Here is a 72,089-nt window from a genome sequence, read left to right as displayed (position 1 = left end):
AGACCATGTAGGGATACTACAATTGCTTACACTTTGATAAATTCAACTTCTGGCAATTGTTTTTCTATTCAGGTAATTCTTGTGCATAAGTGTTACATAAGTGCTCAAAATTTTAGTACTCTGTGTGGTATAGTGGGAATGTAAAGTTCAATTTCTTTCAGTTAAAAGTTGTTATATGTGGTTTTGTATGACTGTTTATAAAAGTCCTTATGTTTCATGATTATTAGTGGGCACTGTACTACTAAGCTAAGGTCAGTATTTTTGCTCACATTAGTATGCCATTTTTTTCTTTTTAGTGGATGACTGTCATTTCACTTGAGCACAAATATGATTCGAACCAAAGTCTTAGGCTAAAGTTAACACAGGCTTTTGCACAGCTGTGTTTAAATACTGGTATTGAGCAGTTCATTTGAATGTAGAGCTTCCTGGAAGGCATTTCTCAATTTCTTATTTGTGATACTAAAGTTATTTGATATTTTGAAACCTGTCCTTGCATGCTGGTGATCTCATCAGCTTCTGGCTGCAAAATACAGATCCTTATTTCTGACTCAGCTATCTACGTTGCATAGCATCAGCTACAGATTTATCTGTGCCTCAGATGAAAGCAAGGCCATTTCTGAGTCACTGTTCCCTCGGGACAAAAATGTCAAGATCCTGTTATTTTGCCCACCTGAGTATATTCGTTTTAGTATGAAATTGATTTAGAATATAAAAGATAAGTGCTGACTCACTGGTCCAATTTTTTGCAGCATGTTTTTGATCTCAGCTGGGATTCAGGTTCTTTTTTCAGTATTATCATCACTAGATTTGAAAGAGGAATGGATCATTCATCTGATAACTGGACAGATCTGTGTGTACTGTTCAGGAGAACACTTGGAGGAGAGAGGAAAATTACTTATTTGATGGACATTTAATTAATCTGGCAGTATCACATTGATTTGGAGTTTCATTATTCTCATAAACTCACCTACATGTACGGTGGCAACACGTTCAATCATGAGACATTACCCAACAGTAGGTGCTTAAGTACTGTGGGCACATGAAGTAAATACACAGTCCTTGCCCTCAGAGGACTTACAACCTAGTGCCAGGTTCTGTCTGATTTTTTAGTAGCAGACATTCTGGTAAAATTTTAAGTGCTCAGGACTTTGCCTTAGAGAGTAAAACAACACCCCCCCTTTTGTAGGGCAGGGACACTGGGGCAGATTTTCAGGACCGTGCAACAGGTACTCTGGGAATTATGTCTTCACATCAACTGGTGGGTCAGTGCCACACAGTAACACAATCTTCAGGATGGCTTTGCAATTCCACCTCTGTGTGTGGCATTGGTGGCAACAGAGGTGCAGGCACCCGTGGATACAGAGATGTGTGGCCACAAGTAAAAGGCATAAACTGCACTGCACTGAAAATCAGGCTTGGGAAAAATACTGCAAGGATCCTAAGAGACAGATGCAAAATTCTACCTGTGGCTTTCATCACACCAGCTAGAGAATTTTAAGCTTTCTCATAACAATGAGATAAAGTGGTATCTCTGTTTATAGCTACTCAAAAGGTGGATAAAACATGGTAATCATGGATATATGTACTGCTTTGTAGTATAATAAATTTTCTGTCTTTGCTCACCACTGAAGTGAAGGACTTGCTAGGTAATGGCCTTATCTCTTCTTTTCTTGGTTTTGCATGGGGAAAGCATATAGCTAAGGCAGTTCTGCCAATTCTATCTTTGTTTTCAGAGATGTGAGCCCTAACTTGAGTCATTAAGACATGTGTATCCCAAGGATGTTCTCTGACAGATTCATATTCTCTAGGATGTCAGCAAGGCTGATCTCACATTGTATTTTTTATTCCGATTTCTGGGACCAATAGTTGTTCTATCGCAAATCGTGAATTTTCAGGCAGAGGTGACTAGATCTCTGGGCCATATTTAATCACAAAATTTCATATTTTTGAAAATTACATTAGTCTTGATCAGGGATTAATAAAGGGCCAGAAAGAACTTGAAGATTATTGCTCCTGGTTTTTGATTACAGTAATTTCACGAATACAAGCCGCACCATTTTGACTAAGATTTTGCTCCAAAACCGGAAATACGGCTTATACTCAGGAGCGGCTAATATGTGAATAATTTTCTGGCATTTACAACCCCAGAAGTGCCAGCCAGGGTGCAGAGCCAAGCACCTGCCAGTAAAACTGAGGATTTCGCGATTGTTAGAAATTGGTTACTGTGTTGCATGGCGGGTGGGGCTAGCTCAGCACCGGCAGCGCGGGGGGAGGGAGGGAGGCAGGGGAGTTCCCTACTTCAGGCAGGGGAGAGGCAGGGGGCTCTGTGCTGACATCCCCACGGCTCGGGGAGGAGGCGGGACCAGGGGGTGCTCCGTGCCCGCCCGCCACCTGCCGCAGCAGGAACAGGGCGCGTGCTCCGCAGCAGGAGCGGGGCGTGTGCTCCGCGCCCGCCCGCTGCTGCTGCTGCAGCAGGAGCAGGGGGTGCTCCGTGCCCGCCTGCCGCCACCACGGCGGGAGCAGGGGGTGCTCCGTGCCCACCCGCCGCTGCCACAGCAGGAACGGGGTGTGTGCTCCGTGCCCGCCTGCCGCAGCGGGAGCGGGGCCAGGGCGAGCGAGCCCAGAGGCGGTGGCCGGCCCCGCCGAGCGGCCCTACTGAGCTGGGCCACCTGGCCCCGTCAGCAGCCCCGAGCGGGCCGAGCCTGCACAGCCTTAGCTGAGCCAGTAAACCCCCCGCCATGCCGTGGTTCTGTTAGTATTTGGCAACTTTGTTGCACGCGGGTCCTCGCTGCGAACGACAGAGCGGCTTATATTCAGGTGCAGCTTATTTATGGACAAAGAACGAAATATTTGCCAACACCCAGAGATGCGGCTTATACTCAGTGCGGCTTGTATTCATGAAATTACTGTATATGTCGTTAGTGTAACTTAGGTAGACAATGCAAAGTAGTCTTGTAAATTGGCATCTGTTGTGCAACAAATTGTGCAACATGGAAGATCTTGTAACACACTGTCCTACATGTATTTTTAGGTATTTTCAGATGAATGTCTGTTACAATTAAATGTTAAAGTCCTCTGCCCAAATTAAGGTACAAGTGAGAATAAATGGTAGTTTAACAACTCCAGCTTTATTTTGTAAAATTGTTTGTATAGGGAAACAAGAGAGAAAGACAGAAAGAGTGAGAGAAAGAGAGTAGGAGAAAGGCAGTGGTAAGCAGAAAATAATCACCACCATGGATCCAGTAGCATCCCACTGGTCCTTCAGTGTCCTGGGCTTCTTGCTGGTGGGGTCTTACCCAGTTCATTCCCTGAGTTTCTTTGTACAGTCCCTCATTAGCATGAAAGGTGTGAGAATGTGTGTGTTCTACCACTCTGCTTGCTCGGGTCTCAGTTCAGTGGTTGTGGGGGGGTCTACGCTGAGGGTTGCAATGGAAGGTTGTGATAGAAAGTACCAGTTTTGGTCCTGCCTTGGCGAGGCAGATCTGAGACTTTGTTCCATTTGCAGCTTGTGCATAGGCACCCATGATGTTTTCTGCAACCATGATGTTTTCTGCAACAGATCTCACCACCCAGTGCATGTTTAAGCACACACTGTAAATGTCATTAACCCTTTACTTAACATGGCACCCATTATACATACAACATAAGAGGGTTGTTCCTTCACAGGTGCAGCACTTCATATTTCTCATTGTTGAACTTCATGACATTTCTGTTGGCCCACTTTTCCAGCTTGTCAAGGTCCCTCTGGATGGCAGCACAACCCTCGGGTGTTTTAGTCACTCCTCCCAATTTTGAGTCATCAGCACAACTGCTGTTGGTACGCTGCCCCATCATCCGGGTCATTAATGGAGATGTTTAACAGGACTGAATGCAGTATTGACTCCCAGCATACACCAGTAGTTACTGACTTCCAACTAAGTGCCACGCTTCTCAAGACCACTCTCTGGATCTGCCCATTCAGCCAGTTTTTGGTCCACCTCAATGTCTGCTCATCCAACCTGTATAGCAACAGCTTTTCTATGAGGATCTTATGGGAGACATTGCCAAAGGCCTCACTGAAGTCCAGATAGACAATATCTACTGCACTTTCCTTATCAAAGCATTGTAGAACTTTATCAAGTTGGTCGAGCAAGACTTCCCTTTGGTGAAGCCATGCTGACTACGCCTGATTATTTTCTTGTCCCTATTGTGCCTAGAAATGGCTTTCAGAATTTGTTGCTTCAGAAGTAGTCAGAACCTGATGACAATCACACCAGTAATGCAAGGACAGTCCAGGTTGTTTTCTGAGCATCTGGAGGAAGCTCTTGAGATAGCAGAAAATAATGTTCCCAAAAGAAGTATTAATTAAGGTGAAACTCCTTAGTGGCTTTTTATATTGAATGTTCAGCAGTGGTAGAAGGATGTCTGGCATAGACTTGAAAACCAGTGTCTGTCCTTATGAGAAAGCATTAAAACTTACAGCAGACACCGGTTCTGCAGACTGGAGTGATAACTCACAGTTTGAAATAAACATCACAATTATTCAATATGTTAAATGTTGGTTTTGTGTTGCTTCATATGAAAAAGAAGCCATGGAGTTAAAAAATTTATTTGGTACAATTAAATTGTAGAAATTAATAAGCTTTTGTTTCACCATAATCCTGTTGCAATAATGAATACAGATGGGGTACTTTGTCTCACAAAGTAACTATAAAAATTTGAAAGTAAACATAAAGTAACTTGAAAAGTCAGAGGAGCTACCAAATGCAATTCTACATGTTTCTTCTGGTCTGGCCGTAGCTGCATTGAGATCATAAGTAACCAAAGCAGGAACAAATGATCATAATACACTTTTTCATTGAAATGAACACATGACCTTGTGTCCTGTGATAATGGGGTAATTTTTTGCCACTGATCACATGCAAGCAAGACTAGCTAGATATAAATTTTACTAGTGCAAATAATGGTACAGATTATTTATGTGGTTAATCATCTTGTATGTATGTCTACTCACTCCTCATGGGCACCTATTTACAGTAATTTCAGGACTATAAGGTGCACTCTTTTGACTAAAATTTTCGCCTGAACCCAGAAGTGTGCCTTATAGTCCGGTGCATCTTATATGTGGGCAAAAGTTTGGAAATTTGCCAACCCGAAAGTGTGAGCTGCGAGCCGCGGGGGAAGCCGGCAGGCTGTGGGAGCTGGGTGGAGGCGGGGCTGCGGCTGCTGGGTGGAGGCGAGTACAGGGGCCCGTGGCGCCGCGGCTGCTGGGTACAGGCGAGCCCGGGGGTCGGTGGAGCCATGGCTCCTGGGTACAGACAAGCCCAGGGGCCGGCAGAGCCGTGGCTGCTGGGTACAGGCAAGCTTGAGTGGGGGTAGAGCCATGGCTGCTGGGTGCAGGCGAGCCCAGGGGCCGGTGGAGCCATGGCTCCTGGGTACAGACAAGCCCAGGGGCCGACAGAGCCGTGACTGCTGGGGACAGGCGAGCCTGAGTGGGGGTGGAGCCATGGCTGCTGGGTGCAGGCGAGCCCTGGGGCCGGTGGAGCCATGGCTCCTGGGTACAGACGAGCCCAGGGGCCGACAGAGCCGTGACTGCTGGGGACAGGCGAGCCTGAGTGGGGGTGGAGCCATGGCTGCTGGGTGCAGGCGAGCCCGGGGGTCAGCAGAGCCACGGGTGCTGGGTACCAACGAGCCCGGGGGCTGGTGGAGCCGTGGCTGCTGGGTGCAGGGGGCTGGCGGAGCCACGGGTCCTGGGTACAGGCAAGCCTGAATGGAGGCGGATCCGTGGCTGCTGGGTGAAGGGGGCCGGCAGAGCCATGGCTCCTGGGTACAGACGAGCCCGCGACACCCCTCCTGCTGGGTACAGGCGGGCCCGGGGGCCCATGGCTGCCGGGTTGAGGCGGGGCCTCAGCCAGCAACCGCGTGGGGGAGCTGGGGGCGGATCCTCGCTGCAAAAAAAAAAGTGCGCCTTATAGTCCGGTGCGCCTTATATGATCTACAAAGTTGCAAAATTTGCCAACTCCCGGGGGGTGCGCCTTATAGTTCAGTGCGCCTTATGGTCGTGAAATTGTGAAATTGCTGTACTTTGTTTTCAGACAAAAGCAATATAGATTTACTGAGCACTTTGTCACCTATTTTTGAGAATAATGCTTTTCTTAGCTGTAAACAACAAAAATTCCTTATTACAAACTTTACTTTGATGTAATGTTGTATAATTTTATTGCTTTATAGTGATTGTTTCACAGGTTATTACACTGCATACAGATATGAAATAGTTCAAACTGATGTGCTGAAGAGAGAGCACTGGAAATTGTTTGTGTCTCACTAAAACACTGGTGATACATCAAATCTGTCATCATATCCCCAGATGTGCCCAATTTCTGAGGGGGAAAAAAAGAAAAAAATATATCTATTGAACAAGATCCAAATAGTCAGGTTGTATCCATCTATTCTGGAGGATTTTTGTTTTGTTTTGTTTTTTTGTTTATTGTTTCTTTTCTAAAGAAAAAGGCGTGATTGCTCACATCAAACTGGAAGGTACTGCTCCTGCCTCAGCACAGAGAGATGAGGTTGAAAAGTTACATCCTTCTCCAGTGATTTCAGCTCTAGCCCATGAGGAAGATACTGCAGCCATCAATGATGAAAACACTTTGTTAATTAAACCCAGAATCAAAAGGAAAAAAACCCCAAACACCCAAGTAAATTATTCTAGTTCCCAAACGTACAACATTGATTTTCTGCACTAAAATTCTTTATATTAGTTATGTCTTTAGTATAAAGCTCAAAAGAAACCGGAAAATCAAGAAAAGACATTAAAAGCTTCCTCATTTTTCACCAAGTCTAAGCCTAAATGGAGTGTCTCAAAAATACACAATCATGCACAAGTCAAAGGCATCTACAAACATACAAATGCTGCTGATGGATTTTTTTCAAGCAGATGGAATTATAGAAATTATTTTTAATAGATGTTGATAAAGTTAGCCATGCTTAAGCCCAGGAAAAACAGAATCATTTGGGTTGGATGTGATCTCTTCAGCTCATCTAGTCCAGCAGTACACGGCAGTGCAGGACCACGTCCACTCAGGTTCTAATGGCTTCAAGGATGGAGACCCCACAGACCTCCTGGGCCAGGGTTCATAGCACCCCTCGGAGTTCGCAGCCGTGCACGCTGGGCTCTGCTGCAAGGCTTCCCGATGTTTCTATAGCTTTGTCCCGGCGCAGAGCCCAGGGAGCGCGGCTGGGGTTCCCAGGGGTGCGGGAGAGGCAGGCACGGGAGCCCGGCCGGCACTAGAGGGCGGGACAGGCTGCGGGAAGCAGTGACGGGAGGAGGTGCTGAATGGCCCGAACTTGTGCCTTCGGAACAGAAAGAAAGCAGAAGAGTATGGACTGGGTAGTCATGTTGATAAAAAGAGGGCGGCCAGAAGCAGTCAGTCCTTTGCAGAGACGGTGTTTTTTGCACTTGTGTTAAGGACTGACTTCATTCTTGCTGAGCCAACAAAGCCATCTGTCTGCAGCTCTGCAGAGGGACACAGTGAGGCTTGTGGAGGTTTGCTTCTGCACTTTGTTCCACTGTCCTATTAGAGCTGTCCTGTTCAGAAACATGGAGCTGAAATCCTACTTCATCAGAGCTTCAGGAAGCCCATTCTGGGACAGGGGACAGTGTAAAATGACAATAATGCAAACCAGTCCCAGTGATCTGCTTGGTAGGAATTTAGCAAGCAGAATCACACTTCTTCAGAGAGGTCTTTGCCACCAGCTAATTTCTGTATTTTCCTTTTAAGTCCCTGTAGCTTTGCCTTGGGTCATTGCAGAAAGCATGGCAGACTCCCTCACGTCTTGAACTGAATTACTTACCAGCAGAAAGAGGGTAAAATGAAGCAGCTTTGACTAAAATAAAAGTAATTGAGATTTACCATGGCTTTATATATCTAACAAAGCTGTTGAAAGGCCTGCAGACTTTTCAGGAAGGTGGAAACACAGAAACAGAAAGATAAAACAGACACGTGAAAAGGGGAGTTAATAGAAACCTGGGAAACAAAGAGGGGAAAAAAAGAGAAAGTATCTTTCAGGGATCAGCAATCAAAATTGAAAGGGCAAAAGGATCATGCTTATTCCTGCCTTTATGTTTCCATTGGTGATTTGTGACTTATCACTGTAGGGGCCAATTTAATTTTTTCGGCTGGATTTCCTGCTGGCCTGTGACTCCTGGGCTACCAGAGACATGATGGGGACCAGGCATCTCTTTTGACAGAGGTAAGGAAAGCTGATGTGTCTATGACCTGCTGCTCTTGCCAGCAGATTTCACTCACACAAGACTGAGATGGAATGATTAAGGGCACCCCTGGCCACAGCAGCTGGGAACTTCTGCCACTCTGGGACAGCCCAGGCCAGCCTCAGGTGCAAAAGAAAAAAGATTCCTCATTCAACACTTCATGAGTGAAGCACTGAAGCCTGTGCTGCTCGTCCTCTGCCTTGTGCTAGGGGTGCCAGGGGTGCAAAAAACATCCCAGTTCTGGCAGGAGGCTTAGCTGGCTGAATCAACTCAATGATCAGCTGAGAGATGGCTCAATGACTGAATTGCATTTTCCCAAAGTCCAGGTTAATAATGCCCTACCAAAGACAGTATGATTCCCTCACCTCACCATCATTTTTCAACATAAAAATGAAAGACAGAAAATACTAAGACTTAAAGTTTATACTAATAATACTAATGAAGAAAGCTTTCCATAAGGTAATAGGAATTTCTTCAGTATCTATCAGGGCCTGCAAACTAATTTTTCATGTGCTAAACTATTTTGTCATTAATCTTATTTTAAGAAAAGTAACAATTAAAGATTTATTTGGTCTCCTTTATGTACTTTTCCTAAAACCAGGCAGAAAGGAAATCTGGTACTTGGTCTTCCACAGTTTTGTTTCTGCTGTAGCCCTTTGTCTGACAGCTTGGCATAAGAGTAGGTTATTTTTCTCTGCATAAGATACTTCATTGTAAAGGATGACAAAACAATTTTATTTTCCAAATTATTAAGCATGATCTAATTGGCCGGCACTGATCTTGTGTCTAAAACAGTTTGGAAATGCTATTCTTGTATCAGGGCAGCATTCTTTCCCTGGAATCTACTTATAAATGTTTTCTATTAGCTAGTTGTTTTGGGTTTTTTTGTTTTGTTTTGTTTTACAGCTTGTTTAATGAATCTTTGAAAACTCTTAATCCTCATATTCTGTCTTCTGACAATGAATTCTGGAGCAGTGACTTAGGAAAAACAATAAAGTGTTTAAGCAAGCTGTTGTCCCCAAAAATGAGTGTATCTCACAACCTTGTAGCTGGGTACTTAGACTGTTGGAAGCAGAGAGTGGACAGTGCCCTGGGGGATTTCTGGAGCACCTCTGTATATCATACCTTAGCCTCTATCACAGCTTGGATCAGGTGAAGGGCTGGGAGGGAGTGCGTGCTCTGACATTCGATTGGAGCATTCAGACATATATAAGATATGTGAAACACCTTTCTGTATTCAGTGAGATAACTTAGGACAATTGATATGTTTTAACTTGGATTGACAATATTCAAAAGCTTGTGAGCATTGTGGCAAATGTAGAGTTTTCCTCATTTCTTCCCAGATATGCAGCAGAAGAAAAAACCCAAGTGTAGATACTAGGGCACTGAAAGGATCATAAAAATGCTGCATTGTTAAGGAATTTATAAAAATGGAACTTTGATATTCTGACAAAAATTTCAGTGATTGTATTTTGCTGTTTTATCTAAATTCTATTATGTTTTTTTAATATTTTAAATGTCAGGCACTAGGTAGGTTTCCTGAAGCCCCAGAATAAAATATTGTCAGATTTCTCCTTCATCTTGTGTTTGAAGAAGGGTCTATTTCCCAGCTGATCTCCACTAGTTACTGGTTTCTTTGGTTTGAGCTCCTTTACTTTGACTCCTGTGGAGTCTTTCTCTAGTTCTGTAGTATGGTAATGAATTATTTAGGGGTTTTTCTTTTTTAAAAACAGATTTATTGAGGAGATGCTACCCCTGCAACTGTAGGGTTTTTTCCCTGATGAGCCAGCATACTGCTGACATCCCAGACAGACTCCATGTGTTGCCCACTCCTGGCATCTTGCCCCTCTGTGCCAGATACTCCTGCCTGCTAGGCGCAGGGAAAAGGCTGTCCCACTCTGCCACAGGGTTGTGGCATCTTCTCCTCACCACCAGCTTCCCCAGCTCACAGCACCTTCATACCTGGCTCTGTGGGATGTGTCTGGGTACATGTGTGCAAGTGAGAAGAGCAGGAGAGACTGGGGGTGCAGAAAATGGAAAGTATTGGACAAACTAATAAGCTGTTGCTACAAGTGAGTCAGCAAAGGAGGCTATCACAGAGTGGGATCTGTATTCCACTGGGGAACTATTTTAAGTGTGACATCTAAGCTTTTGCAGTGACATCCCTAGGACACCCTTTCACTGTCCTGTACCTGTCATCTGTATCCAGACAGCTCTGTGGAAAACTGTGATCATCAGGGAAGTTGTGCACAGCCCTCAGGCTTGAGCTAGATTTTCTGAAGTCAATGAGAGTCACTCCATGAACCTGGCTGGCCACATACCCCTGGAACACTAGGGGTCCTAATGGGCTACTTGCATGGGACTTGTGGCAATACCAACTGCTTTTCCTCTGTTGCTACCTAACTTCTAGTGCAAATGATTCTGAGAGAAACAAACAGCCTATCTGTATTTCTCTAGGTCTGCAACAGTACTTTTGAATGGCAGTTCCCTCCCTGAGTATGGACAAGAGCAATAGCATTGACATTACCTTACGATTCAGTTTCCTATCCAGCAGATGGAATTTTCTGTTTTGAGATACAACCATTTTGTGTCAGAGAAATGAGAGATGGCATAAACTTAACCAAAATACTGGAGGCAATCAAGCATGAAAGTTGCCTCCTGGATCCAAGTGTTGGAGACCTCTGGTAGGCCCACCTACTGCAGAAATTGTGGGTAATTAATGACCAACTCAAGCTAGCTGTCTCATCCTAGATTAAATGCTCAAAGATTAATCAAAATCTGAATCACTTTTTGTTTTTTTAACCTGACCTGCAGTGAGATTTCGGACACATGTGGCAGGAGTATCAGGACTGTGATATGCAAAGTACATGGGGGGGGGGGATATTTTAGTGACTGAACTGTTTGGTGTTGGGACTCATAATGACGAGGGCTCAAAGTGGTGCAACAACAGAGCTGTGCACATAAAAAGGGAATGTGTCTGTAAGCCCAGTGGTTCCCTCTGTTTCCCTGTGTAAAAAAGAAACACTGGATCCCACTGCACAATATTCTTTTCAGTCTGCTCAGACAGCTGAACCTTCTCTGCTGGATTTTCCCTATGAGTTTTGAATGTAATGGGGAAATTAAAACCATTCTTCTTTTTCTTTTGTACTCTGTTTTCTGATCCAGCTACATCAGGTCCTTGAAAATCATCCAAGGGAATTCAATCCTTCAGCTTACATGTTGTTATAATTATCTGAGTTTGACTTTCCTTGCCTCCCTCTATCTCTTCTTCTCTCTCTGGATACAGGATCTATAAATTAGAAAGAACGGCAGGTGTAACTGTTGCTCAATAGTTTGCTGTGACCTTAAGTAAATAAAATTATTGTAAAAGATACTAGAGACTTATCTTTTAAAAATCATCATTTCAATGAGACTACCTGTGTGCTTTAATATGCATGTTTGTGTTCATATATATTCGTATTAACTTTTAAAATTGTGATCCATGTGACCCACATGAACTGAAATGATAAATGTTGCCATCCCAATGTGGAAATTCTGCTGGCAATAACATGATCTTTCATTGCTATGTTGCTAAGTGTCTGAGAAGAAAATTTATATCTGGGGTTTGTTATGCCATACACTACATAAATCACTGTACATGTCAGTACCAGGTAACCCTCCTAAAGACCCGAATGATAATTAAACATTTATTCAATCTCATTCTCTTTCATGAGGGTCATTGACCCCAACCTTTCTATAAAAAAGTGTTGCACTCCAGTTGTAATTGCTTCCTTTAAAACAAAAGCATGCAGGGCTTGTGCATAGTGCATACTCTCTTTCCTTAGGTGATTATTGCCATGCTTTCGTATGAACTCACTTGAATGATGTGCTTGCTGAAACTCAAGGCTCCAGTCAAGAATGAAAATCTGATCTGATCTGTCTGTGCAAATGTGCTCTGGCACAGCCTGCTTGGAGTAATCCAGGATTGAAAGTTTGACCTAAGCTTATTTATCAACTCCAGACTCACTGTGAAATTCCAGCAGATTGTTGAGTCTCCCAAGGCAAAGTTTGACAGACACAGACCTTCCCTTGAAGTCTGAAGAGAATACAGAGTCACACTAGAATAGCTCAAAGGAAGAAAATGGGAAAGTAGGGGTGAAAAGAACTGGGACAAAACTTCAAGGCTAGTAGGGTAAGCAAGGCTATAATTTCTTCACAGTCCTTAAAACCAACTGATTTGTCAGAACAGGCTTAAGACCATGTTGCTTACTGAAACTGATAGAAGAATAACCTTTTATACTAAAGAAATTATCAGAAATTTTAATATATTTCTACAATTTGCAAGTATCCATATTTTCAATTAGAAGGAGTGTAGCTGGTAATCTTCAGTGCAGTATCTTTCAGGAGACAGAATTTATATACAAAATAAAGGCAACCTTTTCCAGAAAAGGACACCAATTCCTGTGTCTGCCCAACTTTTTTCTTTTGAATGCGGAAGGCTGTAATATATCATATCTATCAGTTCTAGCCTAGCTGGTGACAAGAAAGTGAATCCACATTTCTTGCTTGCTGTGGAAAACATCTCAAGTGAAGGAATCAGGAATAGAAAGCTAAACCCCAGTATTTATAGAGATGAAGATGTCCACTGTTTGTGTTATTGTTACAGAGAAACCATTATTAACAAATGATCACAGGGTGCATGTTCTTGAAATTCATTACACATTCAGAGCTCACCACTGGAGGTGGAGCAGAGGAGCATTCCTAGAAATCCTGAAAAAGCTTTTCTGCTTTAAAGACATTCAGTGGGACTGTGCTCAGGGGACAGGGGTTGGACCCAAAAAATGGGTGCTAATATCTCAACTTTATTCATGAGGCATACAACTTTAAATGCACACCTTGTCTAGACATATAGAATATAAAATCCATTAACTAAAATATTGTAATTTTAAAAATACAATTTCAATTATAGTAGGTGAGATTATTTGCTATCAGATCAAAGATGAATTTTCTTCTCATATATTTTATGTTTACAGCTAAATATCCAACAAGTCTTAGTTAAATATAGCTGAAGAAGTACAAGAGTTAAATTAAAAAATATTGCAAAGAAGATAGAGAAGCTTTCATATCCAGCCTGACAGCTACTCTGGCACCTAATGTTTCAACAGTGTGCGAATTAATAAACACAGCCTATGCTCAGAATTTTACTGTATTTCTTGATAGACCCAAGAAGCAACCATATAGTAAGCGGTTTTTTTCAAAAAAACTAATACAAAGTGCAGAACAAAACCTTCTCTAAAGCAGTTTTTGCTACTGTTCTTTAAAAAGTTTTGCTGGGACACCCTGCATGCATGAGACCTTGCAGCTTTCCAGCCAAAGGCTTTTCAGACATAAGACTTTTGCCAGCTAGGTCCTGGAGATTCTTTGTCCTCCAGGAGTTGAAGCTGGTGAGTTCCTGAAGAAAAATGTAAAATATTCATGGGTCTAGAGTGAGAGAGAGAGAAAAAAAGGTGCTCAATTCCCTTAGCAGGACAGCTGGGATTTTCACATGGATGTGAGACCCATCTCCTAATCCCAGAGATGCTGCATTCATTATGCACAGTGACTGCTTATCCTAAAGCCATTACTTGGGCCAAGACTGGCAGGGCTCTACATGCCTTCTCCTAGGACTGGTTTTTGTATTCCAGTGTAAAGATGAAAAGAAGAACTTGCCAAAAGTCATGAAGTACCTTATTGGCTTGAGCCACTGGACTCCACTCATTGAATACTTTTGCAAGGCAAGACTAGTACCAGTGTTAGCCTCAGGGCCACCTTACACTCCATAAAAACACTGTGGGAAACTCATCCTGACCTGGTTGGACAGAGATAGACACTGGGGAGGCACTGAAAGTATCTGAGGTGAAACCCATCTGCATCTTTTCCTAGGTCTGCCAGAATAAACAAAGGGATAGATGTCAGTTATGTGACTTGTATATAGGGCAAATACACACTTAATCTTCTAGTGAATCACCTTTTTTCACACAAAGATCATCAGTGATCCCTAGAAGAACAGCTGCTCAGACACATTGGGCCCTGGCCTCAGAAACCTCCCACAACAATGTCATGAGTAAAAAGCTATAAAAGAGTTGGTCTGCCAGACTGGAGGGTCAAATAGCAGCCTGGAAGGGCTGCTAATAGGACAGTGTAGCTACTGATATTCATTCCTCTTTCTTAGTGGTCTTACGCAGGTACAAACAGAATTTTTAATGTAAAAGTAAAAAATAGGCGACACTCACTAAAAATTAATAATTTCAATCACACTTTCATATTGCTGAAGTATGTGCTTCAGCTAAGAATATGCCCTGATTTTATTATTTTTACTAATTAAAAGTATCTATATTGGAAAGTATCATCTCCTGAAACACTGATCTAGAAAGATCTGCCTATTATCAATCTCTTCCAAAGAACATCATTATTTTTATTTCCTTACAAGAGAACCAGGCAGGGGGGACTGATTTAAAATCTCAGTAAAAGAGAACAGGAATTTACCAGTTTAAAACAACAACCACTAAGCAAAACAAGTTCACTCTTTCTTATATACCATCAATTAAATGCATTATCTCATGCTTTGTGTTCAGCTCCTATCTACAGAAGTTGTGTTATTTTTGTCTTTTTTCATAAATTTTAGCAAAGCGATAAGCCCACAGAAATCATGTCTTTACCATCTTATAAGAGATAAAAACATATTTGCAATAATGAAATTTCAGGTGGGCAGGCTCATATTTTTCTGCTCTTTATAAAGGCAAATTTGATTTTTAATACCTGACATGTATTGCTTAGCAAAGCAAAATATTCTTTTGCATATCCATATGTGCATGTTTCTGGCAGTTGGACCCTCCATGTTTGAATGTATTTGCCAAATCTGATAAAGTAAGAAATTGTCTCACAGTTTTTCTCTCCTGCAGGTTGCATGGAGCAGCCAAGAAGACGGGAGCAGACCCATCAGGCCCATCTGGGGAGGTGCTATGACTTTCCTTAGGTTTGCTGCACAGCCATTTCAAAGAGGAAAGAGCAATCATTCCCACTGAAAATTCTCATAGGTCACAGAGGCTTCTGAAATTCATGTGTAGTGAATTTTACCCTGACTCACTGCAAAATGAATTACTTACAAATGGCCCAATAGTGTCAGCTTTCATTGCAGATGTACAAAAAGCCAATCAATACTTAAGCAGTAAGGAAGTTTATAAGGGCTGGTTGGTCACCATGGGCAGCACTGACAAGATGTTTATCAGTTTTTGTGTCTCTGGTTTTGTTTTTATCATTAAATAGGCAAAATAAAGACATGACACTTTAAATTGTATACACAGGTACCTACAGTTTTTCTCCTAGGATATCTGTGCAAGTATCTCTTCAGCTACTCTTTCTGAAGGTTATAAATTACTTTGGAACCGCAACCTACTTTACCCAATTTTAATAAAGACACTTAGGAATACCATTCTGCATGTCATCTTACTGCAGGAGTTATCATTATCATAGTGAACCAAAATAGTCAATTTAAGCAGAAACTAGATATGTCAAGAGTTCACATCTACTTGCAGCACCTTGCTTGTTTCATTAAATCCATCAAGGATTTAAAGCAGGAACTTACCTAGTAAGGCACCTTGCACAAGAAACATGATAGCTAAGGTCAGAGCATTTCAAGCACGAAGAGGACCACTGTTGAAAGTAGCTCCCCGTATTTCTGGGCCAGATACAGTCATTAAAGCAAGTAGCTCCTTCTCAACTGACAGTATTTCTATGTCCTTCTCAGCATTTGAATGGGAAGGAAGAAACAATTTAGAGGTATTTGCAAAACTGGCTAAATGAGCTCATGATTTTGAATGTACCTCCTACATGTCATTTGCGTGGGAATACAGAAGAGAGCAGTGGAACAGTAAATAAAGGAATGTGAAGGATTTCTGCCTTGAACAGAAGATGACGCCTAAGAACATGATTCTGTATAATAATGCCAAGTAGCAACATCCTAAGAAGTTTGGTTTGAAGGTGTGGAAAGATTTAGTTCTAGAAAATAATAAAATCTAGTTGAAGGATAGGTTGGAACTGCTACAAAAGAAGCTCAAACTGAAAAAAAACCCCAAAGAACAACCAAGTCAGAAGGGCAGTTCTGAAATGAAATGGTGCAAAGAACCAAATGCTATTCAGCAGCAGCATTGGTGTTTAGAAAATATTGGGTGCAAAGTCTGTTATTTCAACCATCTTAAAATCAGCTGAGGATCAGAGTGTCTCATACCCTCACTGCTGCCATGTCCTTTCTTCCAGCACCAGCAAACATAACCTTTCCAGTGTTTGGTAACATCATTTTCGTGTTCTGTCCTTTGGATTGCGTCACTACCTCTACGAATCATGACTCTTTTTGTCATATTAAACACACATAACTCACTTTGACTTTCAAAGTCCTTCACAGACTTCTTACTCTTGACCTGTTATCTGAAACTGGGAATCCAAGTGCCAGCTCTTGTCTCTGACCAGCAAGCGTGCTTTTAAGCAAGCATTTTCAAGCAAGACCAGGTGATTAATGGCCCCAGTGATCTCAGAAAGAAGCATACCTGCTCCAAACTGAGGAGTTCTTCTCTTCTTGGAAAAGGAGGGAAAGGGAGCTGTTTCCTCCGCTGCTTTATTCTGGAGAACAGCTAGGTGTGGCAGGCAGCCAACCAGAGACAGGTTTGTTGAAAGCACACTAACTTCTCTAGAATGATGCTTTTTCTCCCAGGTCTGAAATTAGCTGTAGTTTCAGTCAAAATACTATTGCACATTAACCAAAATCAGCAGCAGAATGTGTATTTATACAGCACATATGTTTTGTGTATATACTGATAAACACACATATATACATATGCACAGACATTAAGCTGTAAAAACACTGAGGCATAGGTCTGTTCAGTGACAAAAAGGCTTTGAGGCAAGGGAATGAAACATTTTCCAAACCAAGCCAAACTTTAGCATGTTCTGTTAGAGGTATGATGCATCCTGATGATGGTGACTAGGGATTTGCTCTGCGCCCTTCTGGATGGGTGGCTTTCTCCAGCTGCCAGACTGGAGTTCAGCTCCAGTGAGCTGCCACACTGCTGAGTAACAGGACAGAGCATCTGTCCCAGTCATCATATGTGATCCCAAATCTGAAACTTGAGCAAAACAATTCCAAATTCTTCTTGTGGTATTAACAGCTATGAATATAGATTGCAAAATATTGCCTTATTTATTATAGAAAAAAAAAGATCTTAAGATCTGTTCATTTTCCTATAATTACTCTAATGAAATAGAGAATAGGCATAAATTTGGATATAAATCAGGTTTAATCAAGTTTTGTCCCGATCTAAAGATGAGTCTTAGTTCTTCACCTGATTTTGACTCTTCAACTCTAAAATCTATGTCTATTTTTATATAAAATTTTAGATTACCTATATCTACCTCCTCTTGCCTGCCTCAGAGAGCTCCACAAAGTGAGACTGCAGGTTGACGGTTTCCTGCCCAGCTGCAGACAGGTAATCCACGGATAACTTCTGTGATCATCATATTGGGGCTAGAGAAAAGGTTCCCAATGAGAAAACAATAGAGTGGACTGCCCACACATTTACCGTGGATATCTTTTAGTTTGTTGAAATTTAGAAGGGGAGATCCTACCTAAAGTTGATTGTTGAAGAGCATAATTGTATCTCTGGTGCTACTGCAGCTGCCATTTCATTCCACAGCATCTTCTTGCTCATGTCCAAGACTGTCAGTGACACAGATGCAGGTACAGCCATACCATTAAAAGGTTTCAAGTTTCAGGAAGATTTGCAGCACCACAGGGCATGGCCATGTCATTTGTGACCTCTGCAGCAGATGAAACGTAACCCCTTGGAGCAGGGGCTGCCAATGAGCTATGCAGTGTGGCTGCATGTCTCATTTCTGTTTCAGAAGGGCTGTTCCTAATTAGCACGGTCACCAAGTGTAGTCAGACATACATGGTATGAAAGTCAAATACAGTAGCAATTCGTTGTGTTCTACCCCACCAAGATGAAAATTGGATGTCTTGCCTTTTTACTAGGTGGTTCTGAACCCAGTGCTCCCTGCTCTGCAGTGCAGAGTTAGACCACATAGTGGGAATGTGCAGGTAAGAGGTGAGGTATGACTACATGACCTGAATTCAGTCATACCAGTGACTAATTTTTCTTGTACTTGGGGAAAGCTGCAAAGCAAGGGGTAACCTCCGTAGAATAACAATGAACACAGGCAGAGAGAACAGAAAACCGCATATACATGAGCACATTCTAAATGCTGACTCACAGCACCTCCACATTTCTCCCTGCTGCCTTCAAAGCTCTCCCTAATCATCTCCTATGTTCAGTTTACAGCATGATTCACAGGGTCCCTGAAGCACCCCCAAACCCATTTCTTGGCTTTTTGTTTTCCTTCTACTCCTACACTTTCCATTTTCCCCCTGCTGCCTGCTGTACCATTGTTTTCTAGATCTGTCATCATTGCTTCCTGCAGTCCCTGAACATAGGGACAGGGTCTGTAAAACAACTGCCAAAACTCTTTTTCACACACTTCCTCCTATCTGCAACTCTCCTGGGCTGCATTTAGTCTACTTTTTACTAATTATAAATACAGATAAAATGAAATCAACTGCATGGAAGAGTTAAATGACACTTTCTTTTGAGAGATAACTTGAATTTTTAAGTTTCCAAGTTAACAAACATGGCTTTGGAGGATAAGGCTTACCTCAGCTGCATTTATAGCACCCATACAGCTCCTTTGCAAAGCGTGACTGGGAAACCACCATATCATTAAAAACCTCTGAGATTACACGTTCCAGATTTGCAATATCATGAGTTGCAAGGAGAAAAAAAAAAAAAAGCCTACTCTAGGATATGCAACTCAGTTTAATAAAGTACCTTATAAAACAACTTAACTTGTAACTCACAACAAACTAGGCAGTTCACAAAATCAATTTTTGCTTCAGTTTCCCTTTTTGTAAAGAAGGAACATAACCCCTCTCCCATCCACAAGCTCAGAAACATCCTCCTGCCTCAGAACATGGCAGCCAAGAACCCACCCACTGCCAGAGCAGCACCTGCTTTGTATTTCCAGTATTTCAATGGTAAATTACCTTTCAGTTTAGTGAGTTTGCATACAGACTGAACTTTTCCACTCTGCAATCAACTTGTGAAGTTGATTCATATGATGTTGCAAGAAAACCACTGTCAGAATAGAGATGATCTCACTAAAAGAATAGATGTGGATGTCTCAAGGATGTAGCTATTTAGAGGTCATGTAAAATCAATACTCTTGAAGTTCAAACAAACACCTCAAAAAGATACTATGCATCATCATTTTCTATAAAGATGTAATACAGAGGACACTGACAGGTCTTTAAAATTCTGTTACTTTTGCATGTTTCTAAATAGTAAAAAACTACAGAACAAAAAATCTTAAGTAAATATATTTATTATTGTTGGATTTTTTAATACAGAAATAGTGTTATTTCAATTAGAGGCTTACAATGTACAATCCTGTTTCATTTTTATTTGTGCCAAAACAAGAGACAAGAACACGTTGGTCAACTGCATTTTGATTAAGAGTCCAACAGTGGTTTCAGATGTTTATGCACTAATTTCATTGACAGCAGGATTGATTACATTTGTACATTCAATGAGAATCTGTCTCAAAAAAAACATTAAAAAGACTAAGGACTCTTCTTATTCTAACACCCTTTTTACACAGAAAATCCATTTGCATACATGAATAAAATATATACGAAGGATACAAAGACCAACTGCACAAAATTTATGTCACCTTGACTGCTACAATATTAAAATGGAAATTAGTCTTTTAATAAAGGGACACAGTTGTGACGCAAAAAGAAACAGCTCTTCTCCTTTCCCATAGTTTTAACTATATATAACTCAGTGAATACAATTTTCAGAACAGACCTCTATTTCACCTGTCCATTGTTTTAAGAAAGTAAAAGTTTAGCTCTTTATCAATGATTATAACACAATTTCCTATCCTTTCATATTTTACATACCAAAGACCAAAAGAGTTTATAATTTCCAAGAATGCCTTGTGGATTAACTGGTGCAGCTCAGAGCTGGATATGGATAATGCTGAAAATATCTACTGAAAAATATTTCTTTAATGGTGAAAACAATTACTTCTCTTAACTCTTTAGCATGCAATTGGATAAACATCAAGGGACATGTGCACAATAGGAAACTGTCTTGTAATTATTAGTAGCATCATCTTTCTTCCTTTGAACTATTAACAAAAGCTAATGTTAAAGCAGTTATGAAGGACCAGATTCCCTACTCCCATTTCAACAGTAGGATTTGCCTGAATTAAATGTTATAAATGCTATCCTGTGAAAGTGAAATTCTCATTCCACATTCAACATCCAACTCAAATTTCAGCCTCCAGACCTACAGCTGGAGTTCTGTGTAAATGCAGCAAAGGACACAAAACAAAACCACCTCTTCTTTCCAGAGGCTGCCTCTCTCAGGGCCACGTCCTAGAGGAATGACGCGCTCACCATCCTGTAATACCGCGGCTGAGTCGGGCGCCAGTTATCAACCAGGGGGTGATTTGGTTCATTCTCAGCGTTCTTGGAGAGGCTGCGGAGCTTCGCCATCTGCAAAGAGCAAAAACTGAAGTGTCCTGATGGAAATCCTTTGGGATCAAATCCACAGCCCAACAATTAAACTAAGGAGGCTGTTCAGCTGTGGAAGAAAGTCTCCTTCAAAGTTGTGGAGATGTCCTTCACCCCACCAACACAAGAACTGTACTCTGTTCTTTTCCAAGCAGTGATACTCTTAGGAATAGTCAAAACAGAAAAATGAGTCTATTTGAACAGGACCATAAAAAAAAGTGTCATTTAGGTACTGTCTACAGAACTGTGTACAGCCACAGAAACTATGGGAAGTACTCAGAAAATATGAATACAGCAGTACATGCTATAATAAACATCTCCTACTCTAACCCTCTTTAGTGCCTGATTGTTAAGAATCCTCTAGAATTACAAGGTTTTGAAGCTGAATTATAAACTAATTGTCCATTTTCATGGTAGGTCTGTTGCAGAGGATATATTTTGCGGCAGTGACACAAGAAGTTCATTAATAACAGGAACTGGAATTTAAATCTGGAGGAAGACTTGGTCAGGGTTTCAAAAAGTTTGTAAACAAGGCCTGCAGCTTGACTCTCCTTGGCCATACCAAGGTATATTTCCTTTTTTGAGGGATGCCATATAAAGAGTTCTGCCCATACTCGCCAAAGCCGTTTAACAATCTTTCTGCTGCTTTCTGATTTTCAAAGGATGCAACAGATATGTACAATCATTTGCTGTCACTACCACACACTTCACTAGACCCAAGACACATCAGCTGTGATTCAGACACTTGAACCTATCCCTGTTTGAATGACTCACCGTGAAAAGCACGCACACATTTCCTGTGTAAACTTGAAAGCATAGCCCCACGCAGGGCACACATCACTTTTGTTCGCCAGGAACTTCAACACACTGATGTATCTAGTTTTAAGTACAGACTTCAAGTCCAAGCTGGACTTCAGTCCAGGTTGTAAAACCTGGGTTCACTGTGAGTAAACTCATTCCAGTTTATGGACTGAGCTAGCTGGGGCATCTCAACATTACTCTTCATTGAACAGCTCAGAAAAGCCAGTGTCAGTCTGCCTGAACAATGATAAGGTCACATTTATAACCAGCATAATGTGCATGCCATGGATTAATATTCTGAAATTAAATTTCAGATTTCAGACAAAGAATAATTTTTATGGGAAGAGATGAAAATTGTTCATCAGTCGTTTTAATACTAATAAATTACTATTGGAGAAGGGTGCTGGAGTTTATTATTTGTGGAAGATCTGCTCTACTCAGTAAAAAACCAACATGTATTCAGGCTACAATTACATAAAGATGAAAAAATTAGTCTGCAATTAGACAGTTACTCCACAGTTAAATTCCTGTTCTTTCATTAAAAGTAATCTGAGCAGCTAGGCCACCCACACTGTATCTCACTGGGATTTCTGGTGAATTGATTTTCCTGCAGAGCACTGATTTGCAGCGACTGCACTTCCCCTTGTGGCTAATATACAGTTACCATCTGGCTGCAGAAGCATCCAAGAAATCCACCACAAATGCACACACACTTAAAATAATCACTATTAATGAGGCTGCTATGGAACTACACTGTCTAGGATTAGAAATAATTGGCAACACAATCCTCTTATGAATACATTATTTAGAGTGCAGGCACTCTGGAATGAGGGAAGCATTTCTATTGTATTTCTAGGCAATAACTCACACGCTGCCAATTCTGCCTGAAAAGCAGCTACCTCAGGGTAAGAGCCAAGGTCTTGTTTTTATGTAGTAATTTCGTCTTTACTTTAAAATGCTCCATTTTTTCTACATGAGGGACAGTTAAAGAACAGTCTGTATGTTTCCCAAAACTCACCAATTTTGCAACAGTTGAGAAAAAGACCATGACCCAAACACAACTGTAGTCAAAAAGTCTTTTCATGAAGCTGGATCAATCATGTGATTACTTATTTATTTTAAAATGCAGTTTAAATCAGAGATGCTCAATAATGACTATGCTTTTCCTTATATAATCTGTAGCTGATCTTCTCTAATATAAACATCTAAGATGATTCATTTTGTGGAAACCAGTCACACCATATTTGTATTTTTCACACAAGTACCCACTTTAAAATAGCCCCATATTTTAACTTTTGGATGTACAAGGAAACAGAAGGTAGAGCAATTCAATAAGCTCTGAAAATTAAGCTGTAAGCTATATGAACACATACCATATTTCATCTATTGCCAGCTAAGGTTCTCATCACACCTGAGTTGTATTAAAAAATGTAGAGCCACTTAAATAAAATGAATATAAATAAATAGAAAATAAAAATATTTCATTTTTGTGATAATGTGCACAGGAATGAATACACTAAATACACATTATCATCTTGAAAACCTACAATGAAAAGTTATGTATCAAAATATATCTGCATATTTTGGTCCTTTGGTTAATATTAATGTGCTTTTTAACCTGGAGCCTTGAAATTTGTGGTATCGTATCATTATAGCCTCGTGACTAGGGGAATAACCTCAGATGACAAAACTGGCTTGTGTGGTAGGAGTAGAATCATAGGCTGAAATGTGCTCAAAGAGGCATTCAAATTCTATTTTGGGATTGGGGGGAAATTATGAGGGGAAATTAACAGGAAATTCTTCTTTACAGTAAGTGACCAAAGAAGTTTTTGACAATAACAGCAAATTATAGTTAGCTGATGTTGCTCCAGTTCACAAAAATTTAGCTGGTATGCCTTCCAGAAACAGGTATCAAACATGTAATTCAACACTTCCTACTTGCATTCCCATCTGCAACCCAGGGCAGACAGAATCACTAATCCCATTACATTTGTATTCTGACAAATTATGTTTGAAAGAAAACTCTTACCATCTACACTGTGGTATGTTTTTACTGATTTAAAAAGCTCTCTGATGTCTCTGGGCTTGAACTACCATGGTGTTGGATGCAGGCTAGTTCTTCACTCGTCATTTAATCCTGCAATTTCTCACAAAGCCAATGATTGTTTTCCTTGCCAAAAGAATAAATGCAGGTTATGGCATGTAAATAAAATGAAGGGGAAGTTTACCTGGTCTGAGCTGACTATGATGGGCTCTCTAAGAATAATCCAGGTAACGCACTCTTCACAAGGTGGAGTAGTGACAGATCCGTGGTATGTCCAGTAGTCATGAGATTTAGGGAAAAGAATTGAAGGATCGAAGTTCGGAAAAGGAGCATTTTTCCCCTTTCAAATAAAAACAATAACACGACAAAACTGAACAGAAAACTCTTCAACAAATCTAGCCAAGATTAGTTTTCAGCTCTGTTATTTTAAGAAACTGAAGTGACTCAGATACTTCAAATGCATGAACTGAGGAAAGTAAGCACAGATCTACACGAGATATAATGTTGCAGTGAGATAGGTGGATGGAATGACCCTCACAGGGGGGCCCTGTGAGAGAAGCATGATGAAACAGGAAACTCCATGGTGCTACTTCTTGTACCTGAGCTAACTCATGTGAAGCAGCGTCCAGTACCAATTTGTTTCACTCATTTCTGTGCAGAAATATCCTCCTTCTGGCCTCCTTTCTTATGGAAATTCTAGGTATTGAATATTGCACAAGGTCACCATATAACAAAGTGAAACAGGTACTATTTTTATAATATTTGTGTGAATAACAAGCAAGACAGTCTATGAAATGTGAGATTTATCACAATGTTATCTAGGACACAAATGTCTAGTCAGTGGCATTTCCAGAGATCCATGTGGTAGCCCACATATAAAGATCAAATAGATAAATTTCTAAACATGTCTTTTATTTGGCACTGCCCACTGAGGTTCCATGCCTAGTTGTTATGTGAGCAAAGACTGGGGAAATTACTCATTTTTGCCAAGCCCCACTAAAGTCAAAGAAGGCTCATACGTAAATGGAAGAAAGGACTTTTCATGTTAAGGAAAAGCTACCCATGATTTTGTTCCCAAATATATTCTAAAAATGTTGCAGAGCAGAATTCAAAAACTAAAGTCAGACTGCATGGGGCTATTTTGTCCTGAGACTTTGAGCAATCTTCCTACAATGAAAAGCTCAACATCATTACCTTTGTTTTGATAGCATTTATTTCTTCAAGAATTCTCTTCATCTCTGGTTTGGGAGTTTCCCCTACCTGTAAAGAAGAAAGTGTGACCTAAACAAGGAGCTCTGCTTGACCAGCTTTTTTCTTTCTCGTATTTTTCTATATGAGCATCTAAATATATATCAACTATACAATTATAATGCATTAATCCAACCTATCACCCCTACCAGCTTGGTAAGCTATGTCTTCTGTTACCTCTGCCCATACCCCAACAGATATTATGATACAAGGGGGAAATTGTATCAGTACAGAAATTTTAGCCTAACAGGTAATTTCAAAACACAGATTTAATGGTCAGATATACTGTTTGCAATTGCTGAGCTCAAAAAAGACATCCAGCTTTCTATTTCTAGTGCTGTCTCTAGTGACTATGAATTAAACAAGAGAGCAACAGCTAATATTTCAGACTAAGGCTGCATGCCCCTAAAAGGACTTTAAAAAAAGGATGAGTAATATGTATTGCCTGTGAGATAGTTTTGTTTGAGAGAAAGTTCATGAAAAACCTAGAAGAGATACATGTCCTTGAAATCTGTCCCCAGTTAGCAAAAAAGACAGCTGACCGCTGTTGGTCAGAGGGCCACTTCTGACACATGTCCCCATTCCATGAGCCACATAGTGACACAATAGCTGCAGGGACAAGTGTGTGTAGTTTTGGATACCACTTGATATAATATGACTCACACTCTGCAACTTCAAAAGGATACGTTACTGAAAGTCAACCCTTTCAATGTGGTAGGATCCCTAGAAAATATACCCAGAGAGTTTCACTTTTTTTTTTTAACCCTCTAAGAACAGAAACTCCATTGTATCAATGCAAAGAAGGGTTGCATGCTTCTACTTACTTGCAAAAATATGGCCAAAACAGCTACCCCATCAGGTCTTCTCTTAGCATCAAGGTAATTACTGTATTTGGGATTCCAGTGTAACAAATGTAGCTTGGAACAAAGAAAAATATGTTAAAAAAACCCTCATTATTCAACAGCAAGCCATCAGAGACTGAATTTACAGTTCTTCATATAACTGTGCGAGTTTGAGGCAACAAGGAATTATAATGAGGCCTTCCAAAAAAGAGGAAAAAAAAACGGATAGCAAAGTCATATATACCTGTCATACATTATTAATTATACTATTTGCTTTAAAATACACTACAAATATCTGAATAAGAAATTGAAAAAAAAAACTAATCTCATGTTAAAACTGAAGAACAAAGTCACTCAAGTAAGCAGGTAGAACATGCAGTTCAGACATCATCTACTGATATGTGATTCATTTCCATCTGGCATTCAAATTACAGCAATTCTATCAAAGAATTCATATGAATGTCATTCAGGTATATTATTAGTCTACATTTCTAATTTTCTTTACAATCCCAAAGTGTTAAAGAACCAAGGTAATTCATTCTTCCCACCCCTTTCTATGACTGCAATTTTATATTCTACTACAATTCTGTATTTTCAGAATACTGTTTTAGTAAGTTTGGATTGCCTCTGAGTAATTCAGTATTGCTGTGCTGTTTCACACCACACTAGTGCGAGAACACGGAAACCTTTGTTTCACACAGAATTTTTCTTTTTTCCTGCTGTGAGAATGACTTCAACCTGATTCATGTTTATAAGAATCGATGGGAGTAAGAATAAAAAGGCATGGATAAATAAATAGACAGAACTCCCTGAAAAACAGATAAATAAAAATTTTATCCTAGCAGAACAACAGTGGCAAATTTTATTTTGCAACATGTTTTAAAGTAAGAAGTGGTGAGTCTTACCTCTCCTGCATACCTCACTCCATTCACAACGTGCTCTGAGCCGTGGTCGTCAGACGAGCCCCAGTGGAAGTGCAGCTGCCGCAGCCTGTAGACTCCTGGAAGTGGCCCACCTCTCAGCACTGCAATTGATAATCTGCAACAGCATCAGACTCAAGGATCTCCCAATTCTTTTAAATTAAACCCATATTTTTCTACAATATTTACACATGTATTTACTTATTTGCTGTACAGAAAATCTGCACTGATTTTTGCCACACGTCAGGGAACCACCTTCAGCCACATGCACTTACAGGCAGAGAGAACTTTTGTGTCTAGGCTTTCACTACAGTCACTAGACACCACTGATTTAATTCAGCTGCATAATACTTTCTGGAATGGTGACAGATCTGGTCCAGGAGCTGTGCAAGAACTGTACATTCTAAACCAAAATCTGGACGCAAGGGGAAATAGATTAGGTGATCCAACATGCCATGCGATGCCTGTGTTTTGGTAAATGAAGTAACCCCTAATCAGAACAGTCAAGCCTCTAGAGTAATTCTGCTTGCCTTAAAGTAGACACTCAACAGACAGTGACCTGAATTGCTCTCTGGACTCCTTGAACTCCAACTCTGTTGCCTCAAATGGCAGTTTAGATATAACCCATCAACTTTTAAAATCCCACAACAAGACACCTAAATTTAGATGTCTTCATCTCTCCCTGAATTGAACCTAGGATTTGCTGATGTGAAAGCACACAAACATAATCATGATTAAGATCAACTACTGAAGGGCTAAATGATAAACAAATTCCCACAAAACACTACAAAAATGGGTATTTTACTGCAGGCTATGACTTATTTGTTTGAAAAGTTGTGAAATTACTGATGCTGCTTCTACACCAATGGCTGGCCCCTCCAGTTATAGAAGAGGAGAAAGAAAGCAGTAAATAAACCAGAGAAGTAATCACTGAGAATGCAAGCTATTTTCCTAAAGAAAAGTTCAGTCTGTGATGAATGATATCTACTATTCTAAATAATATCACCATTTTAAAATAATATTGTAAATGAAGGTGGTCTATTTGAAAGGATCAATGAAATAGAAAGAACATTTTTACATTCACCAGATACTAAAAAAATGTTCAATTCTCATTCACTTTTTTTGAGAACAGAAGTTATAGCATTCCTATAAAACATTCAGCAGCTCTCAAGAACAGGTCTTTATATGCCAGAGAAAAATATTCTTCAGTCTGAAAATGATGAAATCCATTATCATCTCCAGAAATACAGCACTAAGACTTGAGCAAGCTGTTATTCTCAATGAACTCCTTTTACTTCTTCCCACAGACATTCAGTACTGTGGTGAACATAATCAGGGTAAGAGTAGTAGCTGACAAGGCCATCAATTCTCCATTAAAATAGATCTGTAAGGCCAAATAATCCTCTTTAGGGTAAAAATATGTCCCTATTTCCACTGATGGGCCATCAGCAAGACATTTTTGATTGGGCATTAGGTGAAGCTCTGCATCATCTCATGCCAACCCATCCCAGCTTAACTCATCTATAAATAGACAGTAACTTTTACCTAGCACGCTTTAGGCAGAAAGGATGATGCAAACAACATCTGCTGAAGGACAAAAAGTTATTTCCTTTCTTTTAATTACAAATGTGTAGTATTGAACATATAAATACATAAAATGACAATGTACATAAATGAATTTTCCTGCATTTTCATTTCAAAAAGGGAAAAAGTGAACAAAACCATTACAAGAATTAAGTTCTCCAAAATTTAAAATATTATGTCTGAATAGCTCAAAATTAGTAAGATTTTTCTTTTTTTTACAGCATGTGCTTTGGAACTTAAATTCTAAACATATCTTGATCCTCTTGGGCTTTTGTTTTTAATACTACAAAAATGCACAATCACAAGACAGAAAAAGAATATAAAATAGAAGTTTACAAAAGAAGAAATGATATCTTGACATTATTTTCCAGCAATGTTAGTATATATTATTTACATGAAACAGGGAATTTTTCTGACAATTATTACACAGGAAATGTTCACCTTAAATATCTGAGAATCACAGCAGAATTATCCAAATATAACTCCCTTAAACTTGCTGTCATTAAGGTAACATGGCCAAGGTGCAGGAATACACAAACCAGCTCAGTAAGATGGAGGAAAAAAGTATTCACACTTTTTTTGGTGCCTTACTGTTGCAAGCTCTCATCCCATTGCTCAGTGACTGACTCTGGATGGGTTTGCACATCACCCTTAATGACCCATCAGTGCCTGATACCAGACACAAAAATGTCACGTCAGGCTTGCCCAAATTCTGTGCCCCCACACATCCACACTGAAGAATGATCTATCACGGAACAATCCTTCATGGACACACACACATGGACATCTGCTCTGGAAAAAAGCTCACCTTTTATCTGATCTGTCATCAGCTGAGCAGCATGAGACAAAATGGGCTAATAAAAGGATGGTTTTTTTTTCACTTTCAGTGTAATCACTAGGGCAAGGGCTGCACAGAAGGATGTAACCAAGCCAAGAAAACTGTCTCTCACACTGTGCCACAGAAAAATGAAGGTGTCATGCAGCTGAGTGGAGATGGCTGCTCCACTTTACCTTAGCTAGCTGGATGCCCTTGACAACAGAAAAGTGACAAGAAGCTTTTCGAATATGTACATTCACTTTCTGAACAGCTTCCATAGCAGTCTGGTTGTTAATCTGTGCTAATGTCAATTGTCATTTGCCCTCACTAAAAGTAAAACTGGCGGTTATACCTACAGAAATGTCTTCTCTGTTTGCTGTAAAGGCCGGTGAAAAAACTCACAGAGAACAAAACAGACTCATGAGATGAGCTGTGATTATCAACATGAGAAGAAATGACTGTTCTATGAAGATTTATGATCTCGCATCCTGTCAAATTCATAAAATGAACTGGTAAACCACAATTTAATTAAATTAATGATGTACTAGTGTATGACAACTGAAAAGACACATTACCTTTGTTATGCTGCTTCATAAGAGAATCTAACAGTGCAGTACAGAAACCACTGCTGTTTCACATCAGTGTCAGATTTCAAAGTCATAAAAAAGCCTCTGCTCAAAAGAAGGGTCTCTGTACTGAAACTGTCTGGCTAAATGCAGGGATAAAATGTGTTGCCTAAAAGATTTTGGAACTCAAATTTCAGTTCTCACTGAAATTTTCTTTAAGCAAGCACTGAATATATATGCAGCAGGATTACTTTTGTTTCTATTTGAACTTTATACTGTTTTAAGGACAGACTGGGAAAGAGACGTGTCAGACAGAAGTCTGTCAGCTTGTCACCCACCCTCACCTACACTGTAACATATCTTTGCCAGTTTTGTGCTACTGGATCACAGCCTGTTAATCAGTGAGCTCCCAAATCGTTGTCTGTGATCTGTGTAGGGCTGAATAGGTGGCTGTCCGACCTCCAGAAGCAGAAAACTGAGAGTCCTCTGTGTAGCTGTAGCCCTTGATTAGAATTAAAAGGTAAGCACTTTTAATTCCAACAATAGAAGTTCAAAGTTAACAGAAGCTCAAATCCCAAATTCCTTCTACCCAAGTATAGGACCAATACCTTCATGCAGACACAACAAATGACAGATGTGTTGTTACACTGAAGGAAGAATTTAACATTGCTGCCTTTTGCCTTACACTGTACAGCCATTGAGTGGTACCACAACTACAGAAGTACTGGGAATTAGTGGTGCTATTCTTGTAACAGCTACTGGTTTTCTCCAGTGTAAATTCAGCACACAAAACGTTAAGTAACATTTTGCAGGACTCAACCAAAACTGGAATGTCTATGGAGAGACTTCCCACTGGCTTAATTAGAGTTACTTGGGTTTGTCCTCACTCTATTGTAACCAGTAAACAAATGAATGTTTTATTTACCGTAAGTTGATAATCAAAATTTCATTTGCAAAAATAAATCAGATTTCCCACAAAGGGATATTTGAGGAAATGCTGGCCACAAGCCCTAGTCATGCTAAAAGAGCTGATTAGCTCCAACTTCTTACAGTAACTGTGTCTAATTGCTTGGTTTTGTTTTTTTATTTTTTTGCATCATCCACTTTCAAAGTCCTTTGATAGGAAAGGTTCTGAAAACAGCATCAAGGTAACCCTGTAAGAATGTGTCCCTGCACTGAGGTACTCCAAGCCTTTAAATGTCATCCATCTGAAAGCCAGTAAAAGAAGAAGTAAGAATCTGTTTTGGTTGGTATGTCCATAGGAAGTGCCAACCAAAACAACAAACAAAGAGGGAAGATGAAGCAAGGTTTCCATGAGACATAGCCCTAGTGTATCTCTCCCCAGCTGTTCTATCTGGGTTCCATTACCAGAGTTTTGTATCTTTACTGTTTCTGAAACAATCAAACACTTTGGTGTAACCATGTAACCAAGGTATTACAATAAAAGCCAAAGAGTCATTAACTGTAAGGAAGTTATGTATCTCAAAGAGCTTCAAGACAATAGCCCCCCCAGTTAGAAGTTCTCAGGACTTCTCTGATATGAATATTTTTTGAATTTCAGAAATAAACATATTCTGATAGTGGAAATAAGACTTCAGCCCTAATTCAAACCAAAACTGGGTCACTGCTGGATCCAAAAGAGTATCTGAATTGCCAATCAGACCAAAAAAACATAGCAGTGGTAGAGAAGGTTTGATTTCAGCTCCCAGTTCTTCCCTTAATTTTCAGACTCCAGCCCCCACCTGCAATCATTTTACAGTGCATAAGGTCCATCTACATCAGTATAGTAAGACAGGAAACTGAGTCCACAAGAACCCATTAACTTGTATGGATAGGCAGCAGAGGCATGATACTGCTCCTACAGCAACTTTATCAGTCAGCAAAGCCAGCAAAGCTTTCAGTTTTGTAGCAGATTCTCTAAGTTAATCAGACTGGAAACTGATTAGCTGGAAGTAAATTCTCAAATTCCTTCCACTGGGCTAATCCCAAACATAAAAGTAACAAGGCCTTTTTCAATCTACTACCTGAACTACATTGGATGGCACTCTAATTGTTTGAATTTAAGAAACTGCCCCCAGTTCTGAATACTTCAAGTGTTCGTGGCAGGATACACAATGGATATACAACTTGGGACATATGCAAAGTAATTAATTTTATCACTCACCTTGCAATTTATCCAGCAATCTATTTTATCTAAACTAATCAAAATCTAGACAGAAGTAAAGATATGGGTATGACCACTATGACTGAAAAAATTACAGGAAAATAAATGAAGCCCTTAATTTTCTGGTTAATTCAGAAATAATTCAGATAGAGTGAAAGACACATACAGAGACAGAATGAATATCTTTGTTCCAAAGAAATAAAAGCTTAATTCCTATATGATTGCTATTGCATATGTATGTTTTGTGCAGCTGGTGGTTCTTTTACATAAAAAATAAGGCACTGTGCATATCATCAAAAACTGAAAATGTGTTCAAGTCAGTGGGAGTATGCACAGTGGAATTCGTCCTGCAATTAGCATTATATTAGAGAAAGAACACCACCCACAGACTCTGCAGGCAATGGTATAACAAAAGACACATAACAACAAACACTGAATGTTTCTTGACTTCAAAGAGTTGAGATATACACCTACTTTTTTTGCAGTGAGTCGCTTTTTATTTCTGGGATCAAAACACAACAGTTACCGAGCAGTTAATCTGAAAAAAATTTCAGAACATTCTGAAACTTTCAGCTCTTTGTGGTGAGTGTTGCATCCATGCTGCAGATTGCTGTGCCTGGATACTCCCTCCCATTCAAAATCTGAATTATTTTAACAATAATTACACTTTTATTTTTATGCGAAAGATGCAACTATTGATATATCTGATGCTGTTCTAACAAATGTAACAGATGGTAAAAAATCGTAATAGTAATGGAGATCTCATATGCCACAGCTACATTTCTTTACTTGTGTATCATTCTATATGACATTAATAATATTTTTCTTCAAATAACATTGAAAACTCCCACTTTGCTAGAAAAGCAACAAAACTCTTGAGTGCATAGTAATTAGTGAGTTTTGATAGCATATTAACTATTCGTCACCCCAAGACACTAGTCCAGCTTATATACATTTTGATCCTCAGTTTCATGAAACCCAAGTAATTAGTCAAAAATCTATTAAATTAAATCAAATCCATGTCCACATATACTTAACATGAAACAATCTATTAACAAAATTTCTCCTAGTAATTATAGCTATCATTCCTAATTATATAGAAAGTGGAAGTTTTAATGCAAATAAGAAGTAAGTCTGTTCACTGTATGCTGTCATAGCTGTAAGTGGATAAGATTTTGGACATGAAACCTGACACAATTAAATTTATCAGCCCTATTATCTTCATTAAGACAAAACCTCACGAATGCCAAAAAGATTAAATACCGTGATGTTGTGGCAACATCTAGCTTGTTACTTCATTTATCACAAATTACATGGTAGAGTTTTTAAATATTGTATCTTAAGATGAAAATAAGCAGAAGCTGGGCATCTCAAATAGGTAAAATGGAATTCAGTTCTCACAGATAAAGCCTGGGCCTCCTTCATCCTAGAAAGCAACATAACTGCAATGACTTTTTGCAGCCCCAGAAATTTATCTTGCAACTTAATTCACCGTGTACTGAGTTTCTCTGCAGCTCTCTCCATTCCCTAGGACTTCACCAATGAACTTTAAAAGGAGACCCAGACCTTTCCCAGCAGTAGCACAGAATACCAGGTTAGAAAAAGCTGTACATCACACACAGGCAGTACACAGAACCCTTGAAACAGCCTGAATATTCAGAGCAGGCTCTTCCATGCAAATTGAGAAACAGTCACTCACGTATAATGACAGAGATGGAAACAAAACGGACCTGATCTATCGAATGAATCATCAAACACAACTCTGCAGGTCTTCCCATTATTGAGGATGGTCTTAGCTGCACCAGGATCATAGCTAGCAAACCATGGCAGTAGGGAACTATCATAATGCACGTCTTTGTTATTGATTTCGATTGGCGACTGACGGCGTCCTTTCGCAAAAGGATAGTTTATGTGCCACTGATCTGGTCCTACAAAAAAAGTACAGAGAAGTATAATGAAAATCTTTTCCAGAGGGATATGAATTTTACTTGTTACAATTAATGCAAGCTTGGCTTGCTTAAGTACAGAACGTCATTTAAGTGTATCAACAAGTAATTGCCTAGTTGATATTCATGCCCTATCAAGAGTTTCACTACACAAAAAGCAACCAGATTGATTTCTAGCTGGAATACTGGATACTTCAAGTCCTTCAACTGAACCTAAACTCTTACAGTAACCTCAAGACTGACTACTAGAAGACTGATAATATGCCAAGGAAGCAAACCAGAGGGGTATACTCCAAGTCCAGCAGTGGCTAGAAATATGATGGGATATACCCAAATGATTCAAACGTGGCACCATGTAGCCATATGGAACAAGAAAAGGCCACTTATCCCTGAACACACCAAGAATTTGAAACATGGATTTAATAATCACCACGGTTTTACCAAGAAGTTCATGTGGGAAAAGCCTGACCAATGCTGAACTGTTCTTCCTGCAGCAGAGAGAGCAGGAACAAGAGAGCAGCAATACCTCAACCTCTCCAGGCAGGCGGGCCTGCAGCCCAGCACTGCTCTTCCTGAATTAGGGCTAGCCTAAAGCCAGATTTTACTGATACGTCCAATTCTAATTTATATTAAGACTAAGGGAAACTGACTTTATTTAACTCGAAGACCCCCTGCCATTGACCTCTCCTTCCACCTCCTGCGCCTGGAGCCGCATCCCCGCCGCGCTCCCTCGGGACGCGGGGCCCCGTTCCCCCGGGTGCCGGGAGCAGCGGGCCGGGCTCTCACCGTTGTCGCCGTCGTAGCCCCAGGGGTAGTAGTTGGGGTTGATCATGGTGCGGTGCCCCAGCCTCCCCCGGCGGCTCTGGTAGGACAGCGGCCTCGCCTCACGGCGGCTTTTTATAGACTCCCGCCAAATGCATGCCCGGCCCCGCAGCCCAGGGCCGGGAGGGCCCCGGGAGCCGGGGGCGGGCAGAGCCTCGCACCGCCCCCCCCTGCTCCCCGGGAGTGAGGGGGAAGGAGCGGCCCGGGACAGCGCCGGGAATGCCCTGCCAGGGAAAAGGGCTGCCCTCGCCTGCCCCGGCAGCGAGGAGATGGGGATGCAGAAAAGCACCAATGTCCAGCACTAGGCACGGGCAGTGCAGGAACAGCTTTCAAATTCCAGTGAGATGTGTACGCATCCAGGGCGCTGTAGCCTGGCCGGGCGCTGCAGTGAGCGGTGCCGGTGGCAGGGAGGCTGCGGGGATTTCAGAGCAGAAAGCCCCTGTGGGGCGAGGCCCGTCCGGTTCGGAGGGCCCGGGTGTCCCCGGCAAAGCGCACTGAGCCGCGCTCCCCGCTGGGTGTGCGGCCTGAGCCAGGGCCAGCGGGGGTCCGAGCAGGAGTCCAGCTTCTGCGTGCCAATGGCTATCGCAGGTTCACACCCTTCCCTAGGAAATTCCCCTGTATTCGCCTGGGTTCCAGCGCTGCTCCCTGCTGTGCGCTCTCCCGTTGCGTTCATAAACAGCTTCCCTGCAAAAATTCAGTGGCATTAATTGCTCCAGCCTTTAAAAAGGTGCTGCTTCCTCTAGCGCAAGGTTTCTTGGTAAGTGGAAATCGTTAAACGAGCTGAAGGTCCAGTTCTTGCCAGCTCCAGATAAAATTGTTATTATCAAATTAAGCATAGGATTTGTTTGTTTTGCTTCAGCTCTAATTCTCCTTTCATTTAGCACGGTGTTATGCATCACACTGCACTTAAAATTGTAAGCATGCTTGCTAGCAGGCGTGTTCCTTATGTGACACATAGAAATCAAATTACTTCTAAAAATATTTGTTATTCTGACACATAGAGAATTGCCAGATGAGATAGAGAAGACAGAGGTTAGCACCAATGGTGTAAAATGGATGAGGGGCTGACTAAGTAGAAACACAACACTGGACTGAAAGGTGAAATACTGTGTTTAAATTTTAGAAGACTTTCTGTATAGGAAGGAGTGAGCTACTAATGAAGTGAGGGAAAGAAATACAAGGTAGTTGAAGAAACATGCAAATGGCACAGGATGGAAGTGTGGAATCGTGCAGAAAAAATCAGTATCCCTTTCCACTGTGTAAACTACACTGGGTGAAATTTAGTAGCTGAAAGTGCTACATGGTGGTCTTGAATCATAGCCCTGGCTGATAGGCTTTTTTTCTGACAGGAAGTGAAAGGAAGAAGAGTGGGTCTGTTTGTGATAACATGTCAATAAGCACTGCTCACAGAAATGCCCAGGAACGAACCAAGGACATGTCACTGGAGCTGAAGAGACCCTGGTATGACCTCTGAGACAGGTCTGTTGGCCTCATGAAACTGAATTACGATGAATTGCAACAGGTGCAGGGGAGACAAGGCCATTAAAGAGCCTCTTTTATAAGATGAGACTATAAAAGCTTAGTGTGCTTTGCATAGCAAACAAATGGTAAGAGGGTAAGTGACAGCTGTCTTTCGATGTACTTCATCAGAGAGGTAAACACCAGCAAATTGTAAGAATTACTGAAGCTAAAGAGAAGTGTTAGCCAATGAGCAATTATATATAACTTTGCTGTGAACAATTTGAGCAAGAAAACAGATCAAGGTTTGGGACCACCCAAGGTATTCCAGTGACTCTTGCAATATTTAAACTGGAGACATGAACAAGGTACACAGGAGCTTTGTATTTATATCTGGCAGAGCACATATTAATTCCCACCTCTTCCTCAGTTTTCACTTCCATTTCTGAGCATCTTCTCACTGCCAAGACCCACAGACAAGTCTCCAGATTGAGAGCATGTGGCATAGAAGTACTGTGTCTTTTAAACAGACTTTAATGGGCAGATTTGAGGTTGTACTTTACAACCTGGGTAGGAAGACTCACAAATTTTTAGATACTGAAATTTCTGTGCTGAGCTCTAGGCACAGCAGTTTTTCAATCAGTGTTTGTTCTGAACTCCTTGACATTTAGATAATCTAAAAACGACTGTGAAAGGAAAGAAGAAGCAATCTAAGAAAACATTTTAACATTAGACACTTTAGTTCAGACCTTTAAGTCAAATAAATAATTTATTTCTGAGGGAAAAAAAAAAGTCTTTTTTATATCTGCTTTTACTGAGCTCTTTTTCTCTAGGCCTTGAGAATCATTAAGGGGACCAAGTGAGACAGGAGGCTTTCTTCTGGTTTCTTCTACTTTGATCTTCCTTATTCAAAACAGTGTTCTTAACAGTGTTCTTTCCTCTTCCCTCTGGATTTTGCTCACTTCTGCAAGCCTGACTATCTATCCTGTGTCTATCAACACCTCTCCAGATGAAATACTCACTCATTTCATTATCAGAAAAGACCTGTGTAGAATCCCTTAAAAACACTGCTCTTCTCTGCCAGTAAAAAGAAAGCCTTTAAAAGTCTTTGCTATGCTCTTCATTATTGAACATGGTCTGTACAAGAGAAGTGTTTTAAGAAAATCCACAGATGGCCTAGAGGACAACAGTCTAGATTGAATTTGGTCTCAAGCAGAGGTGGTTTAAAAAGAGAAGGGGAACAGCTAGGTAGTCAGGAACACTGGGAGTAGGTCATGGTTACAAAGAATAATGAGGGAGTAAGAAATAGGATTCCAGGATTCTTGATAATTCATCCCATGCACAAAAATCCCAGAACCTTGACTTCCAACAAGTTTTGTTGTTATTATATCTTGATGAGATACAGTAAGTTATTTCAGGGCAGACCACAGATCACAATTTGGTGGGACCCCTCTCTGTGTTATAACCAATAAATCTACTGCTGCTTTAGATAACGTTAAAGTCAAATTTATGAAAAAATGTAAGATAGGCTTGGTCTCTAATTTTAAAGTGATTTAAAGCATAGTAATTGAGTTTAAAAATGAAGAACATTCAGGAATTGAGATTAATATTCACCAGACAGCATCTATCCATGAAAAAATAAACACATAAATTCAATACACAGATTCCTATGAAGTTTCTAGTTAGTTAGCCGTTTTGGTGTTGCTGCAAACATTACCCAGACGGCATACATGCGGAAATGTAAGTGTCCCTTTAAGCATGGATCAGTCTGCTCATGTGTGCTCTAGCACTGAGTTGGAATGGTGTAATCACATCATAAAAGCAAAGTCTGCCTGTCTGCTCTGAAAATCCCACAATTTCGTTGCTCCTGTTCACTTAAGTATAGTTTTTATTAATTTGCACTGAATTTAAAGTGTAAGTCAGAAATGAAAAGGACTAGTCCAGTGTTAAACAGGTGATTAAGTTTACCAGGATAGTTTTCTAAAGCTTATGTAAATGTTTTTTTTTTCAATCCTCAGTAGTAAGTGATGTGGTAAAATTCTTGCTCTTAAGATCCAAACACACATAAGGAAGGTCTGGAAGAGAAACCCACAGTCTTTATTAACTTAAACACAGTCCCACTTCCCAGTCTCAAATGCCCCAGCTCTTACTCTTCCTCTGACTGTGTTCACTGTAGTGTGTCTTTATCAGAATATGTCTATGGTTCAAATGCTTTTAAATATTTCATGAAATGGTTTTGATGTAAGATGAACCTCAGCTCTATAAGATTATGGTCCAGATCCTGCACCTTCCCTACCTTTGCAGAAGAAATGAAATATATCAGAACTTAAATAGTTGTGCAGTATAGCTAGCGAGAGGCAAAGTCCTAGGACAGAAAGTGCAGCATGAATCCCCTTTCCTTACATGTCATGGAGAACACAAAAGCTCACAGAAGCTTCTTCTGTGTCAGCAAACTAAAAACTCTGAGGAACATGATGGGAGGGTAGATCTGCAATTGTAAGGATCCATCAGCCAAAGCCTTGATACTACTGATGGTGCTGGCAACAAAGATACGAAAATTACTTCCAGAAATAGATGAAGAGGTTGCGTTTGCTCATGTTTCATAACTCACTTCCAGAGAGTGGAGGAGGTTGCTATTTCTAACTATCCTGACAGTGATTCCTCCCAAATGACTTTATTTAGGCTTTGCTCAAGGGACCAGGAATTAGTGCAAGATCCTTGACTGATTTAGCAGACTATCACCTCTGTATATTGTTTCCATCCTTCATGATTATTCATCTCTCCTTTTGGATGCATAAGACAAAAGATCATTAACACTAGAACCTGTAGTCTCATTTTGACCAAGTACAAGGATAATTCCTGTTCAAAGAGGCAAAGGCACATAGTTGGCCAGGAGATTTAGGTTGGGCAGTTATATTTACTTCTCAGACATATGCTTGGACTTTACACTTCAGATGGATCTTTTTCCACGTAATACTAATCACCTCTAAAACTAGGGATTTGTCAGTGGGGATGGAGAAATGTTTGAAGCTTATTCTGAATTTAAGTGCAGGGCATAGACAAATATGCTTTAATAAAAGGCTTTCATTCAAATCAGATTGATACATTCATCAATCCAAGAATTACTATTTCCCTGCAGTGGAATTGTCATCATTCCTGGATTTAGATGTGTAATTCCAAAACTCATCAGATCAGAATGTATAAATTTTGTTTCAATTATAAATGTAAAGGTAAATTTATTCTTTCAGGTTATCTCTATATCTCCCAGAGATCTCAGCAACTATGATGCTTTCATCTCTATCTACAAAAATTCCACATACTGTCATTTTGCTGAAAAAAAGAGAAAAAAGAGACAAAGCTCTGACACAAGCCAGCCACACAGAAGGTCAAGTTATAGAGTCAGTGAAAAGACTTTTAATGTGTAACCACAGAAGTTAATGAACACCAGCCACCTTCTTGCATAACAGAAGAGTAAAGTTTAGGTAGGTTCTGTGGTAATTTAGTAATTTCTGTTATGACATCTTGGAAGAATCAGCTCCTGCTGCATTAGGTTATTACAGGATTCTCATCCAAAGAATCTTGTTTCTTGCATGTTTTTTTTTAATTTAGAAATAAATGAAGAAAGAAATACAGAGACTGAGAAAGTCTACTATTAAAACAGAAAAATTGCTTTTTCCATTACCAGTTGTATCAATAGCAATTGCAAGTAAGATCAGACCTATTTTTCATCACATGCTGCCACTTATATAGCATACCCCAGTTTTGGCTTATTCATAAAAATACTGATACAAACTATGTCATTAATTTAAACATTTACGCTTCTCTCAGATAGTATATGTTTTTTCCTTTGCCTCTTTCTCCTTATCCTACATTATTTGTGCAAGGAAGAACAAGGCAATGGAAAAGCATTGGTCTCAGGAGCTGAGCCTTTGCCAAAAGGCTGTGCTTACAAAGCCCGTGCTCGCTTCCCTAGAGTTATTTCTGCAAGAAATGCCAGGTCATGCTTTTACAGCTGTTTAACCCTCAAAATAAACTTTTAATATAGTATTTACAAAATGGAACACAGAGTAGAAGGAACAGAGAAGAGGTCTGTGGGAAAAATTAGCCAACCTATCTATAGTTACCAAATTGCAAGCAATGAGGGTACAGCAGGTACTTCACGCTATCTTCAGAGCCCTTAAATGTTAAGTTTTGTGATGAATATACGGAAGTACATAAGTAGAGGGAATTTGAAAATCCTCTGAATATTTTGTAGATCACCAAGACAGAGCAATAAAGTCATACTTAATGTATCACCAGGAGAAAGGAATGAAGTCCCACTTCACAAGAATGGCTGCCAGCTGCTTCTAAAGGAAGCAGGCAAAGTTATCTATAGTTTTACTTGAAGAAAGAAATACAGAAGTAGTTCAATTGTTTGACCTTTATTGAATATAAACACACAAAAACTTGAAAATCAGCTGACCACAGCCAGAAAAGTGATTAAAAACCACTAAGCAGACATTTGTTATTTCATTATTATGAGTCAACACAGTGGAATATTGCAGCTATCAATTACATAATCTTTTAGGAAAGTGAATGAAACACTGTTTTTCAAAAGGATATACTCAAAAAGTGACATTTTAGTCTTGCATTTATATGTGAAAAGCAACCAATTGGAATAAAATCCCAGTGTTGTTAGTTCTTACTGAACTAGTAGTCAGTAGCAGTGCTACAGTACGCTTGCTATTCAACCTGAAAAGTATGGATATGCAATAGAATAAAAATATGAGGGAAATGTGCTGATAAATGAGAGGCATTTTAGTACCTTTAATATATATAAGCTTGCCTAAAACTGCTGCATATTTCAAAAAATTGTTGGGATCAGCATCACATAAGCCAGTTTGCTGAATGTTATGACATCATGTTGATGACATTTCTCTTTGCTTGGAAGTAATGTGATAACGATGGAATGGGCAGCACCATAGCACTCCAGTAGCCTAAATAACTCTGCAGTTTTCTGCAGATCAAATAAACAGCCAGCTGGTCACACCAGTTAATATTGCTCTGCCCAGCTATAAACTGAATATCTTCCCTATTCATCTTCCCAATTAGGCATATTTTCTGATAAATCACTGAGTGATTTATTGGCCAAGCGACAAGACAGAGAAGGGAAATAAAGAGAAGAGGGATATGAAGCCTCTCTTTTGTCATAAGGAGAATAGCCTGGACAAGGGACATATGGAGCTCTTGCTCTTGTAAGGAGAATGGGAACTAAGCATGGTGAATGGGTTACTGAGACTGGTATAAATCCTTGAGGCAAGCAGAAAAGAGAAAGGGGGCCAAGTAGTAAGGAACAACAGTGAAGAAAAAAATTCTTGTGCTACAAGAATTATTTCTATAATGATAGAAGATAGGCTGGTTGCCAGGAGTCTATAAAAGAGAGAGGAGAAAATGAAGGTGGATTACAATGTTTGTGAGTGGAGAAGTGACAAGGCTAGATGGCAAGGTCAATAAATACATGCTGTAAAAGTAAAATGCTCCAGTATACACAGAGTCCCCATCCTTGAAATTTTGTACACCTATGAGCAAAAAGAGACAAGTCAGACAGATAATAACATTTTAGATTAACTTTATTCCGATACCATGAACAAGATTTGGTCCACCGGAGTATCCATTATTTTTCTGGAAGGAAATTTCATTTGTGGTATTACTGGCAGAACTTTAATGGTCTGAACAATGGCACAAAATATACCCTCAGCAAGTTCAAGGATAAAATCATGATTTGCTATCCAGAAGAACGCAGACAGGCTGAAGAAATGGGATGACAGGAGCCTGCAGTTCAACAAAGTCGCTGCAAAGTCCTGCACATGGGGAGGACGGGCTGGCCAGCAGAAACTTTTGCACAAAAAGATGTGGAGATCCTGGTGGGCAACAAATGAGTTGAGGCAGCAGTGTGCCCTTGCTGTGGAGCTACAATAACAAGAGCATAGCCAGCAGGTTAGCAGGAATGGTAATTTCCATCTTCAACTTGTGCAAGTGTTTGTGCAAGTAGTTCCTTCTAGAATCTAATTTTGAGCCTGCTGTTGCAAGAAAGATGTTGAATAGTCATTGCAAGTGCAGTGGAGGGCCAGAAAGACGATGGGCTGGAGCACAACAGGCAAGGAGAAGCAGAGCTTACTAGATTTGTTCAGTCAGTGGAGCAGGCTGAGATATACCTGCATTAACTGTGTTTCAGTGCAGTGCCGGACTGCAGAGCAGTTGCACCAAATTGCAGAACTGTTTTGGAATTACTGTTTTGTGCCTTGTGCAAATATTAGTATATCTACCTTCTATTTTAATAAGGAATGTGTGAAAAATAAAAAAGCAAAAACAGAAGCTGCAGAAAGCAACATATTGTTTTGCAGCGGGTTGTGCATAGCATGCCTGGCACCGTGCAAAAGACATTCACACAGTGCTTCTCATTGGGCATGCCATAGTTGGTGTGGCATGTTACAGACAAGAAGCCAGTTTGTCATATGCCTTCCACTTCACTGAAATTTGTGCCAGGCAATGGAAAACATGGTAGGCATGAATGGAAACCTATCAAGAGTGAGATCTTTGTCTGCCAAAATAAGAAAAACAACGTACTGAGTTGAATTATTTTGCTATTATGTCACAATCCCTGTTTTTCCCCCAGAGTTTCTATTGTCAAGGAACTGATACTTACAGACTAGGAGTATATAGCTTTATAAAATATCTTTCTGCCAGGATTTAGTATGGTTTTATTGCTACTCATCTACAGAATCAAAGAACTGCTATGGCACACTCTGCTCCGCCGCTTACATTATTTAAAAGTGCACAGAGACATAATCTGTACAGAAACAAGAAAAAAAAGAGCATATTTTGTTAGTATCGGTATTTTTGTCATGTTTGGAGATAAAAACTTTTATACATGGATAAGGTAGAAATAAAAGCCCAAGTAAACTTATCTAGGTGAATGTTAAAAATGTGTTGGCACTCTTGGCTGGAATGCGGGTAAAGCACTTGGCCCATTTCAGCATGTGCTCCCATCTACCCACTATGCAATGCAGTGCAGCTACAACACATAATTGTGAGCTCATTGGGATGCTTTCTGAATGCCATCCAGGCATTTCTGTCAACTGCATCGTTTTGCCTGCTACCTTTCAATTCCTTTCAAAGCACTGGAAAATACTTCTTTTTGCAAGCAGACACAGACACACACATGCACATCACCCATGTTTAATTGTGGAGCCAGCAGGTTTGCTGCAGTGACTGTACAGCAGTTAGGTGGAACAACTGCAGCATGCCCAAGAGGTGTATTACTAGATGGGTGGGGAACCATCTTAGGGATAACAGCCATTGGTACAGTTGAGATGGCAGTGCAGGATAATCCAGAAACGTGCATTTCTGTAGAAAGATTGTACCTGCAAAAGTCTGTCTGGTGATGAGATGGGTCAACCAGAGAGCTGCCTAGCACAGGGAACTTCTAAAGAATTCCAGGAAGCTTTGCAACTTTGTCTGCCTGCTAGGGCAAAAAAATCCAACAAGTCCACATTGGCTATGCCAATTGAGTTTGCAGCCTGCAGTGATCATCTCTCACAGAAAGAGAAGCAGCCTGTTCTGGAGCAGACTTGGGTAAGCAAGAAGGCATCACCAGGAGAAAGGTGGAAGGCGGCCCCCAAAATCCTCCATCCATCCATCTAGAGGAAAATTCTAGAACAGACCCTGCTGCTAGAGACAACCCTGGCACAAGTCAAGCAGTAAGAGCCATTGAGACAGGCTGGCATAATCTCTCTAGATCTTATCAAGTCCATACAAAAGAAGCATAAGGAGGAAGCATGTCCACAACAAGACCTGATGCTTGGTGTATAACACTGGTTCATAGATTATTTTGGAAACTTAATCAAGAGGGATTTCTGGGCTGTGGCCAGTGTAATCCTGTATGTAGAGATGGGTTTAGCCTTATGGTGAAGACTCTGCCATTTCCTTCCCCAGCTGCAACCAGAGGTGGATTCCAAGTGAAGTAAATGTAAATAAGTAATTTGCATGCTTTAATTAAGTATCCATGCAGTATTGGAAAGATTACAACCAGATCATAAATTCCAGCAACTGCTAACAGGATAGATGGATTATACGGAGCTTCCCTGTGACAAGGCACAGATAGGAAAGCTTCTGCAGGTAATACTGCCCTGTGCGCTCTCCATCTGGGTTGTTTGGCAAAACTCCACGTCTTAGTTTAAGATTATATGAATGTTCTCACACATTCTCTTCACCAGTTCCATTTCTGTGCATCAGATAGATCACATAGTGAATCAGAAGCTGGAGCAAGGAGATGTTCAACAACTTGTCTTTTTCTGTCTGGGTATAACCAGGCACTGCTATGGTGCTTATTTACTGGTCACAAAAATTTCTTTATGCTTGTATAAATGGAATTCATCTGCTCCTTGTGTTCCCTTGCTGACATGGGAATATGTGCACCCACATTCATGAAGTCTATCCAGGCAACAAATTTTAGTGCATGTCTTTTATTCAACAGCTCAGTCACAGTAAATATTGCCAAGTGAAAAGATTGCTCACTTGAACAGGTGGATTGGGAACTGGACCCTACGTCCTGTGATATGAGGATACAAACACAATGGATTCACTGTTTAACTTGAAGTTTTATGGTTCTGCCCATATTGTTGCCTAGATGCTCTTGTGAAGTTGTTCCAGGAATATCTTTTCCAAATCATGGGAATTCATTTCCTGATTAAAGGCATTTTAATACACTAAGAAGAAAAAAAAAAGAGAGCTCTAATCTAGTGTTGCTTTTGTTTCAGCATTTAAACAAAAACACCAGAAAACACTGAAAACTTATGTAAAAATGGCAAACCCTTCAGTCAGATTCTGTAAAATGGAACACTGTGCTTCCAGCATGGAACAGAGACTGGTAGGACAGCCAAGCTCAGCAAAGTAGCAAAAGCATCAGATTTTTTCAGGATTCAAAAAGTGACTATTTAATGGCAATGCCTACCTTTATTAATTTTAACAAATACAATTTTAATTGTTGTATATTATTAAATAATAAGCATTAAAAGATCAAATTGATTGAAACATAAACCAGAAAGTAAACCTCACTATATCCCAGATCATGTCCAGGGTAAAAGGTCACAATCAGAATCCAGGAAGGAGTTTCTTTTACAGAGAACTGCCAGGTTCAAGATTGTCAGCAGTGGACTTTTACCCCCCATCATCTTTAAGAAGAGTAGAAAATACCTGTTTACACAGCAAATATTATGAATTTGGGGTTTTGAGGCTATGGGAAGAACATATAGGAAATCTGGCTGGAAATGTTCAAAATACTTTGTGGGACTTCTTGCAGTGGTATTAAAATAGTCCGATGATGGACACCAGTACTAGAACGTAATTATTTTCTCTATTAATAATACTATACCCTATTCATGGTGTGTCATTTAATGTAAGTCCTGTCACAATTATTACCTTAAAGGCAGAAGAAATGTTCCATAGCCTCAGATTTATTTAGTTTACACTGACTCTGTCCCTATCACAGAATTTTTCAGTGGTGGAAGTTACAGCAAAATGCTTCAAGACATTAGGCATGGAAAGTATTGCTTCTAAACTTGCAATCTCTACCTTTCCCAACAGAGACAATGAAATCAGTGTTTCAATTATAGGTCTTACACACTACTGGGCAACAAATCAACTTTCATCTGTTTATTCAAGGGTCAGTAGCATTTGCTTAGCTGTAAATTTAGATAGGCTGCTGACACTGTTGCCATTTGTTGCTCAATGATGTCTGACAAGAAAAAAATATTTGATGATTATACTCTTTCTCCAGCAGAGATTTATTACACGGACAATTCACAACATTGTGGGAGCTCTTAAATTAAAGCTTAATGGCTGGTAGCCTGCAGCGTTAAGAAAAAAAAGTCACTGTTCTCTGAAAGAAGCGAACCTTAATGGAAATGTCTTTGTTTTTTTAATTCAGTGTAGAAATTATCATAACCATGAAGGATGACTAAGACGTGCAGAAAGAAAAGAGCTGTGTAGACTGAAATTGTTATTCAGCTAGTATGGAGGGTAATATATCCCCCAGTCTTGGTCTCATAATTACTCAAATCAGCAACCAGTTCAGTACATGCCAGTGGCAGATTTTCACCTGTAACTCCTCTTACCTTGTGATAGCATTCTTTGGGACTTTAGGAATGGAATTATCTGGACTATTCTCAGCCTATAAAAGCAAAAGTGCCTACATACATAGACTTTGCATGAATAAACATACAGACAAAATACAGAAGATTTTTAGATATAAATGAATACCAGTCCATTACTATCAATATTTAGTTAAACACCAGATCTTGTAGCTTTAGAAGCACTTGGATAAACTAAATTTGTTTCAATACTCAGTACTTGTGCAGGACTAGAAGAATTCGCACTGCCCAGGCCTTCTGTTAGCTGAAAGTGGTGTGAGGAAGGTGACTGCTGAAGAACTGGCTCCACCGTGTGGGCTCTGGAAAATGACCATTTCTAGCTAAGCAAGAAGCAGCATCCTTCACTTTAGTTTTCAGCAGGCATGTTTGTGTTGTCAGTGAGGTGAAGGTAGGATGAAGCGTGGGCATGTCAGTTAAAAAAAAAAAGAAAAAATTCATGAGAATTGGAAGAATTAAAAATCTTGCTCTAGTAAAGGTCTGAGACAACTGGTCCATGGGCTTGCTGGTCTAGTGCAGTGAGGAAACTGGTCTAACTCCAGGAAGGAGCTACAAATTCTTCAACAGTTTTCTGACAGATCTTCTGCAAGATATTAGTAACAGCAAAAGAGTGACAGTGTGCTACTCAAATTTACCAAAGGCATATTTTTTCCTAACACCTACTGCATATTCTGCTTACTGATGGCATGACAGAACTGCAAAAGCATGAGTTAATATCAACCTCTGACTTAAAGAATTAGTGGCAGAATCAGTGAGACTCACTTTGAGAATTCCCACGCAGATAACATTCTGTCAATGCTCCTGCTTGTGGTTCGTTAGTGACTGAAACCTTTCTTTTGCATACCTGATGGCATTATTGTTTCCAACCTTCCTGCTGGATTTTCCCATAGAGAGGCAGGATGCTCTTTCCGGGCATATCTTGGGAAACAGAGTGCTTAACAGAAGGGTTGCAATTTATTATGCCAATCTTTTTGTTTTCTGAAGCAGAGACAACTCCATCTGTGTGAAGTTTGCTCTACTGTCCTACTCAATTTACCATCTTACTTAATGGTAATTTTCATTCTTTTATACATATATATATACATACACACATATATATTCCTATTAGCCCTTCTTTGTTTGCACTCATGTTCTTCACAGTCGTCCTTATTGAAAGTGAGGTATTAATTTAGATTGTGGATTTTTATCTTCACTTCATCAGTTTGTATCAGTACAAATTGCATTTATTTCTTCTCCATCCTCCTGTTTTACAGAAAATTTTCCATCTACTATGTATTTTTTTTCTAAATAATGGTTTAGTGGAAGGTGTCCCTGCCCATGGCATGGGGGTTGGAACTGGATGGTCTTTAAAGTCCAGTTCAGGCCTATGCTTATTCAAGTTTATGGACATTCTTGCAAGTATTGTGCTATCCAGTCCATATATATAGTCTATAATAGCAATACTCTGTTGGTGTTTATTTTCCCAATAATATCACAGGTTTTCCATCTGTATTCAAATCTGTTTGTGTGTTTTAATAAACATGAAACTCTACAGTTTTTCTGTCTCCCCCTCACAAATAACCCTGAATATGTTCATTTTATTGCACTTCTTTGAAAATCAGCATGTGCAGTGGCCATCAACTGAAAAAGAAGATTATTTTAAAAATATGTTTAAAAAAAAATTGAGTCTGATTTGATCTCTAATTCTTCGTTGGTTGTGCATTGCCTCTTTGGGGAGTGAGGAGAGTTATAAAAAGTTCTCTTAAATTCTTGGGGGTGAGGAATCTTATAAAATATTCTATTAAATTCTTGGGCTTGGAAATAAAATAATTCCTGAATACATGCTTTGTGCTCAGTATTGACAAAGACAAATGCCAGAATTCATTAAGATGAAAGGCAGATGAACAAGGTGGAACACACACCATACAACTGCTCCCTTTGCTGAGGCATGGGACAAATGCCTCAGGAAGAAATAAATACTGTTCTATTTTGTTCAACTCCCTGACAAGATGAACATTCTTCAATGCTGATTACTCACCAGAAAAACATCAGCAAGGACATCCAGGAGCATGTTCTTTTCATTTTGTAGTAGAAATAGAGAATCATAGCTGGCTGTACACCAGGGTCATAGCAGGAATTCACGGTTCAGTTATGAATTTACACATGACTGAAAGATGGTGACATCTGCTTCAGATAATAAAAAAAGCTTTGAAACTATAGGGATAAACTCTGAATTTTTCTAGTAACTTCTTCTGTGAGGTGTGGGAAACTGGGGAAGTTTCATGATTATAAGCCGCACCTGATTATAAGCCGCACTTCCAGGTGTCAGCAACTTTTCGTTCTTTTTCCATATATAAGCCGCACCTGATTATAAGCCGCACGTCCGGGTGTTGGCAACTGTCTTGGGTTACAGTACAGACTGTGATAAAAGGTATCTATTCTATCACCATCTGTTGAGGGTGGGACAGTGATCCTTATCTCAGTGGCAGATATTCTGCTAATGGGCCATCCATTGAAACCAGGCAGGGCATTGTTCTTTATCTTTTCACAACTCATCCTTCCTTCAGCGAGTCATTTTCTGCTAATGGCCCATTGAGTCCCACTGTGGGACTGATAAAATTACTTCATCCCATTGGAAGTTGCTCCAGCCAGGGAGAAGAGCCCAACATTTCTTACCAAGATAAAAACAGAGGTTTTGGGACACTAAGGGAGCCCCTTTCTCCACTGGACTCCAGAGGAAAACTGGATTTCTCCACATCACCACTGGACCTCCGGAGGGAAACTGCACCTTCTGCAGGAGCACTGCTTCAACTGAATCACATCTGTCACTGCAGGAGGATGCAGTCACCATTTAATGGGACTGCTACCAACACCCTGCCTGACGGGTGTCAGGTTGTACTCTGACTTTGTCAGGGTTTGGAGTTTGTTTCTTTGTAGTACTCTGTTTCTATTTTAATTTCCCTAGCAAACAACTGTTATTCCTAATTCCCATATTTTTGCCTGAAAGCCCCTTGATTTCAAAATTATAATAATTTGGAGGGAGGGGGTTTACATTCTCCATTTCAAAGAGAAGTTCCTGCCTTTCTCAGCAGACACCTGTCCTCCAAACTAAAACAGCAAAGTTTTGTTCTTTGTCCATGTATAAGCTGCACCTGATTATAAGCCGCACTTCCAGGTTCGGACCAACATTTTAGTCAAAATCGTGTGGCTTATAATCATGAAATTACTGTATTTGTCAAAACCTAATAGGTGATGATCAATTTTAATCACTTGCCCACTGTAGTTAATATATACATTATAGGCACTAAATTCATAAGGATTTAGGGCCACCGAATGATTAGGGCAATTTTTACTGGTTTTTTTTTTTTTCTCTAAGATCCATGAGGCAGTAGGATAAGAATCCACATATGCTGATTTTGTCACCAAGGTAATCAATGCTGATCTACACTGTTCATCAAAGGAAGAAAGGCAACAGAACAAAACTCTGTAAACTTTATTCTTCAAGGGAAAAACAAAACTAAAGCATATTTGCAGTTAGACTGATGCTTGTGTGTAATAATAGTTTGAAGACAGAATGGAATCAGAGGAGATGTATGAGGAAGCAATATAAATTTCAGACTGTATTTTCTTTTTTGCCAGCATACAAACCAAATGTTGCTTGTTGGAACCAAAACAACTATTTCAGTAGTTCATAAACTTCTGCCTATTCTACCTTTCAAAAGCAGTAGAGAAAACAGGCAATTGATTTGCAGGCAATTATTCTTTAATAAGTTTGTGTGTTTCAAAAGTATAAACTAATCAGGAATTTTCAGAATTATGTAACATTTCAGCTAACTGATTGATGTGCTTGTACTAAACTCCAACAGCTAAAAAGTACTAAAATGTCTGTGTCTCTTGTATTACAAGCACATGTATCAAAGAAAGGAGCAGCAAGGTTTTCTATTAAGTTCTCAAGCTATTTTCAGTCATCACTTAGCATAAAAACAGCAATCAGTTTATTTTTTATGTAAGTCAATTTATTGATTCTCTGAAGACATAAAAGCAGTTATTTCAAGTGCAGACAACTAATCTTGTTTTACTGCCTCAATAACAAGAGATTAAAACATCACAGTTAATGGCTTTTAGCTTGAAAGACTCAAACCCTTGTCTCAGATACTTGTGTTAAAACTTCCTCATCACCAAGATCAACTTCATATGGATATGAGAAGAAATTTTACACATAAGACATAGTACAGTAGAAAATAAGTGTTGCTTATGAGCTTCTGTAGTAACATTTTTATGTGTTGAGATTTATAGATTCAGGAGTTTAAAGAAGACCTAAGGGAGTCCTAAAATCAATACCCTTGCAAGTTCTGCACTCATAATATCAAAAGCTGATCTTCTGATAAAATTAAGTCAGTGCCAAAACATTTGTAAACAGGATTCAATCAATACTTTAGCTTCTATGCACATGAACTTAGTTTTTAAAAAGAATCTGCTTTATACTAAGCAAAATACATTCCTAATAAACTAAATTACTAACTTTCAATGGGAATTCAGTAATCCTTAGCTGAATCCTTAGCAATCCTAAATTTATAAAAAGGATCAAAATCTGCCCTCAGTTTAATTTCTGAATTCTCACTGAATTGTGCTGGTAATAACAGCAGAATCTGTCCAGTGCTGCCCATTCATTACTTCCCTGTTGGAGCACAATTTTTCTAGTAAAGGTGGAAAGTGAAATAGTTAATGAGAACTGGGTAATGCCTATTCCAGCCATTTGTGGCCTGTTTTTTTCAGACTTTGACATATCCCTTATAAATGCTGCTGTGAACATGTTTGTGGCAACATCTCCGGAAGAACGCCCACTGCTACCTACTGATGAGTTAGAGGAAAACACAGAGAACCCAGAAGCTTCCTGTGCAGTGGGATTTATGCACCACATTTGACCATCCAACCTCCTGTATGTCCACTACTGAATAACACCTGGGTGTTGAATATAATGTAAATCCTTATTCACATGATCTCTATGTGGGATCAGCCTAGATGGTACTTGTACACTGAAATGATGAAGGACAGGGGAAATTGATTCAGATGTTTCTGTCTGCAGTGGTTCCTTGCTTGGATCATATTTGAAAGCTGATGTGTCTCCCCAGAAAGGAACTGAGCCAAACAGAATCCACATTTATTCTTCAGTTAGAATCAAATAAACACAGTCAAATAAACTTAGGTGACTTAAGCTGGATTTTTTAGTAGTGGGGAGGAGAAATTACACATATGAATCATCCAGAAAGATCCTTTCCATATGCAACAAAATCCCTAATAGGCAAAACCATTAAGGTGTCAAATATAAAATGCAGGCAGAGCATCAAAAATCCATCATTCTGGGAGATAAAACAGAGCAGCACAAGAAAGACACTTACCCCATAGCAATACTAAAGCTGGTATACTAAATACAAGGCAACATGATACCAGCAGGGCTCTGCCATGGATGGGTGAAGTAACAGCAGCAGGTGAAAGAAGAAAAGATCAACAATGGCAGCAGCAGGATATGGCAAAGACAGCAAATGCTGAAATGACAGCAAGGTCTCTCTTCTTCTTCACACAGAAACTGAGTATGCCTGATTTTACCTCAGAACACTAACCTAATCTTGGATAAAAAACTGTGAACAAGACAGGGAAGGGAAAATCTGGTATGTTAAAGGGATACTTCTCTTCGGATGTCTCCTCTGAGGGAGGGTGTCTGAGCAAGATCACTGTCTAGAGACAGGCATTTCCCTCCTGTTCATCTACTGTTACTTCTGCTTTCTGAACTACTGGTTCATTTTTTTGCCTTACTATATTTCCTTTGAAATTAATTTTAAATATTAAAACTTAGCCTATTTTTCTTACAAGACCACAAGGCAGAGAAGTGACCATAAATGCTGAGGCATTTGTGGTCAAGAATCATTATTTCTCACATTTGATTATTATGCTTAGTACTTGCATATAGTATTTTTCTGCTTTTAAAAACAGGTTTACTTTTACCACTCAGAATTTCAAACTGAGAAACACGGACCTGGATGCAGATGAAAAGCAGTAGACAGCAAAAAACTAACTACATTTTTGGGATGTAGGGACTTTGTCACTCAGGTTCAGTGGGGTGAGACTTGAGATTTTTACTTGAACGAGGCTCTCACTATCCTGCCCTTCAGAGGCTGCGGCGGGCGCCAGTTGTCAACAAGAGGGCACAGGGGTTCATTCTCACCATTCTTGGAAAGGCTACGGAGCTTTGCCATCTGCAAGGAAGAAAAATTCAAGTGTCCATGTGGAAGCACTGTGGACCTTACTACCTAGAACAAACTCGGAGATGAAAAAGGAGTTTTCTTACATAGTGACAAGCGCACAATGACAGTCTCTAACAATGCTGAGATTACTGACAAAGATTGCTGCAGCCCAGGAGCTTGCACTGTTTCTGTGGATCTTCACACTCTTCATCCACAGAACAGTTCATCATCTGACCCTTGCCTGGACTTCTTTTGGTTTTTTCTCTGATTCATGCCCACAGTGTGGAAAAAGAATAGGACCCTACTGTGACCCTGCCAGAGCTGGACTGCAGGCAAAAACCTTGTGAAAATACAGCTATCTGTGAAGGAGGATGCAGACCTATATCAGTGCAAAGAGTGATAGAAAAAGCTGGTGCAGAAGTTTGTATTTTGTTCTGTAAGGCAGAGATATGCCAATTGGATTATTAAGCTGAATCATGAATCCAGCACTCAGCTGCTGTTATTCAAATTAACTTAATTTCAGTGTTGCTTTGTTAATTGTTACCCTTTTATCCAAATGCAAAATAAATCTATTTTGAAAACAGCCATTTCAGTAGAAAGGATAGACCCTCACTTGTATTGCTGAAGCAGAAAGTGCTATAAGTGGTATAAATAGCCAGAATTTTTGACACAAGAACTAAAATGTCACCTTATCCAGACAGGCTTTTGCTTTTGTTTTTTTTTTTTTCTTTCCTCTGTAAATGCATATTTGTGGATGCAAGTGGTACATTAATTTGCATGAATGTTCAGGCCTGCAGGCTGTAGGTTGTTTGATCTTTCTCACTGACAGCTTTTAAGAAGTCAAGGTCAGGACCAGCAATTTCTTAAACCAGGAAACCAGCAAGATATTAGTCTCACTTGCCACTTAATTGTTAAATACATAGAATGGACTGAGGCTGGTGTGATGGCTGAGTTCTGTGGCTGAGGGGCACTTTCTGCCTTGGCAGGTTTTCTGGATCCCAAGAACACCACTGCTGAGGCTGTTGCAGGAAGTGTCCTACAAGACCACCTAATTCTCAGGGTCAGTTTTACAGCCCATCTGAGCAGTCAGTTCTGCAGGCAGTTTCTCACAGTCACAGCTAAAGCTCTCCCTACCAAGAAGTGCAAGGTAACACAGGGCTTGCAAATCATCACACTGACACCCTGAGACACTGTTGAGAACTGGTGAAGCAGGAGTAGAACTGTCTGGAGTTTACCTGGTCTGAGCTGACTTCAATGGGCTCCCTCAGGAGAATCCAAGTGACGCACTCCTCGCAGGGGGGTGTGGTGAATGAGCCGTGGTAGGTCCAGTAGTCCCGACATTTGGGGAAAAGAATTGAAGGATCAAAGTGCAGAAAAGGGGCCTCCTTCCCCTTAGGGAAACAAAAAAATTTCTCAGCAGTAACTCTAGAGATATGTGTCTTAAAAGTCATCAGTATTATAAAGGAAGCTATTAAATACCAAGATTCATGCAAGAAATCAATCTCCTTTTCTTCCTGTCAAGCAATTTCCCATCAATTAATAATAACTGACATTTTTATTACATTCATAAATTAAAAGAAATTACAAATGGAATTTTGTGGGATCAAAGCAAATTCATTTTTACATTTTGCTATTCTGGAATTATCAAAACTGTGTTTTATTTTGGGCCATTGGGATAAAAGTTAAAGCCTGCGGCACTGCTGAAACTGTTATCCAACAGTGTAACCCTTATCCAACAGGATAACCCTTTTATCCAACAGGATGGTGGCCAGGCATTTATCCCAGATTCATTACAGCCTTCTATCTGGAGGAATTTAAATCTGTGCCTCTCTCCTCCCAAGATTGTGCTCTAATTATATATTCATGGTGACACTCAGGCTTTTTGTTGTTTGTCTGCCACCAAACAGGAAAGTAACTCCACAGGACTTTGATGAGTATTCCTTGTTCCCTCAAGGGCAACAAAAAGTAACTGAGAAAATACAGTTCACTTCTCTATTGATATTTTGGATGCAGTTCTGGGAAGGAAGATATATTATTCTTATTTCCTTTTTCTGTTATGGAGAATATTCTCTAGATTAGAACAAAGTGAATGGCAGAAGCTGAAATTATTTCCATGCACCCTTGCACAAATTATGAGTACAGTGACTCCAATTATATCTTCCTGAAAAATTATTCTGTAAGTGCCATAAGAATTTGCAAATAAATTCACAAAATGATGCTTTTTCAGTAAATACAGTACAGTGACCAAGAAACTCCTCTGCCTGTAATGCATCAGAGCAATTGAAACTGCATGTGTGATAAATACACCAGTGATACCACCCATTAATCTTTCTGAAAAAATAAGTAATCTTGGGAAAATGTCTGCGATGACAGAAAAGAGATAATATACAACATATGGTTCTTTGCATATGCACTTACAGTAATTTCACGAATACAAGCCGCACCAATTTGATTTTGCTCCTAAACCGGAAATGCGGCTAATAATCAGGAGCGGCTAATATGTGAATAATTTTCTGACATTTACAACCTCAGAAGTGCCAGCCAGAGTGCCGAGTCGAGCAGCTGCAAAGTCGGCATTTTGCGATTGTTACAAATTGTTACTCTGTTGCACCACGGGTGGAGCCTGGCTCCCTGCAGGCAGCACGGGGGGCGGGGAGAGAGGAGGGAGAGCTCTTTCCTTCCCTCCTCTACCACAGCCCGGGGGAGAGACGGGGGGGCCCCGTGCCGCCACTGCCGCGGCTCAGGGAGGCAGCGGGGGGCTCCATCCCCGCCCGCCGCCGCGGGAGCGGGGGGGTCTCCGTCCCTGCCTGCCACCACAGGGCAGCGCCGGGCTGTGGTGACCGAGCCCAGTGGCAGCGGCGGCTGGCCCCCAGTGGCCCGCCAAGCGGCAGTGCCGGGCTGGGCTACCTGGCCCCGTCGGCAGCCCCGAGTGGGCCGAGCCTGCACAGCCCAAGCCGAGCCAGTAAACCCCGCCCTGCCACCATTCTGTTACTATTTGGCAACTTTGTTGCACGCGGGTCCTCGCTGCGAACGACAGAGCGGCTTATACTCGGGTGCGGCTTATTTATGGACAAAAAATGAAATATTTGCCAACACCCAGAGATGCGGCTTATACTCAGTGCGGCTTGTATTAGTGAATTTACTGTATCTTTCTCTGCTTTACATCAACTGTTGCTTTTTCCAGAACTTCTACATGTAAATGGCCAAAAAATGATACAGGAATTATGAGAGAAAGTCATCAAAAGAGATACCATTGACACATTGAGGTGGGGGCATGATAGAGTGAAAAAAAATAACCTTCAGTTCCCTCAGTAGAAAGAAAAAAAAACCCCTGAGTTTTCATTAAAAAAAAAAAAAAAGTTTTCATTAAATGAAATTAATATGACTCTTACAAATGAGAGAAGAGTTTTCAGGCTCAGACCTGCAGATCAATGGCAGTTCACATACATACATACATTAAATGCAAGGAATTCTGGTAAATTTGCAAGAAAATGCCTACGAAATTGGTGATCTGGCATGTTCAAAGTGAAATAAAGAGAAAAGAACAATGACTTTTAGCATTATTAGAATCATAAAGTTTAGCATGAAGTAGAATTGCTAAAATATCCCTAGAGATTAAGATTATTGTAAATTATAATGCTAAATAACTATAGATGCAATATTGCAGTTCTCTGCAAATAACTCCCTTCAGCAGCTGTATCTATGCAATAGGTATGGACTGGTGCCTTGGATCATTAATTAAACTGAAAAAACAGTTTAGAATATATTTGCAATGCTATTTGTGCTAGTGTTATAGTAAGAGAGAACTTAGGACTGGTGCAGAACTGCATCGTGTAATTCCTTTTATACAGTTCCTTCTTAAAACTAATAACATTTTTAATCTCCCTTACACTGACTGGGAGCCTGATCCATCATTCCTACTAGTTTCTTCTAATTTTAGGCTAACTGAATTCCTGACTCTGCTATATGCATTTTTTTGGCTACTGTTGTCCTCAAATTCAAAAAGCTTTTAATTTTTTCTTGGTATTGGCCCCCTGGCATATTTTTTCTCAGAACAGGACCAATAAGACTATCAACTGTGTATGCAAGGATTGATAAAAAAAATCATCTTTAACAAGAATACTTGCAGAAGGGAGGAGCTAAATTAAGCAAAAGAAAGTGTCCTGCTCCAGAGTCCAATGTGTCTGATCGCTAGTGCTACTGTTTGGCATCAAAATGATGCCAAAATATGAATCTGAACTACTGATTCCTGCTTCTGTGTCTTTCTAGCTACATTATATCACAAAAATTGTTTTGATACCTTGGTCTTAATGTTTTCAATTTCTTCAAGAATTCTCTTCATCTCTGGTTTAAGAGTTTTTCCAACCTGTAATGCAAAGCACAAATACTATATCTTTTTCATCATGTTCCCCAGTATTTGAAAGAAATTCAGCACATCCCATCTGTCACATCAGGCAACAGCAGTCTCAGAGAATCCAGCAGGGACTGATAGAAAATTATTTGTGTTCAAAGAACATCCAAAATAGACTCCAGTAGCTAGCTTTGCTATTTGAACATGTGTTGAAGAACCCTACAAGGCATCATGCCTGTCTGAGGAATGGACTGCACTCTCAGTGTCACTACCCAGGGCTTAACCCTTGGCTGCTGCTTCAAAAGCAACCCACAGCCACTGATGTCTAAGCACTTGGCAAAGTCTTGATGGCCTGAAGGGCTCTAGTTCCTGCAGACACTTCATTCTGCAGCACATACACAGTCAGATCAGACTTGATGTAGGACATGTGAATTCATGTCTAGATGACCTCAAGCTATGGGGTCACTTTATTGCTTGTGCTCATGACATTTAGTGCTTCCAAAAGCTTTGACATCCCAAAAGAGTAAAAGCACTATTACTGCTTTGTCTTCTTCCAAAATAGATTAAATTCAAGTCCTCAAAAGATAATTCAATCCTGTTTTTGTAGTATCCCAAAACCCAGTAATGGAACATGACAAATTCAGAGGAAAACAACAGCTCCTTCACCAAAGAGCAAGATGGAAACAGGGAAAGAGGGCCAGAGAAGACAATGATACTACCTTTTTTTACTTTTTGTTTTACTTTTCTAGACCTTTTAGCTGACCTTAGTACGGTTCATAGGAATATAGTGGTGTGCTTTGTAAGTTGTGTTTTACAACATGAAACTTTAGCCTAAAATAGACTGAAAGGAATGACAAAGGATGAATAATTGAAGGACATAGTTATAGGGGAGAATCTGGACAGGTGCTGACCTTCAATTTAGACTAACCACAAGAGAAAAGGTCAGGCTGGCTCACAGTGTAATAGAATTAAAATGACACTGCATCTAGTTTGTCCAGGGACACTGTAGCAAAATTAATTACATCCACTTGTTCTAGCTTGTACACATGCCACTTACTAGTGATAAAATAATAAAAGGACACCTATTCCCTGATGATGTGTTGAAGCTGAAATGCCCACCTGCTACTAAAAAGACTGAAGTTCCTTTAATTTATTACTATTGGGCTGTTTTCCCATTAGCATTTCTCAATGTCCTAGACTACATACAGATTTGATACAAGGATTACATTCTTTGTGTTGAGTTTATAAAAAAATCAAATCTGAAAATACTGGTACAGTATTATTTTGTTTAAAAGTTTCTGCATTTCAAGGCTGGAATGTTCAGTGATCTTATTTTATCATAAATTCTTTCTTTTTGGAGTAGGTTCATTGAACTAATTTTGATTCCTGGCTTGTGTGGGAATCAGCAAGAGAGCAGAGAAGGGAATCAGTCAACATAACTGTGCTGATAGGCAGATACAACACCTGTTAGCAGACAAAAGATGAGAGGAAACACTCAGCCTATGCAGACCCTCCTCCTCACCCACTGCACACCACAGGAAAGGGCTGCAGTCCAGCAAAAACAATGGTAGCTTTTCCCCTGGCACTAGAGAAAGAGGGAAAATACAGAAAAATTATAAAGACTGAATATTTGCTACTTACTTTCAGAAAAACTCCCACAACAGCTACACCATCAGGTTGTTTTAAAGCTCCAGCAAAATTACCATGTTTTGGATTCCAGTGTACCAAATGCAACTAAAAAAAAATCAATTAAACCTCAGTTATAAAACCAAGAAATTGTCAACAACACAATATTCACTTTAAATTAAATTAAGAAAAGATTCTGGTAAAGGATTGGACATGAAAAAGAAAAGCCTATGTAAGTATTTCTTATTGCTGTTCCCATGCTTTTATATGCTCATGCTGTCTGTAAAGCATTGTTTTGCATTTAACTGAAGCATAGGGCAAAGAAAATGGAGTTAACTACACAATATCAGACAATGCAACTATAAATAGTTTAACCCAAGCACATGACGTGCACACATGCAGTGCATAAAGCAGCTACTGACATGCACTTCATCTCAAGTGCATTTTTAAATCTTCAGGTTATGCAGATGTTAGTTCGAGGATTTACACTGGGTTGTATTAGTGCACAAATTATTGGTTTGTATCTCTTACTACTCTAGGCACAATGTACTGGAAGGGAGTGGGGAAATAATCTGACATTTCTTTCTCATGTCTACTGTGGGATATAATCTGACATTTCTTTCTCATACCTGCTTTCAACAATGCTGTATTTTATGGATATATTTCAAATTTTTTTACATCCCTGCCCAGAAAATCCCTAGTTTATGCATTTAGATACAGATGCTGCAACCAGCAGTGTGCAATCTCAGATTAAGGAGCATCTGAAACATAGTCATACAGGTAGGAAAAAAAAAAAGTTGTTTTTTTTTTAAAGTTTATTTAAAATAACAAAATAAAATTGTCCTGAATATAAATGAATGTCTATTGTTCTCTGTTTCTTTTCTCTTGAGGATAAGGATTTTAATGCTAAGCATAAAGTTGGAGGAACCATATATCTTTGGCTGCAATTTTTTAAAGTGCATATATTCCAGGCTTTCTTCTCCTGTCAATGAACACATGAGTACTGCTGAACAAAAGTAACATTAAAAGTCTGTGCTTGAACTAGTCAAGAATTAGTTTGAGGAAGCAGATTTTTTTTATTTAGTTGGCCACAGAAAGCAGAACACTAGCAATGATTGGCTGTGGTTAAGGAACAGGAAAAAAAATTACTAAGCCGTCATCCACAGTCATCTCTGCAACGTCTGTGCACATTGACCCTGAAAATATCTGCCTCAGTTTTGTCCTATGAGAGGTGGACAAAGCTTCTCCAGGCTCTGGGCCTTGAGAGTATAAGTGGAAGGCAGGAAAACATCACTACAGGGTTTTTGTGGGCATAGGTGTGTATTGTGAGCCTGTTCTCAGATAAGGTGGAGGAAGGAGGCAGCCTTTGCTAGCAATTCCCTAGCATCAATAGGTAATTTGCTTACATTTAGGACCTGAAGAAGTCTTCAGGGCCTAAAGAGTTCATGAATTTTAACAAACCAGGACAACAGCCCTGCAGTGGTTTACATTTAAAAACAAAGAACCCAAACAAAATCCAAACATTATATTTTCCATGGTTCCTGAAAATCCTGGAAATAAACCCAGCTATTTCAAAGCAGAGATGCTCAGGAACTAAAACATACTCTGAATCAATTCTAAGATGGATCCAATTTTGAGTATCAGCTTATCAAATGTGCTTTTAGTGAGTTCTTCTACTTTCTGAAACTAGCTTGGTAACTCCAGTTATACCAGAAATGCCTAAAAGCCAAAAAAAAAAAAAAAACTTTAGCAGATCTTCCTATTTAGAAATAACACACTGTCGAAAATATTTTTAAAACATTCCAAGATACCAGCAAACCTTTGGCATGAGGAAAAGAGGTTCGTGTCAGCAGATACTTGCAGGGATACAATTTTTGGCAGATGCAACTTATCCCAGGGCGTGTTAAGCAGTATTCTCAAGGCAGAGGAAAATCAGTGGCTAGATACTTTCAAGAGGGAGAATGGTTAGTGTATTCAGATGCAAAATTGCAGCCAGCACTGAACGCTGGTTAAAAACCCGTCCCACCTCTGCGGCGTGCTTGACGCCGTCGATGATGTGCTCGGAGCCGTGCAGGTCGGAGGAGCCCCAGTGCAGGTGCAGCTGGCGCAGACGGTAGGGTTCGGTGAGCGGGCCCCCTCTGAGCACTGCGGGGACACAGAGGGCATCAGCACTCCGGGGACACGGCATCATAGCCCTGGGACACGGCATCAGCATCCCGGGACACGGCATCATAGCCCTGGGACACGGCATCAGCATCCCGGGACACGGCATCAGTACCCCGGGACACGGCATCAGCACGCCGGGGACACGGCATCAGAACCCTGGGACACGGTATCAGCATCCCGGGACATGGCATCAGCACCCTGGGACACGGCATCGGCATCGACATCTCCACCCCCCCGCACACCCCGCATCCTCCTGCGGGAGATGCCGCGGCTCCTCTCCCAAACCTGCCACTCTCCAGCTTGTGTGGCTGGGGCTGAATCCTGTTGTCAGGAGTTGTGTTTGATGTGAACACTGAGGCAAGCACAGAATCAAACCCAGCTGCCTAATGCCTCTTTTATCCTGGCAGGTGGACACACTACAGTTCATGGTATGGAGAGATAAGTGGGGAGTTCTCAGGCGATTCTTGCCAAGAAAGTGTGTTTTTAAAAAGATTGGTGCTAGGGCTGTTAAATTAAGCCAAAGGTGCTTCAGAAGTACCTCCAGTCCATGACAGGTATACCTTTTACAGGTCGGACAACTAAACAATGGTTACAGGTAGCTGCTTCAAACAAAAATAAAAAATTTTTAAAAATTATCTATTTCTTGGAAGTGAGGGAGCAATAAATAATCCCTCAATAAAGACAATAAAGTTTAGGTCAAGTGAGTTAGAGAATTGTTCTTGAGCCACCAACAAGGGAAAGTAAGAGAAACTGTTACGTACTTGTGCTGTGCTTAGCCAAATAATGCTGACCATGCATCAGTCTGACAGTTGACATCAACTCTGACTTTCAAAACATCACACCTGCTCTTTCAGCCTGGAGATTCTTTTGAGCAGGGGCTGCTTAGAGGATAAACTCTCAAATGTATTTTTCATTCATTACCTAAGGTTGGAATGAGTCGTGTTTCCTTACACAGAAAGCTGATAATGTAGTTCACAACTGCAGTGCCAGAAGGCCTTGTTTAAATAGCATTCAAGTTTGAGCTTCTACCAATAGCTTTGAAGTTCAAAGTTAACACTGAAATCCTCTTTTGCCCAATGGTCTCAAATGAATTCTTGATATCCTACAACTTGGAATACCTACACAGAGCAAGAGGTTGAACTTTGCAGTTTCTCTTTTTAGTTGGTAGGTGTCACAACCATCGAGGAGAAAAACAACACTGTTGAGACTTAAGCACGTAATTCCTCTTACTTTTTAACTTTGTTCATACGTAAATAAACATAACTCAGTATAGTATTGAGTAATATTGAGTAAACCTTCTGTAGAAGCCTTCAATTGAAAAACTACTATTGTTATTAGTATTCCACTTCCAAATATAGGACAAAAAAGGCATAGGATCTAAGGCTCAACTCCTCAAAAGTATTTGGTTGCCATTTCACATTGGAATCAATGGAAGGCAGGAGCTGAATTTATGAGATCTACCTACATTTACAAGCTGAATCAGTGTCAGATTTGGAAACTCATTCACCACTCATTTCTTACAGATGGCCCTTTCCAGAACTAAAATACCGTGAAGCACTTGAAAACAGCACTTCATAACAGTATACAAATCTCTCTAGCATAAAACCAAATCTTTTTAACATTCAAAATTTTCTGTGTGGTTGGGAAAAAAATTATCTTCAACTATATTTCTTTTTCCAGTTAAAATGGAATCTGGGATTACTACTTATCCTCATCTCTTAGCACCGCAGAAGCCAACAAATGACAGTGATGAAATGTCTACAAAATTCTTCCTCATGATCTTTCAGAACTGTCAAGCATTGTATTTGATTCTGATCAGAAACATGCCTATGAAACACCTGAGTCCTAAATTACTGTCCAGCAACCTGCATAAAGTAAGGGCAGCCCGGAGAGAATGCACGCACTGCATGCCCAAAGAAACAACAGAGGTGATCCAGAGAGGTGATCCAGAGAGGGGAAGAAATTGAGGGAAGATGATTTAGAGGAAGTGCTGCACCAAGGGCTGCATTTGGTTTGGCCAAATTTGGATCTTTCTCCAATGCTGTTCCTTGGGCAGACAACTTCTTGAGTAGTATAAAACATTTCAGCCTTTAGGAAGCTGTAAAGAAGACACAACAGAACTGGCATGTGAAAATGTTCATTGCCAATTTCCTTCCCGTGCTTTCAGTCATGGTATTCATTTTATCCAGAGCTTTTGGAAGAGCATTCTGGCTTATAAACAGAATTTGTTACAAGGGCAGGTAGTAGTGATAGGGCAAGGAAGAACGCCTTCAAACTGAAAGGGACTATGGTCACACTGGATATTAGGAAGAAGTTTTTTACTGTGAGATTGGTGAGGCACTGGAACAGGCTGCCTGAAGAAGCTGTGGATGCTCCATCCCTGGAAATGTTCAAGGGCAGGTTGGATGCATCTTTAGTAACCTGATCTAGTGGAAGGTGGTGATGAGGGTATGGTTGGTACTAGATGATCATTAAGGTTGCTTCCAATCCAGACCATTCTGTGTTTCTATAGTAATAAAAGTGCAATTTATGAGACCACTGTGTAGAAACTATGGTAATAAATACTAAAGGACCATAAAAAGACATAACTTAGAGACAGTCTTGGTCCTAAATAATTGAGATTCCATCTGAGAGACATGGAACAATAACAAGTAGATGTAAAAATAAATTTTAAAATCCAAGGAAACAAGGGGTTCATCAAGATAAAATAAATAAGCAGGAGAGTGATCTTTCAATGTACTATGGATATATTTCATTACTGATATAGCTTACTAAGAAAAAAATCTCAATGCAAGTGCCATCAAAACAGATGCACAGAAATACAAAGGAAAGTAACTGTTTTCCATTAATTAGATTGCTTTCCTTCTTGATGAAGGACCAATCAATACTGCATGCTTTTGAGATTTCTTTGCATTATATGATATTGTGAATTTATTATTCATTTTGACAGTTGTTGCTTATCTGCATTCAAAGCTACAGACAGAGCTCTGCAATCAAGTTTTGAACAATTTAATTTAGAGAGATGAGATTGCTCACTCTTAATTAAATAACAAAGCCATTTCATAGTTTTCCAGAAACTATAAAATGCCATTTACATAAATGCTATTTTCATAACTTCTTCAGGCTCTGAAGTACCTGGAGAATTGCCAAGAAGAAATCAAGATCACAGTCAGTAGAAATGTATATATAAGGGTTTTTTTTGTTTACAAAGTGTCTCAAAGCATTCTAAACCCCTCTGGGCACTGCTCTTGTCCCTTACACAAAACCTGGAGATGTGGTGTCTGTGTTGAAGAAGGTGACATCGGGAGAAGTTCACCATCCAGCTGAGTCTGTGTTTCAGGGGCTCCCCTGTAGCTGACAGCCTTTCTGTCCCACTTCAGATCTACCAGAACAAACTCCAGGAGCACCTTTTTTACATTCCCCTGTGACTTTTCTCTGCTGGATACTAAAGGATGCTTTTTTTATACCTGGTACTTTGCAAACCTTGATCCCTAACAACCCCCAAAATTCCAAACCGACCTGATCGATCAAAAGTGTCGTCGAAGACGACGCGGCAGGTGCGCCCATTGTTCAGGATGGTTTTCGCAGCCCCGGGGTCATAGCTGGCGTGCCAGGAGGAGAGAGAGGAGTCGTGCTTCACATCCTTGCTATTGATCTCAATAGGCGACTGCTTGTCGCCCTTGGCCATGGGGTAGTTTTCGTGCCAGCGATCGGGTCCTGTGGACAAAGACAAAGAGACGTCGCCCCTGCTCAGCCGGACTCACGCCGGACCTGCGGTGGCCCCGGGCCCGCTCACCGTTGTCGCTGTCGTAGCCCCACACGGCCTGAGCCATGGTGCCTGTCCCGCTGCCTGTCCCTGTCCCGTTGCCTGTCCCTGTCCCGCTGCCTGTCCCTGTCCCGCTGCCTGTCCTGCACTGGTCCCCTCCCTCCCGGCCCGGGGGCGTTTATAGCCCCGCCGCGGCTCCGGGTCCCCCCCGCAGGGCTGGGCAGAGCAGGGCTGGGCTGGGATCTGCTGGGCTGGGCTGGGCTGGGCTGGGGTGGGATCTGCTGGGCTGGGCTGTTGCTGGGCTGGGGTCTGCTGGGCTGGGCTGCGATCCGCTGGGTAGGGCTGGGCTGGGCTGTTGCTGGGCTGGGTTGGGCAGGGCTGGGATCTGCTGAGCTGGGCTGTTGCTGGGCTGGGCTGGGCAGGGTCGGGCAGAGCCGTGCTCTTCCCCGCAGGAGGCAGGGATGTCCCGTCCCGCAGGGACAGCCCGGGGACAGAGGGTGGCTCCTGCGGGCAGCCCCGGGGCCATGGGTCCCGGCTCGGTCAGGAGGGGCTACCTGGAGCGCTCAGCGGCTGCACCAGCCCGGGAGGGACGGAGGGAGCTCGATTATCCCTCCGCGGGCCATTCTGGACGAGCTCCCGGGGCGGGCAGGCTCCCCCACTCCCGCTTCCCTGCTTTCACAAATGCAACAGCTCCGAAATGCCTGGAAGGGTATCTCACAGCCTACAAAACCACTGAGCAAAGGGAGATTCTGCCAGCCCCAAAGGAGGTCATTCCTGACCATTGGCTTAAGTTAGGGTTTGATGTTGTTCTGTCAGTTCTTCATGCAAGGAGCTTTACACCGAATGTATTTCTCATGTTCGGCAACTTAGCAGTGGATATTTTAGTCAGGAAGGCATTTGGTTTTCAGATGATGGAGAGTTAGCAGCAGTATAGTTGTGTTAGTTGGCTTTGTGCACATATCTATTTTGAATACTCAGAGCTTTTCTCTCAAACGCCAGCTGCGCTGCAATCTCCCGAAGCTTTGTCAGTCCATGCTAACACTGTGGCAACTCTGTCAACCTTGAGCTAAAAACTCAAACTACATAACTCAAACTAAATACTATTCCAAGATAGATATTTGAGAGTCAGTCACGAAGCATCACAATCCAAGGAGATTTCCAACACAGGTGAACTTGTTCAAATGCTCGTTGTACTATCAGCACTGTAATGCAGTGTGGAAATAAACCTGCAACTTTGCGAGATTCAACCCTTTGTGTTGGTGAGGTACAGAAAGAAGGTTGAGAAGCTGCAATATACAGAGCTTAGGACTAATTTGGTCTTATTTGATGTTCCAAAACCAACTGGAAGATAAAGGTTCCCCTTCTAGCTGTGCTAGGCTAATAAATATCTAAATATGTTTAGCATAACTTAAATTTCTTTATTAAACTTGTTTAGAAAATTCTTCTTACTCTGAGTATAATTATGAGTAGACATCCTGAATCCTGTGAGACAAAGGCAGGACAAGATGTCTCACATAGGAATCTGCATTTGAGAAAATTTATGTGGTGATGTAGATAGTATTTTTACATAGAGAAGATCATCATCAAATTGAAACTCAATAAACCATAGCAACTTACACGATATTGTAAGAAGCATCCTTTCAATATCTTTAAAGGAACAGAGATTCATTCATAATCAAAATATCCTTCAAAACATGTAGTTTCTCATATCTTCAGAATTCAATTAAGAAAATACTAGGAGATTACTTGGGTACAATGGTATGGAAAAATACATCTTTTTGCTTTCAAAAGAGAACAATGGGACAAAAGAAAAAACTTTTTTTTTTTACTCTGTCATCAATCAAATGGATAATGTCACATCTGTTGGAAGGCAGGCATGTAAAATTGACACCTGTTGCAATTTTAATTCAGAAAGCTTAGCCATTAATCCTTTTGAATTGGTTTCTGCCTTATCTGTCTAGAAAGAAACACTTGTGAGCTCATGAAATTCTAATTGGAGCAGCTCATTTTCTGTCCACATAAGCAGACAGCTTTAGTGGCCTTGTTCATGCAAGTCTCAGAGAGACTTTTTATCAACTTCATACACACAAATAATGTTTATTGGAGCCCTTTGTGGAGGCGAGGAACATGATTTGTATTACATAAAAAAAGATGCAAGTCATTTCTTCCCCTAGTATTTGAATTCATTGCTCTATATGAGAATTTTTGCAATCTTCTTTATTAAAGAGCCACATCCAACAGTGAAAGTCTTCATATTTTAGCTTTCCAGTAAGCTGGTCCTGTTGCATCCAGAAGAGCATCTTTTTGTCAGTTTCTGCACATTTGTGCCATCCAGGCAGTAACTTACACACAAGTGACAAATGTAGGTACTTAGAGTCAGCCCCAGGTGCTGTCATCCCACAGTGTCTCACTGGCTGCTTTCTTTTCCTGCTGCTTTCCTCATCAAAGGTAGAGCAAAAAGCAAATGTAGTAGCATTACCTGCCTGAAGAGATAATTATTATTGCATTTCTTAGGATCTACCTGTATTCTTTTCTTTTGATATTGTCTCAGAAATTCATTATCATCTAACTTGTAAAAAACTGCTTTTTCTAGGAAATAAACACTTCTGTCATAGAAATGCCATTATAATTAAGAAAAGGTCACAGCTTCAAACATTTAAGAGGAGTGGTGTTACCTAGTGCATTCACAACTTTATTGCAGTGATTTCTTTCAATTTTGTAAACCTTGGACATGTTGTAAAAGCCATTAGCCATCTGAAATAGCACAGGCAAGAACATAACAAGATCAATCTAGACCATTCATGAAAAAGTCCAGGATTTCAGTAATTGCAGAAATGATCTTGCCAAAACTGGCACAGCATCACAGCTGGGCACCTGATTATAACAGTTTATTCAATAGAGTATAAAAATAAATGAAACATGGTGGTCCTGTTGGATATCTAACACACAAGGTGCTCTTCATCCAAAGGAGGGGTTTGTACATTTATTACTTAAATGAAAGATTGAAACAGAGGCTCCAGTAGAAATAACATGTTATACCTGTGGAACACCATCTGTTGAATGTGCAGTTCAAATGCTGGATGTGCTTCAGCTAAACCAGCAAAAAGCATAATCACGCTCATCCCACTTACAAAAATACCTTACCTGAAGTCATAGAGACTTTCTTTTTTGAGAATGGAAATCAGGAATAAGCAGAGTCTGGAAAATGGCTCAGAGCCATGGCTTTACCCAGAGCACACAAATCACGGGAGAATGATGCATGGAAAAGTGACTGGAAGCAGTTTTGAGCTCTTCCAGCCATGGCTGACTTGGCCCAATACCTTCAAATAACTAGAACAACCAAAATACTACTTCACCTCAGCGTGCCAATTTCCATCTGTCTCCAGGAGCCAGCATGACAGCTAGGAATGTCTGACTGTGAGGGGACACATAGAGGTAAATATGCCAGCATCATGTAATTCAAGAATGTCTCTTCTCAAAGCTAAGGTTTTCCAAGTTTCACCATGCTCAGGGATATTTCCTGTGGGTGATTTCATGCAAAGGGCTTTGCTGGAGCACAGAGTGTGCCCACATTGAGTACAGTGTTAAAAGAGTAAAAGCATTTACTCAGTGCCTGTGGCCAATCTAAATATAAAGTGTATTCTGCTATATTTATAAGCTATATTTAATAGCTTGTGGAAGAAAACAATACAACAAAAAGGAATTTGATAATGCATAGTATGGAAGGGGCAGAAGTGTTTTTTGACATATTGCACATTGCATGCCAGGCAATGCAAGAAAAACATGTCACTAAGAGCTTTTGATTGAGGGATGCCATGGTGGCATGCCATAGCCAAAAACCAAATTGTCATATGCCTCCACTGAGATGCCATGGTATGGAAAACATTGCAGGAATGAATGGAAACCCCTATTGACAGCCAGATCTTATTGGAAAATCTGCCAAAGGAAAATGAGAAACATATTGGGTTGATTTTGCTGGTTTCATACACAATGAGGTTTTTTAGCTTCATTAATGCTTTTATTTGTATAGCACCTCTAGACAAATAATAGGCAAACTTTTACTGCATCTTTCCAATTCAGAAGGCGTGTAGCTCAGCAGTCTGCAGTTTAGACTTTAGGACCTTGCTTACTAAATCCCATCATCTTTCTATTGCAATTTAGAACCTATATTACCATTTGCAAAGCTTAATATTCAGTCAATGAGATACAATAAACATGAAAACAGAAAGCCAGACTGTAGATTTAATAAAAGGAACAAAAAGGTCAACAAGATTTCCTTGTAGCAGTCTACTAAAATGAGCACAGATTGAAGGACAAGTACTGGCATTAAAAAAAAATATTGAAAAGTAAATGTATTATTTATCACATACAAATCTGATGCAAAAAAATACAGTGTATATTTCAGACACCTCTTCTGGATCTGAAAAGCTAAACAGATAAACTCTGCAGGAATATGAATATCCTCGTTTCCCATAGGGCTTTGCTTGTATGGCACTCACACTGAAATCCAAATCTGAGCAGGGATGTCTACTTTTATATGCACTGGCACAGTCTAATTTGAAATAATCCAAGTATGAGAGTTTGACCTGTACTATTTGCTTTTACAAGGTCCGTATGTGCCTGTTTGGAAATTCCAGCAGATTGGCAACTCTTCTGTATTGAGGTAGAGTTTACTGTATGACCTTTATCTTGCATGATACTCTGGCAGTAGCATTTGCCTGGGAACAGTCCTAACCAGGCCACAGAAAAGCTACCAGGGCTGGAGGAGTTCATAAGAGTTTTTATAAGAGGCATCTCAATGAAATATATAATTTATGATGTAGCAAATCAGAAATACTTCATGCATATTTTCCAGTGAGATACATTCTCCTAAAAGAGGATTTTATAAGAAAATCATGTATTTCCAGCCCTTAAAAATGGTCTTTGCAGGCAGAAGACTTTTCATGTCATAGACATTTCCCAGAAATTCCATGAGATGTGTGTTTCACATTTTCAGAAAGTCACTCCTTCTGAAGCCATACAATTTGTGCACTTTGAAAGATCAGAGCATAACATCCTATTTCTATCAGTATCTGTCCTTCACTTGAATGGAGTCAAAGTTTCACTCTGAGATCACAAAGCAACTTTGAAAGAATCATCTGTCGATAAGGAAAAGCTAACTGGCTGTGTGTAAGTATAAACATCTATACGTGCATTGGAAGTGTAAGTATGTAATAAAAAAGGAGGCAATATTAGGAAGCCCATACTTGTCACACATATTGAACAGCAGGTTTTACCAGAAGAGAGGGGAAACCAAACTGTAACAAAAAACTTGTTAACCCAGAAACAATATTGCCTGTGAGTGTTAATGGTCTTCTCAGAGCAGTTTAGGAAATTACCAGTCTATTGTAAATTGAGGGTTTTTTTAAAATGAATCCTACAGAAGCAGATTGAAAGAATGATATGCAATGATCCTAAAATCTAATCTTTAAAAATCAATCTGGGCATACAATAACAGAGCAGTACCGCATTTTGCAGTTGGTAGTACATTGCAGTCTGGACAAAATCTTCAGATTTCATCTTCTGCATTCTAAGTCTCATTTAGCTGGATTTATACTGATGCATCTTGGTGGGCTCCAATGCAATATTCAGCTTTCTCTAATACAACCACACACAGGCTTGGCATATGGATTCTAAAATGCATCTGTACTTTAAAGATGCCAGTGCAGCTAACAGAAATGCTGTTCGTCTCACAGTTTAGCATCACTCAGCACAGTGGTTTGTCAGTGCAAAAAAAAAAAGTTTTACTAGTTTGTCTTTTGCTAGTCCTACCTTCCTGTGTCTTTATATTGTTCAGCCCCTTTTAAAAAAATTCTCTATGATGTTACTTTTTACAAATGTGTTGGTTGCTTCACGCATCTTTACATTATGTATTTTGGAAAAAAAACCCACAATCCTTCTCTTTTTTTTTTTTTTTATTCACCTGAACAGATGCCAAGATTTCATGGCTGGTTTAAGATTGATGCCAGACATATTTTAAATGATCCAATCAAAATCTTCCATCTTCATAGTAATTTCAGTGAACTTACTCACACACCCACAGTAGTGTTGAGGTACAGAAATAGGTTTGAAGTATGGGGACAAAATACTCAGACCTTTGCAGAGCTAAGCTATCTACTTTTGACCTTAAGCATCCTTCAGGATATCTATAAAAGCAGTCAAATGTAACAGGCCAATTTGAATATTCTGATTGAGGGGGCTTTTTTTTTTTAGTAAACCTTTTATGTTGTGGAATTGTTCCTCCTAGGCAAGGATGGAATATTTTCCAGCATGAATTCTCCAATCTTTCTAACTTGTCTGCAAAGATGATTAGAAAGGTCTTCGATACAACAAACTAGAGGTAAATAAAGCAATTATGCTTCATCCTTGTAAGAAAGACAGTGAATACTACTGTTGCACTGGGCTGCACTTCAGACTTTTTTGGAAGCACTATCTGCATCATACCAAGGAGTGACACTGAGAGGTGCCCTCTGATATTTGCTATTTTTGCCACTGCAGTAATCGTCATGGCTTATAATCTAACGCATGAAGAGTTCCGTAATGGTGAACAATGAAATGCTTTTTATTATCCTAGCTTGGAACTCCTGACCCAGAGCACGCTGGCAGCCATCTGGATCTACAGACTTTGGTCCTCCAGCAGTGGTGACAATCCTCCCCAGATTGTCACAGGCACAGATCCTAGTCACTGTCATTGGAGGAGAATGTGTTTTTGACTGTGGAAACCAGTTGAGAATATAAATAATTCTCTTCGGTTCTTCGTATTTTCTTGGTGCTGGGTTCATGTCTTTCCCTCAATTCTGGTGATGCCAAGAAACTCTCTATATTGTCAACCATTCTAGACTTGTAGAATGTTTTTGGTTTGCTCAGAACCGAGATCAATGTAATCTTTGTGTTCAGGTGCATTCTCTGAGAACATGAATAATGTACCAGTTCACTACTGCGCAACCCAGATACAAAGTGAAACAGATCTAATTCATTAGTAGATCTTACTGGTTAATTTTAAGAAATATGCTCGACTGAAATGGAGAAATAATGATTAAATATATGATAATGAAGAATCACAGATCAGGAAATGCCTATAAGAAGTCTCAAGCCCATCAATCCTGGCAGCTTGTGTAGTCAATCAGCATCAGTCAATTTCTCAAACATTCACATGGACAGAGGAAAGATTTCCCATGTATTCAAAAAACAAATTCCTCCAGGACAGCACAATTGTAATGAAAGGGATATGACAAAAAATGAGAGGCCATTAAATTTAGTCCTATCTCTAACAGTGATGTCCTCTGAGGAGCTGTGGTTGTCAGTCCCTGGCCAGTGTTCATATTGCTGTAGCCATGCAGAGAGTACAGCACCCTATTCTCAGCCTCACAGGGCTGTGTTAAAGATTGATAACATGATTCTTGCAAACTCTGTTATTTATCAAAACAGCCACACAAATGCTAAATGTTAGCTAGCTACTTGTTACAGGAGCACCTTTACTGAAGGGGTAAATCTGGCCTGTTCTGGGTGTCCCCACTGCAGAACATCACCAATCTTTTTCATTGCTTTCTTGCAGAATTGTGGTGGGTAAGCAGCATGCTGGATGGAACAAACAGCAGATCAAGTACCCACAACAACCTGAAATTCA

The 72,089-nt window shown here is 40.2% G+C and overlaps 2 protein-coding genes across 3 annotated transcripts; both read right to left on the bottom strand.

Annotated features, from left to right (window-relative positions):
* Nucleotides 1-19,715: 19,715 nt before the first annotated feature.
* On the bottom strand, nt 19,716-34,782 carry LOC116999525 (carbonic anhydrase 3-like). The gene is made up of 7 exons (XM_033066325.1): nt 34,613-34,782; nt 33,611-33,808; nt 26,735-26,853; nt 25,812-25,904; nt 24,934-24,999; nt 23,924-24,079; nt 19,716-20,876 (listed from the first exon to the last, which is right to left on the bottom strand). The coding sequence occupies exons 1-7, from the start codon at nt 34,656-34,658 to the stop codon at nt 20,757-20,759; spliced, it is 798 nt and encodes a 265-aa protein (XP_032922216.1). The 5' UTR covers nt 34,659-34,782; the 3' UTR covers nt 19,716-20,756.
* A 15,544-nt stretch (nt 34,783-50,326) lies between these two features.
* LOC116999893 (carbonic anhydrase 3-like) lies at nt 50,327-60,780 on the bottom strand. 2 transcript variants are annotated; one of them, XM_033066981.1, is made up of 5 exons: nt 60,518-60,780; nt 58,507-58,599; nt 56,815-56,880; nt 53,750-53,905; nt 50,327-52,526 (listed from the first exon to the last, which is right to left on the bottom strand). In XM_033066981.1, the coding sequence occupies exons 1-5, from the start codon at nt 60,761-60,763 to the stop codon at nt 52,407-52,409; spliced, it is 681 nt and encodes a 226-aa protein (XP_032922872.1). In that variant the 5' UTR covers nt 60,764-60,780; the 3' UTR covers nt 50,327-52,406. The 2 variants fall into 2 exon arrangements, with proteins under 2 accessions (XP_032922872.1, XP_032922882.1); XM_033066991.1 differs by lacking the exon at nt 60,518-60,780 and adding an exon at nt 60,311-60,374.
* Between the last annotated feature and the right edge of the window lie 11,309 nt (nt 60,781-72,089).

The sequence above is a fragment of the Catharus ustulatus genome, chromosome 1 (genome assembly GCF_009819885.2).
Source record: "Catharus ustulatus isolate bCatUst1 chromosome 1, bCatUst1.pri.v2, whole genome shotgun sequence".
In the NCBI taxonomy this organism is placed as follows: domain Eukaryota; kingdom Metazoa; phylum Chordata; class Aves; order Passeriformes; family Turdidae; genus Catharus; species Catharus ustulatus.
This window is presented reverse-complemented; position numbering and strand designations above follow the sequence as displayed.

Bases quoted from the DNA above. Each gene is read 5' to 3' on its own strand.
- LOC116999525 (XM_033066325.1), bottom strand. From the start codon at position 34,658: ATGATCAACCCCAACTACTACCCCTGGGGCTACGACGGCGACAACG. The intron at 33,809-34,612 runs GTGAGAGCCCGG...CTTTTTTTGTAG, and splicing joins GGGCTACGACGGCGACAACG to GACCAGATCAGTGGCACATA. The intron at 20,877-23,923 runs GTAAACTTCCCC...TGCTCTTTGCAG, and splicing joins TCATAGTCAGCTCAGACCAG to ATGGCGAAGCTCCGCAGCCT.
- LOC116999893 (XM_033066981.1), bottom strand. From the start codon at position 60,763: ATGCCGTGTCCCGGGATGCTGATGCCGTGTCCCAGGGCTATGATGCCG. The intron at 56,881-58,506 runs GTAAGTAGCAAA...TTTGCATTACAG, and splicing joins TTGTGGGAGTTTTTCTGAAA to GTTGGAAAAACTCTTAAACC. The intron at 53,906-56,814 runs GTATCAAAACAA...TGTTTCCCTAAG, and splicing joins TTGAAAACATTAAGACCAAG to GGGAAGGAGGCCCCTTTTCT.